General features: G+C 41.3%; 4 protein-coding genes across 4 annotated transcripts; 2 read left to right on the top strand and 2 right to left on the bottom strand.

Moving 5' to 3' along the window:
- Nucleotides 1–323: 323 nt before the first annotated feature.
- On the bottom strand, nucleotides 324–37868 carry trim67 (tripartite motif containing 67; the record flags this gene model as incomplete). The annotated part of the gene is made up of 11 exons (XM_079214897.1): nucleotides 324–371; nucleotides 1515–1677; nucleotides 3667–3845; nucleotides 3945–4069; nucleotides 6004–6142; nucleotides 6504–6667; nucleotides 10005–10158; nucleotides 11310–11420; nucleotides 17094–17216; nucleotides 19194–19289; nucleotides 37029–37868. 11 exons carry the CDS (start codon nucleotides 37866–37868, stop codon nucleotides 324–326), a joined length of 2142 nt encoding a protein of 713 aa, XP_079071023.1.
- A 4089-nt stretch (nucleotides 37869–41957) lies between these two features.
- On the bottom strand, nucleotides 41958–46574 carry exoc8 (exocyst complex component 8). The gene is made up of 4 exons (XM_079214643.1): nucleotides 45406–46574; nucleotides 44676–44929; nucleotides 43986–44234; nucleotides 41958–43134 (listed from the first exon to the last, which is right to left on the bottom strand). Exons 1-4 carry the CDS (start codon nucleotides 46556–46558, stop codon nucleotides 42727–42729), a joined length of 2064 nt encoding a protein of 687 aa, XP_079070769.1. The 5' UTR covers nucleotides 46559–46574; the 3' UTR covers nucleotides 41958–42726.
- A 782-nt stretch (nucleotides 46575–47356) lies between these two features.
- Nucleotides 47357–51063, top strand: sprtn (SprT-like N-terminal domain; the record flags this gene model as incomplete). The annotated part of the gene is made up of 5 exons (XM_079214946.1): nucleotides 47357–47688; nucleotides 47930–48029; nucleotides 48535–48663; nucleotides 48772–49066; nucleotides 49246–51063. 5 exons carry the CDS (start codon nucleotides 47357–47359, stop codon nucleotides 50196–50198), a joined length of 1809 nt encoding a protein of 602 aa, XP_079071072.1. The 3' UTR covers nucleotides 50199–51063.
- Nucleotides 51064–55499: 4436 nt separating this feature from the next.
- fam89a (family with sequence similarity 89 member A) lies at nucleotides 55500–58103 on the top strand (the record flags this gene model as incomplete). The annotated part of the gene is made up of 2 exons (XM_079215997.1): nucleotides 55500–55748; nucleotides 57464–58103. The coding sequence occupies 2 exons, from the start codon at nucleotides 55500–55502 to the stop codon at nucleotides 57749–57751; spliced, it is 537 nt and encodes a 178-aa protein (XP_079072123.1). The 3' UTR covers nucleotides 57752–58103.
- Between the last annotated feature and the right edge of the window lie 7222 nt (nucleotides 58104–65325).

Below are 65325 nucleotides of genomic sequence, written 5' to 3' on the forward strand. Positions count from 1 at the left end.
ATTTTCCTCTTTTTTTTGCAAGGTACAATAACATAAATGATGTATATGTTCTTGGGGCAAAAACAGGGATGTACAAAAAACAAGTATGGCAATCCAGTCATCTCTGTAGTGATGTCCACAAGCTTCCATCATTGTAAAAGCCAATAATAATCCAGATTGTATTCCTTCATCCCCAAATGATGGAGCAGGGTCTCACATGGAACATCTTGAGAAGAATGGGCGATGGGTGAATCCCATCTGACGGGACTGGAAAAGGTCCACGTGGGAGCGGACTGCATATGACATCGTTGGTTGGTGTCCAGGGCGCTCGGAGGGAAGATCTCCTACGGTTGGCTTGTCTTTGGCCAATCCAGGCCCGTCAGTAAAGTCGCCTGCAAGGAACAGCAGAGCAGATCCTCTGTGATTGGGACTAAGATTGAAGATTTGAACAACATATTTGACGACTGCTTGGAGTTTGAGGAATAGGAAGGATGTGGATTTAGGAAATACAGTCTTGGTAACGTCGTCCTTCTACAGATTCCTCTCTGCTTGCAAAAAAGATGCACACTTGATGTATACTTTGAGTTTTGTAATGATTACATTACGTGATTATTTATTTATAATTTATTATTTATTTTTAATTTTCAAGTCTGTGTCCCTGATTGTTATTCCTCTTGTGACTTCAAGCATGTTCATTTTGAGAATATAAGGATAAAGATGATAACAGCAATAACAATGTTTATGTATTAATGCAAAGGTCTACCAAATATTCACTGTTGTTTTGGTAGAAATCATCAATCAGCTGACATTTCTCAAGTTGTTAATATTTACAGGAGCTTAAAACTTGTGTAACACGAGTTTGACGGGGTTTTTTTGCCCTCAAGTAGTCCTCCTAAACTCCCACACAACTTGATGCTATATTCAAGTGCTTCAGGTTATTGATAGACTGCAAAAAGGATCATTTCTTTATTTTGGAAATAGAGAGACACATAGAGAGACATGTACAACATATACCAGTCCTGTGACTGATGTTTGGTTATTTATATTTTCAATTAGTGAAATCATTCTTAAATCTAGAAAATGACAGAATGAGGTTCACAGGGATAAAAAGCAGTATTGCAAATCTGAGAGCGTGACTTCAAAGTGCACAACTAAACATTACAAAACGTACAAGAGAATGCAACACTTGCTTCAGTGCACTTTGACACTACTATGTCTCATCAGCTCAAGTATCAACAACAAGTGCTTTCCTAGTTAAATATATCCCTCATTTTTCTCATTCATGCAATAACTGTCGGAAGACGTACACACACTGTACATATACTAAAAAGAACACATCCCTAACGGCCATCCACGACACACACACGTCTTGTTTTCATGACTTTTTGGGACATTAGAGTCACATACATTTCCTGGAGATTTACCCTAACTCGAACCTTGATCCAAGTCTTCACTGTAAAATGTAATGATTTATGCTACAGGGACGTGCACTTGTCCTCATTTTGCCTCCCCAAAATAAGTGAACACACACTGACCTGCACGTTTCGGTTGATGCTGACGGCGGGTACAAAGACCCCTTCCAGGTTCTCAAAGGAGGTCGGTCCATGCTGCACCTTGTTGATGAAGAAAGTCAGTGTGCGTTTGGTCAGATCCAGCAGGATGCCAACAGTCGAGCCCTTGGCGATTCCTCCCTCCGCCCTACACACACATAAAACATAAAATAGATAAAATAGCTTAATTTGCTAGGATGTGATGAGAACATGTCTGGGAAGCATTGCAACAGGGAGACTGACGTGTCCTTTTTTCCCCGACAGGTCATTAGAAATAAGTTTAAACTTGAGCTTGCAAGTGGACCAAACTCCAATCTATTTCATAATAATATTCCTGTTCTATTCTAAATATGCCAATACAGTGCCATGTGCTTGAAATAAAAAGTAAAGCATGACAAATGTAAACCTCATATTCAGCAATTTATCATTTTCATATTTTGTGTCCCCACGGTCTTGAGCTCCATTTGTTTTATCAAGTTCGTCAACGCTCGGGAATTCAGACAACTAACTGTGATCAAACTCTAACATCACTCCGTTTCTCCCGAAAGAGGGATAAGAGTGTGATTGGAATTGAGTTTTTGCACAGAAGCTAAGGCGTGAAACCACCTCTGCACATGGAAGCATGCCGGTCGCCATGTTTCAGACACATGATGGCTGCTTCAGGACGGGGCTGAGAGAGAGAGTCAGCGCTCTGAGACACGAAGGAATCAATATGTGGTTAAAATCATGAGACACGGAGATGAGATGATGAAGGACATGAAAGCAAATAGCCTGGATAGACCGAGATGGAGAGCGTAGGGCGATGAATAAAGTCAGAGGTTTTGCATTGTTGGACGCTGTGGGAGAGTCAGCCTTTTTCTTGTGAAGCATATGCATCTTTTGATGTAAATAAATGTTTAATGACGGTTTGATTGTTACGGTGTGACACAGAGAGCGATGGTTCAGAGAGATGTTTTGATGTCTCCTGCAGGCTGCGGCCTCCTTCTACTGCTCTCTGGTTTAGTCAGTATTGTATGAGCCCTGGGGTCCCTCTGTCATCCTGTATGTATCATTATCGTGTGTTTGTGTGTGTGTGTGTGTGTGTGTGTGTGTGTGTGTGTGTGTGTGTGTGTGTGTGTGTGCGCGTGCGATTTTCTGCAGAACTCATAATGATGTATAGAAGAAGAGAGTACAAAGTTGCTTCCTGCTGTTGTTTATAATAAAAGAGGAATAACAGTTTCTAATAAGGCATGAAGTGTAAAGCTGTAATTAACTGGCTAATTAATAGGTTATTGAATAATGATGAATGCTTTGTAACATCAGTTGATACAAGTTAAAGTGCGATATAGAATATGGAAAATTACATATATATATATATATATATATATATATATATATATATATAGAGAGAGAGAGAGAGAGAGAGAGAGAGAGAGAGAGACATATCTATATATATATATATATATATATATATATATATAATTTTCCATTGAAGAAAAGTTAATACAAAATTTGGTTCGCTGCATCTCAACCAATTAATCACTTTTGTATTAATGAAAACACGATTGAGGTCAAATTTGGTTTTGGCAAAGCATGATGGGTAAACTCATGACATTAAAACATAGACATCAATATCACTCACTAAACACGACACTATTTACATAAAACCACAAGACGAAACTCACAAACAGGATTTTCGAGACAATACAAAGGTGTAAAGCGGTACATCTGTCAGGGTTACTGTTGTGTGTTCAGAGGTATTATTGCAGTGCGGATAGAAACTGCAACGATTTGGCAGGCAGGGACCTATAGCGCCTCCTAGAAGGCATCCACTGGAAGAGGTGTGCAGGGTGAGAGAGGTCAGAGAATATTGTTGTTGCTCTTGTGGTTGTGCGTTTGTGATATAGTGATTCAACTGATGGTAGAAGGGAGCAAATAAAACAATAATATTTATTGACCGTGCGCTGCAGCACCAAACTGTTACAGGTGAGGCGAGTATGCTCTCAATTATGTCTGTGAGGTGGCTTTGTTTCATTTAAAATTATTGTATTTGTATTGATGATCTATAATTGACATATAATATCAGTTATTGGTGGCTCCAATTGAAATAATACCAATGGCCTTACAAACTCCCAGTATAGTAGACCAATACGCCTACCTGTTGGTGTGGGAGTTGTTGTGCATGAACCAGGAGCGGTTGTTGTCCACATACATGGCCCACGCCTTGTCGTCTTTCCCCAGCATCATGTCCTTCATGGTGTTGATCCTCGCCACGCCAAACGCAGGGTCAGGGTGGTTGTCATAGCGATCGATGCGTACCTCCCAATAGTGGATGCCCTGAGATTCAACGTAGAATAGATTGTATTAACTCACTTATAGAAGAAAGAGATCTAATCCCCGCATAGAAATCAATAAAACAGGTAACAGGTGTGTTACTTTGGAGAAAGCAGCGGTCCCCAGCACCACGCGGTCGTCGTAGCTGCTGCAGGTCACCGTCTGGTTTTCATTGGTCAGGACGATGTCCCGATGAGCCGTGGAGGGGTCGAAGGAGAACCAGGCCACTGGAGGAGGGAAACAACCGTTGGTCCCGATGAGTCGACGTTTGCATGCAGGAATATCATATTAGAAGCTTTCAATCGTTTTTAATCCTGATCAATATGGACAAACTGCTGGCGCCACAGTGAGAAACTAAAGCCTGCTCTTTTTTATAACAATAACTACCTATCATAGTTCTCTTTTTTCAAATAATCATGTCAGGATAACAGATAAAGTCTTAGCTCAGATAACGAATAGCTCGGATTCATAACGCTGAAAAGTGTCTTCTGACATTATGAAATGTCATTTTTCGTCAGGTCTCTCAGCCTTCCCTGTGATTAGATGACCAGCTGATGGGAAAGTGGTCTGTTTCCACATTAACAAGCGTATTATCAGTTGTTCCTTCTGGACAGAGTTACGTATGGAAATCATGTCTGGCATTCCATACATGGCATATATAACGCTCTGTCTGGCGGGGCATAAGTGCGTGGGTGAGTTTATAGCTGCAGGAGAAAAGAAAAAAAAGGCACACACCCACACACACAAGCGCACACACACACACACACACACACACACACACACACACACACACACACACACACACACACAAAGACAAACTAAAAGCACAAAAACAATCAGAACAGAAACATCAGGGAAGCATTTCTCTGCCTGAAGGCAGAAATGCTTCATCAGCTGGCTACAACCATATGCTGCATCATTGAATTGGAAGTAGTGACATATCAAATACACACACACACACACACACACACACACACACACACACAGAAAGAAATTTATACATTACTAAAATTGTGCATAAAGATCGGTTTGTTCTCATTCACTCATCGTGCCTCTTTTCTCTGAGTATTTGCAGGAAGCTACAGTCCTCGAGGAAAGAGAAGGAGGAAGCGATGCTGAGCAAAAGGAGGAAAAAAAGGGTGAGTTGTCAAGAAGAGAAGAATGCCAAAGAAAAGGAAAAAAAGAGGGCGGGAGGGATGAATGGTTATCAGTCAGAAAACAGACTAATGCCCATTGTTGCTGAAATTGGCAAAGTGAGATAGAGAGCCTTGTGTGACTCACCTTCGTCCCACTGTGGTTGTGGAAGATTTTGTTATCATTTGTCCATCCTCCTTCTTTCTCTCACTCCTTTCTTTTCTTTCTCTTTCTTTGCCCTCTTCAGCTTTGTTTTTCCTCATTTTCTTTCTTCACTCTTCGTTTCCTCCATTCCTTGTTCAACTTCCTTTTCTTGCCTATTCTGTCTTTTCTTACTTTCATATTCTTTCCCTTCTTTTCTTTTATTCCTATTTTTCCTTTATTTTTCTCACTCTGTATTCCTCTCTTCTCTAGTGTTTCCTTTTACATTCATTTCATACTTGTTCACTCCCCTCTTTCCTTTCCCATTCTCTCGTTTCCTTTCCTCTTATTTCCTCTCCTTTCTGTCTCTTACTCCTCCCCTTTTTTTCCTAACCTCTTTTTCCTAATGTTTACATATACTCCCTTCTCTTTGACCTTTCTCTCACTTTCTTTCTTTCCTTTTTAACTATCTTTTTTCCTTTCATTTTATTACAGATTCTTTCTATTCCTTTCTTTTCCCCTCTTTCTTTCATTTCATGTCCTATTCTTTCTTTTGCCCTCCCTTTCTTTTCTATCCCTTCGCTTTCTATTGCTTTTCTGTTTTCCTTCCATATGCCTTATTCTTATCTCCTTTCATTTTGTCTCACTCCCTTTCCTTGTTTAATCAATTTTACATGGTACAATTAATTTGTGTCTTGACATCTTTTACAAAGATCATTACAAATAAAACTATTCTGAGGGAAACAATAAAATCAAGACAATAAAAGGACATTATTCTAAAGGAGGCAGACATTATCCTTAAGCAGCCAATTTGGCAAAGCTGTAGAACACTCACACACACACACACACACACACACACACACACATACACACACACACAGCCTACCATCAGAGGTCTTGAGCACCACAGTCTTGCTGTACGGCCCCACACCGATAGCATTGTAGGCTTTCACCCTGGCGTTGTAGGAGCTGTTGAAATGAAGGCCGTCCACAGTACACACTGTCTCCTTTCCCACATACACCTCCTAAGGGCACACACACATTTCAGTAGCATCATTACACATGCAGATTAAATGCATGCACATGTTTGTTCGCTGCTTAAACACACAAGATGTATATATGGACTCAAGTATTAGTAAAGACTCACACACTTAAAATGCATGTTCACTGATGACACACATATAACACACACACACACACTCAAACTACCATCTGGTCTAGTCAGAGTTGAGCAGCATATGGATAATTAATAATAAAATCAAAAGGAAGGCAACCCACAGAAGTGACATATTTGACTGCATGATGTCATATTACTGACAAGTCGTATACTCTGTTTGATGCACATTACGAGTTATAACTCAGTGTGTGTTTTTGCGAGACACAGACCCTGTACTGTCCCCCGTTGCCGTCGTCCAGCTCCAGGATGTAGCCCTCAATGGCGCTGACAGGGGGCGCATTTACCCTCCAGGCCAAGGTGGCGCTGTTGTTCCTGGTGCAGCACTTCTCCAGCTGCAGGAGAGGAGCCGCTGGCACCGAGGTTCCAGACTCCACTGTGGGGAGAAAAGGATGGACAAGATGTAAAGATTGTGATCGGGTGGAGGGGTTGAGAGAAGGGAGAGATGAAAGGGTGGGTGGATGGATAAAGAGCAAAAAGAAAACATGAGATGTCGTCAGCTGGCTGGTTGACTTTGAACAAACTGGTGGTAGAGAAAGAGGGCCTTTACTGTAGATAGAGTGGGGGATAAAGACATGTCCGGGTTCATTTACAGGGCAACAGCTGGGAGACTTTAAGTAGGCCATGTGACTGAAACGTCCAGCAGCATTTATTTGAACACTATATTGCTTATTTCTTTGTTTATATCCCCAAATTACAAGTAGTAAGTGTCCTTATGAAGGTGGGATAACCTCTCAAATGATATGTAGACTGTCTTGAGATGCAAACTGTCTATTGACAAGACAGACTAATACATTCCGGTAATTGCTAGATTCAGGGCAGGAATCTTGGCTCTTTAAAGAAGTAAAAAAATGAAAGGACCAGCATGAAATCAAAGGATTTTCTAATAATAAGTCACATCTGTCTGAGCCATGTGTTGGTAAAACGTGTGCTAACAAACGGGATATGACCGCATTCCAAAAGGAGCTGAAACAAACACACAAACAACAACATCAGGGTAAAAATAACCACTGAACACACGAGTGGAGATCTCAGGGGGATGAATTCTGCTTCATTCATCATTTCTTCATTTGTTATCTGATCTTTTCCAAGACCAAAATAAGTGGTAGTGAAGACACAGAGGAAAGGCAGCAGTCATGACAGAGGGAACAACAGGGTTGATGTGATATACACCGCACTCATCGACTCAGTTTATCAATATCAATATCTAAATTTAATATTTGTCACAGTATTTGTAGCCAAAGTATTTCTTTGATTCCTGCACAACCACAAGATCACGATTATCTGTTGATAAATAAATGCATACATTTTATCATTTGTATATTTGCAGCAGGATATTCTCCTTTTATTATTGAAACTATGCTATACTTTAAATCCATATTTTTCAATTTCATTTTAAGATTTTCCAAATTGATTGTTTATTTAACACTTCAATAATTGTGATTCTGAGATTTGGGGGATCATGTTTAATGCACATTCCCTCTGATACAATTTACACTGAAAGATGGTAAAATATAATTTCCTTAATTTGTTTTTAAAAAGTCAAAGATTTAGTAACCAAAGAATACCACGGAAAACAGAATACTTCAGGCAAATCCATATTTTTTTATTTAATTTTAAGATTTTCCAAATTGAAAAAATATTATCTTAATTGTATATTTTATATAACAATTCAATAATTGTGATTCTGACATGGGGATCATGTTTAATACACATTTCCTCTGATAATATTTACACTAAAAGTAAAATATAAATTCCTTAAAAATGTTATAGGATTAGTAACCAAAGAATAGCATGGAAACAGAGAAGTACTTCAGGCCACAAATGTCTGTAACTTATATGGAAACGTTGTGCTCCAGTGAAGGCAGCACTATTCTGTAGAGGTGCCATTTATCGGAGAGGAGCTGGAAGACAATAACCATGCAGAGACCAGGTAGACGCTGTGGGACAAAAGGACCAGTGGTCTTCCAACCATAAGCAGTGCTGAGGGACGAGGAAGGAGTGACGAAATAAATTCAAGGGAGGAGAACAGAGGTTCACTGTGAAAAGTAGAGTCTCTGAAATACCTCCTGGGCTCTCTGTCTCCAGCTCAGCCTCACCACTGTCTGCTGCCTGCATTTGTTTCAATAACGGATTCTCCTGCACATCTGTAAATATGACGTTGGTTTGGATGTTTTAATGCAAGAGCACATGGACAGACGATGGCACATAAAGCAGCTGGAACGGACAGTGAGACCAGTGAAGAGATTTAGATTGAATGCATTAGAAACTTGACAAGAGGTAAACATTCCCTGAAGCAGTGAGGAGCCTGGGCTCAAAATGACCAACAGCAGCAACACAAAAGCCTTAATGTCATTCATTTGCAAATGATGTGTAAAAAATATATATTTTCACCATATATCATTGACTTGTAGGTCAGACTATTATAATTTATAAATACTTCATATATCAGAAAATTCTCTTACATATAAGTAACTTTGAAAGATGTAAATATTGGAAATTTCATCAATGTTGTATCATCTGCATATTAGGACACAATAGGATAACTTGAATCATTTCAGGCTACTTAAGAACCAGAACACCTCCTGCACTGTGTTGTTGCTCAGGATGTCAAAGTCTAAAATGCTCCATGAATAAACTCCATCAATTTGTTCCTGAGGATCAATGGGACGTGACGGTGGGGAAACGTACAGATGGTTTCATGTCGTCTGACTTAAAGATCAATCGACATCTGCAAAGGAAAACACCTGATCTTTATTCCCCCGAGTTGAGCCGTATTAAAATATGATATGCAGAGTGCTGATTACATATTTAATGTACATTAACAATACATCTGGGAAATCTCTAAGACTGCAGCAGAATTATAGTAAGAGACGTTGTGTTTACTCATGCACGCCAGCTGGTTGCTGGGTAGCAACAGACAATGAATAGCTCATCGGCTGTGTGCATTGTTGTACAGCGAGAAGAGACCTCTGGAGCGAAGAGCAACATTAACAACATGCTTTTTGCTTTTCAAATATAACATCAAGGGGCTTTTTTTTGTTGCTTCAGCTCAGGGGTGTTTCTATGTTTGTGCATGTCAAGTTAATTGAAGGACTCCATCATACTGTAATTTTATTATGTTGGTTATTCTGTACACACAACATCTGATGCATGTCTGTCTGTCCAGGGAGAGGGATCCCTCATTAGTTGCTCTTCTTCTGGGTTCTTCCTGTTTTGCATTGGTGTTCATTTCTGGTTTTATTTAAATGTAACTGCCAGTTTAGAAGCCATTTTGCAAACCTTTTGTTGTTGACACTTAAATGTATGTGGTTATTTTAACCAAGTGGGAGATAAGATAAGATTTGTCATTATGTAAAAATGGCATAATGACACTATCAGTTGCATTATAGGAAATGTAGGATCAAGTGGAGTGGATCTTGACCCCTACTATATAATATAAGTCCGGATCTCTCTGCCTCAGCAACATTTAAAGTGATGGCTCTTTTTCAATCAGTTCTTTGTTAGACCCTTCTCCATCGTTATGAGCTCACTACTAGATTGATGGAGTACTCCTTTAAATACAAGTGTTAAAAGAAGTAAAGAGAAGTTAAGAATACAATTAGTTGATTAAAAACGATTAATATAAATTAGGATAAAAGCACTATACAGTTTAACAAAGGTATAATACAAATTGACAATTGAGTAGGTAGTGAGTGCTTTCGTGGCCTCACCTTTGCCCTGGCATAAGTCCAGCTGCAGGATGGTTTGGAGCAGTGCATCGGTGTTGACGTTGAGGTCAAACTCAGGGCCTACTTTTGGCTCCAGGGCCCCTTTCACCCACTGGTCCTGAGATGATATGACCCTCTTGATCAGAGCATCTGAGATCTACACACACACACACACACACACACACACACACACACACACACACACACACACACACGGAGAAAAGGTTGAAGCACACATGTATACAATGATAGAAGATAATCACGTGGAAAGACGTGTACAACCAAACAAAAACAAATGAGAGCATCTGAACTCAATATCTCGATTGTTGCATGGCCGCTTTGCATAGAGGACAGCTTCTCTGCTCTGGGTACAGTTCCATTAGCCTGGCTTTAATACACTGTGTCTGACAAGTGAAATGAGGCAGCATTAGTGCAGTTCAAATATTTAAGGCTCAGAATAATACCCCTCATCTGCCGTTAAGAGCTTTATTGCCTCAGGGGAGAAAACGTGAATACATTACATTAAACTACTCTCAACTGCAAAGAAAATGTGATGGGATCCTCTTGAAAATGTGAGCCTAGTATTTGGAAATTCATCCTTGAGCATTACAACGCAAATTGCATTATCTAGCTTAATTTTCTTCACTTCAGATCACTTCAAACTGTATTGTATTTACAAATGTTTCTGAACTGATATCCTCCCTTGATTTTTTAAGAGACCAGTTGGGATTTAGGTGTTGCCAACCATTAAGGACCACATAATCAATACATTATGAAATATTCAGATGAAATGGAAGCAAGGGTGTGTGTGTGTGTGTGTTTGTGTGTGTGTGTGTGTGTGTGTGTGTGTGTGTGTGTGTGTGTGTGTGTTGTTATTCTTCCTCCTCAGACTGCGCAGTGTTTTTAGATGTGCAGGCTTCACAAACATCAGAGGCTCCCTGCACTGCTGATTTCTCTTATCTTATTGTCTTAGGCTCAAAGGAACTAAGTTCCTTCCTTCCTTCTTCCTTTTAACTTTTATATTTATCATTTTGGTTGTAAATACTTCATAAAAGTAGAAGTTGTTGTTAATATAGTAAGACCACATACTGTGTATGCCTTGTGTGTGAAAAAAACGATGTTGTTATAAAGTTGCTTTGCGAGACAGGTCGATGCCATGATCTTACATTTGTGCAATCTCTCTCTCTCACTCTCACACTCACACACACACACACACACACACACACACACACACACACACACACACACGCACACACACATGCACACACCCACACACCCACACACATACACCCACAGTGGATCGGATACCTGGAGGAATCCGCTGGGATCGTTCTCTTTGAGGACTTCCAGGCAGAACTCCATCATGCCGGTGGTCTGGCGTAGCTTCATGGTGCAGTGGGTGATCTGGTCACGCACCACCTGAGATAAAGACACAGATCAGAGACGGAAGATGTTAAAAGTTATGTTACAGAGCAGAGCCTCTGTAATGTTGTCAATGCGTTTAAACCTCAAAAAGAGAAGTAAGACTATGAACCCCTAATGTTAAAATGTGTTTTTATGTTGAACTAAAGTGCAGAGAGAGCAAAATACTTTAAAGTCTTTGTGAAATGTTTAAAACTCCCTGATTTCAGAGATTTATAAATTTCCCGTAAATAACGGCTCAGTAGCCATTAAGTCTGGACCCAAATGCCAATGTACATGTTTGATGAGTGAATGAGTGCACCTATTTATCAACAGGTGACAAAAAGGTGCACTAAACAACTTGCCAGTGGCAGGTTGTCTCCTATCGCAAACAGACAAATGCAAACATGTTTCACACATCTCGTCATGGCTGAGTCCAAGTGGAGAAGATTCTCCTGTGTCTTTGCCAACATTTAAGATATTCAATTAAAGTTTATCACAGTATCTCTGCCACTAACTGTTTGATTATCAGCTGATAGAGATGCAACATCATACCGACCGCCTCTTTTGGTTCCTTCGCTCCAATTAACCAGGACGTCTCTCCCTCGCCAAAAGAAATAACGAACGAATGGAGGACAGCCAACACAAATAAGTAGCCTGACTGAGCCAAAGGGGCACAAGATAAAGTGCTTAGTAGAGGTCAAAAAAAAAAAAACTAAACCCAGGCTAAAGATTAAACGCTATGTTTTAGGATTGCTTAATAGATGATCTGACGTGGTGTACAGTAGGTGGATATGGGCAGGTACATATACAAGGAGGCCACAAAAGCCTTCTCATGCCGTTCAGCAACGCAAACCCTTGAACTGTACATTATTGTAGATACAGTACTGCCTCGAATACCTTATTGCTTTCATAATACGGTTACCTGCAACTTTATAAATATTAATAGTAAGCTCCCTTTCAGCACAAAATAGTTGTAGCCACCAAACGTTGTGTATTGCATTTCCGCGACAGGGAAAATAGTCCCATTTGTGTATGGTGGTTGAAATGACAACTAACGGTCGCGCAATTTAAATCTACCTGTTATTTTTATGTGCGCACTGATATGGAACGCTCTAAATGCAAACAGGCTGTACAGTACTTTATGGCTGAATAAAGTACACCCCGTGACTCACTCTCAACCAATCAGAATGCTTGATTTGATCTACCCGCATTATAATGTGTGACAAATACAGGCGGTTAGCCAACACAAGAAAAGGGCAGCAGGGTGCTATATGGACTCTGAGTGTAATTAGGGAATGGGGAGCAGGTGTGCGGATGGGTGTGGATCAAGTGATTGGGACTGGCTGCAACAACAGGTGAGTCAGTGGCTGGCAGGCAACACAGACAGCAGGACGGTATAATCCAATGTTTGGAAGACATCTTTAAAAATGCCATAGTATTCCTGGCACACTATCCCGTTATCAGCCCTCTTTGAATGTCTGTCTCTCACACACACATACACACACATACACACACCCACAGACATCACATGCTATCTGCTGGCTGAAATCTGCAGGCAAATGAGATTTGGACGGGTGTCACAAGCAGTCATTTTGAGGCTAATTAAAACGCAGTGAACCGTCACCGCCTTATTAGCCTTTTGTTTACATTCAATAATCCCTGCACCACATTTCAACTGATCATTGATATTTAATTATCTTCACAGATTGTTGTATTTAATATATACTGAACATGAACTTAAATATGACAAATACAGCAACTTTTAAAAGGCTAAGCGAGGGAAAATTAGACGCCACAAAAATCTTGTGATGCCTTGTGGATCCACGATAATTAATTACACCGTTAACCAATGGCCGCCTAAATGAATCAGAGAGTTAATTAGAAAGAGCCTTGGAAATTATGCCCCTCATTTATTTGATGGTTAATGAGATCACAGTTAATTATTCACCTGTCAACTGCTGTATAAACTGAAATATGAAGAGCATGAACTGATAAAGAGACTCAAAACAATCTGGAATTTGAAGGTATGGAAACTGAGGCTGTGATTAAGCAAACAGCAGAAATATCAGATGGAAACTGGTTACAAACATTTTATAAGAAACCCTAAATGTATTCTTATGCCTGACCTTTTTTCGTAATGTTCAACCTCTTATATCACTGTGGGAACAGCTGCTTAAAACCCACCTGTCCAGACCTGCGTTTGCCAAGTTTGATTTATTTTTGTCTTTTTCTCATCTCCCATTTTTCTACTTATTATTCTCTCTATGTCTTGCTGTTCTCTTTTATTTGTGAAGCACTTTTTGATCTAGAAAGATGCTGTACACAGTGAATGAACTTGGCCCAATCACTATATCTTCATATCTTGTGTTTGTCTTTTATTTGTCTTTTGTTTTGCTTTAATAGTAAATTGTAATTCCAACAAAAATGTACAAGTTTCATTTATATACATACATATTTGTGTGGCTATAGATTACTTTAACATGTTCATGCAGTTGGAATCCACCCTTAGCAAAACACACACACACAGATTCTTAAATAATTTACCGGGAGAAACAACCCGCTCTTATCTCCTGTGTAAACAACATGGAGTTTGAAGCGTGCAGCCTGAGTAAATCTCAGATCTATTTCAATTTCCTTGTGTCCCGCTGAGATGCGTCGTCAGCTCCCTCCCACATGCTCCTGGCGGCTTTATCAATATGTTCCACATGCATCTGAAATGAATTTGTGGGTGTGAATGCTGAAACATGTAAATGTGAAGCCCGATTTGGGATAGCAGACACACTGCGAGCATGACTCACAGTCTCTTCATCACAGAGCAATGTGTCGGCTTGTTATTGTCCATCGTGCAAATGCACAGTCTTTACATTGACGAGAAAAACCATTATGGAGCACTCCATATATTATTTAGTGGTGTAGAAAATGACAAAATGCAAGAAAAGACAGGAAAACAAATGCTCATCATACAATATTGCTTTAAAACTTCATATACTGTTTATTTTCCCGCTGTCTGTAGGGAATTTATAAACAAAACCTCTCGTTTTGCATTTTCTAAAACAACTGTCAAGTTTAGAGACACTAATAAAAAGCATAAAACGGTCCAATGTGATCTGAAAAAAAAAGACAGAATTGGCTTCTGTCTTCAATAACTGAGATCGGATTAACCAAATCTCATTCATAGTGGAACTCTATATGAGTTTGAGTGAAGTGAACATTAATCCATCAACCGCTGGATTATGGCTAAAACTACTGTGTTTGTGTGTGTGTGTGTGTGTGTGTGTGTGTGTGTGTGTGTGTGTGTGTGTGTGTGTGTGTGTGTGTGTGTGTGTGTGTGTGCGTGTGTGCGTGTGTGTGCGTGTGTGTACTCTTGATCGTGGATCTTTGTGAGGATAAAGTCATATACCTTTAGGGCGAGGATATTGTGGAATGTGCATATGTTTTTGAAAAATTAGGAATTTGGGGAAATATTAGGACATTTGACCTGTTTGAGGGTTAAAGTTTAAATCAAATTGAGGTAGATAAGGAGTTGGTTAAAAGACCTCCTCCGATTTAGCATTTCTCTCCCATAAAATTGGCAGATTCACGTTGGACGAAGATAAATCACAATTTGAGCAGACGGAATCAAAGATATCGCTGTTTTTATCCCATTTTATTCTTCTTCCTTGTCAAAATGTAGTGCCTACATTACCCACAATGCAACTCAATCACAGGCAGTTCATCCACGTGTGATACGCTACTAGGAGCTAGCCTCTGGTCTCAAGCGGAGATGATGATGATGATGATGATGATGATGATGATAACTCCACACCCCAAGATTATTATTTTTCAAACTTTTAGACTCAGGTGACATCACTTGAGGCCATTTATAAGATAAAAAACAATTAAAAAAAAAACATTGTAATAAGAAACAAAAAAAGACTGCAACACTGTCAAAAGTAATTATTGTAACTACTGTTGACATGTTTTAGTTTTAGAATTAGTTCCAAACTCAGCCTGTCTGTTCTGTGAATGAGGAAACCCAGATATGTTGCTTTTAAGGGATTACACCTCTGGCTTTGGTGATTTTTAGAAACATCTGCCTTTCTTGGTGTAGACACAGTCTTTAGATTTTTTTAATGTTTTTTTATGTTTTGTTGTTTTGTGACTGGACCTACAAATACAGATTAAAAGGCTTATAAATGTGTTTGAAAAGTAGAAGGTCAAAGGGTGAGTTCACAGTCTGAAAATATGAAGATCCACTGAAATAGATCATGTTTTCAAAGCCTGCTCTGTCCACTGGCACGATGAAATGAAAAACTGTTATGCTTTCTTGGAAATGCAGTTACATAACTCACATTTTGTTTGAAGTCAGCCAAGAACAAACACAAGCTGTGTTCAGTCTCATAATTAATATGGAAAAGTTGTGTAGTGGTTTTCTGATTGTGACTAATGTGGGGAAATTCCTGATTTATTATTTTTTGCACAGTATGACCATAAAACCAATTAAATATAATATAATAGTCAGATATTATTTTGAATTTTGATGAGAGTTTCTTTTAAACAGAAGGCTGTAAAGCTACTTACTTGAAGATCTGAGAATCTCAGAATTAGTGACATATTTTGTTTTAAAAACCTTTTAAATGTCTTTATTATTACTTATTTTTTATTTCCACCGTTTTGTATGTGTTTTTTCTTTTTTTCAGGTAATTTAGTCCTTTAGCCTAATTTAATTTAATACTGGTTGTGATTTGTTTTAATTTAGTTTTTCCTTGTAACGCACTTTGAAATAAATTATATTTAATTATAATATTTCTTTACAAATAAAGCTTACTTTTATCGTTATATTAAATCTTTTAAATTCTCATCCAAATCAATGCTGGATGCCTGATACAAAAGAGCTTTTATACTTGTCTCATTTCTTACATGAATAGGAGCCCGTAATGTTATCAGTTCGAGAGAAACAATGTCCGCAATATTTATTCATTTCAAAGCATCTATCGGCCTTCTACACGCAGCTATTGTTCTCTTGTTCCAGCATCGACGCAGCATCCAGCTCTTTGCCCTCTGGCTAAATCTCAATCCTCAGCCTGCAGATAATGACAACAGCTGTCCTCGGGACCTTCGCCCAAGCGCCGGCCCCCCTCCCCCGCCACCAGCCAGACGGTCAGTCGGTCGGCGGGCACGTTGAGGCTGGGCAGGCGTCCATGTGATCCACTACGACTTGGGAAAACCCCAGCGGTGGATTTACGGAGGAAAGTCAAAAGCTACCCTGCTGATTGGAAATCTTTGGTGAGAGTGAAATCATATTTGTCTCTTCAGCTTCATACTTTACTCGATAAACTGGTTATTTTCTTTCAAATTTAGAACATAACTGGATATTTCACGAGAGATTTATGTATTAGTGTCATGTCTGTCTTCTTCTTATTTTGACAGGGTGTTCTCAGACACTGCTCGTTGCTATACCTATGAAAAGTAATTCATATACATCCCAAAAAAGATAGATTTCAATACAATAAAATCAATTAACCCCAAATATGCTGCTCGCTGTAGGCAGGAAAAGAAGGAAGGAAGGAAATCCTATTTCTTACTTGCAGGTGAAGAAATAAACTGATGAAGATGTGAGGTGTTTGCAGCATTGACAACGTGTCTGTGTGGGTGGATCTGCTGCTATACACACTGACAAAAACTAAGCGATCAATCAGTCCCTTGTACCTTGAGCTTGTAGTCCTTCTCCTTGGTGACTTTGGTGAGCAGTTTGGCTTTCTGTCTGGTGAGGGCCTCGATCAGAGAGTCGCACTGGGCCACGAGGCAAGCTTCGAACTCCACGCCGTTCTCCTGAAGCAACACACAGACACACAATCAGATGGGGCACAAAGCACTGAGACGTCATCTGGGGAGGTTTGCCAATATGATGTTAGTTTAAGGCGCCCCAAAACCACCCTCCTTATGGGCTCTCGGGTAGAAATGATCAATAAATCAACACTGAGACCAAAATAGATGTCTTTGGGGTGTTTTTCTTCATTTAGCAGCACAGAGCTGCTTTGTGTGTTTGTTACTGATCTGTTAATTTACAAAAGAAGATCTTGTTCCAGTTTTGTTTTCATGACAGAAACATTACTTATTAACACTTTACAGTGTTAATTATTTCAATAGACTGTAGACAAAAAATAAATCCTGCATCATATTTACCATCTGCCACTTTACTGCCTCAAGACACACATTCAGAATCATACAGCAGAAAAATACAACATACTTCCTGTTCATGCACAAATGTAAGGACTTTCCACATGATTGTTACATGATGATGTTTCAACCTACTGTATAAAACTGCTGAGAAAACTGTGTGTGTGTATGCACACCTGCAGGAAATGTTACCTTTATGAAACACAGTCCACCTGAAAATGTGTGCACGTGGATCAGCCTCATATTTACTGTACATGTAGTAGAATGTTTTTGAGTTGTTCCCCTCTAAACTTCTTAGACGTTTTATTAATTGTTTGGGCTTAAAAATGTTTTATGCTATTTTCCTTAAGTAAGAAATGGATAGAAGTACCTTTACTTGTAAAGGTGTATTTTCACACTGCTGTGTTGATACTTTTTAGTAAAGGATCTAAAATACTTCTTCCATCACATGGGAGATCTCTCTGACAGTCAAAGTTGTTCCCCTACCTTAACCAAATGTGTATTATTGTCACCAAAAGGTCCCCTTACCTTAACAAAGTAGTCATTTTAACCACAATGTTTCCCTTTTAAACTAACCAAGTAATTTATTTTGCCAGAAGCTGACCAAACCTTAACCATAAAAGTGTCAGATAAAACGTACTATATGTGTCTGCGTGCAGTCGCTGCAGGAGTTGGCAGTTAATACAAGAAAGATCCACAGGGGGAATTTCATCTCTGAGCCCGCATGATGAGGAGATCAGGTCTTGGATAGTAGTGATTTCCAATCACGCATCCTCCACGTTGGAACGCAATTCAGATCTATAAGAGGATGAGCGCTGGAGATATTTATTGCTCACGTCACTCGCACATTTTTCCACCTCTTTATCCATCAATCTCTCTCCATCATCTCAGACAGAGCAACGTTTTTTATTTTTTATTTATTTAAATGCAATCCTCTTCATTTTGCAACATGACTCTTAATGCCTGAACTGTGTGCATGACTGGCAGATGCAGCAGTCTACTGGGAAAACTCACACACATCCAAATACAGGCACAAAACACACACACATTCACACACTCAGCACATTTGGCTGATATGGTTTGTTTTAGTTCAGTGATTCAGTGGATTTGCCTCCGTGCTTCTGTGTGAGTGAGGCCAAATGTGTCTCTGTGACTGATTTATTTGGAGCTTATTCCCCATTACCAGCCACCCCAAAGCAAATTGTATTTAGTCTTCAAAAAAACACCAGAGATGATGTAAATTATGTAAAGACCTCGACATGTGGAGTATAACTGATCAGGCATGGATACTGGTTCTGGTAGAATCTTGCACAGCCAGACCTTCATGGAGATCCCGAGACCGTAGAAATCTTGAGGCTTTGAAACAACCACGTGCAGAAATGGCGCCTGAGAAATAAACGAGTGTGTCCCAGTTCCAGCTGCTAAACATCAGCATACTAACTCTGCAGGCTGATTTTAGTTAATGAGGCTAATGTTAGTGGGGAAATTTGCAGCCAGCGTTTTCTATTACCGAGTCCTGGTCCTATAGTCCACCCACGAGGTGTCACTGCTGACATATGAGATTAAGAAATGTATAAGCAGTATATTTCCCACCTTGTTAAGGGCATGGGTATCATACGGTGGTGTTACCTGTATCTGCTGTAGCATGTTCTTGAGTTGAACCAGAAACTCCTTGGCATCTTTAGCTTTGTCGGAGACCCCGTTCAGGGCCTGGGAGATCTGGCACTGCAGAGACACATAAAGAAATACACATCACAATTAAATTACATTAAAAAAAGAGGGTGGTTTTCAGGCAGCTTCAGTTATCTGACATGGTTTGGCAAGTACTATATTTACTTTAAAATAAATGAGCTTGTTAATGAAAAAAATAAAATACACATTTTTTTTTACTCACAAATGAAGACATGTTAAACAATAAACCATATGATTGTCACAGATACAACTCTAAAACTTCAAAAAACATCAAACTTATTCTTTAAATCTTTGGCCTAGACACGACACTACTACCCACAATTCTCTTGATATGAGGAAGATAGAAGTTGCATACACATCACGTCGAAACAAAATATGGTAATTGATCTGTCAGATATGACTGTGTGAACACGGCTGAACCAAGGCTCTTCTCCTCAAGCAAACTGTGTAACCAGTAAAACCAGTTACCACTGGGGCTTTGAGGTTTATTCTAAGACGTTGGTTATGTAATCATTTAACCCCCCTGGATGCTCAGATTATGGCTGATCCTGCCCTCGAGCAAAATCATCGGGACCACTCAGAGGCCACGGCTCTGCAGCGTGTTCATAACACCGATGCACTTTATAACATAGATTGTGATCTAGACTTGAGTCTAGAGAACACGTCACTGTCTGTTACACTCTTTATAGCAACAGCAACACTTTAATTGGTGAGACGAATACGTTTGACACTCTTTGATCCTCACTAAATTGTCTCTATTTGCTTTCTCCCAAATGGAGCGCTTACCCGTAATTGTCTGCCTAATTTCCATTGAGTAGCCAAAGGGGAAGTATATTTACTATGTTAAATATTCTCTGTATCACTATCAACAGCTGTTTATACTGCTAAGCTCATTTGCATATTGAAAGATGAGAAAATGTCAGCGAGCAGCCGGCAAATGTACAATATATCTTCGTCCTGCAGCTACGAGCAAAGATGAAACACTCGTGGTGCCGAACACACTGTGGCTATACAACTATAAACACGTGTTAATTCAAATGTTTGACCGCCGGGATCCTGCTCTGCACATTTGAAGTCTCTCGTTAATGTACAATGAAAATAATGAAATAGTAAATGCAACTGCGCTCTGACTACATTCTCATGTTTTGTGTGTGTGTGTGTGTGTGTGTGTGTGTGTGTGTGCACGCATCAGTCTTTGGTAAATAGGAAAGACAGGACAAAGGAAACACACACACTGTTACACACATGCCAAATGTGATGAATCTGCTCCACTGTCGCCCCACCCACATTTCCCACCTGCTCCTCTTTATCTGAATACACACAATCTCTCTCTCACACACACACACACACACACACACACACACACACACACACACACACACACACACAGAGAGAGCCAGAAGGCGATATGAAGTGGGCAGACCTCCTTTTTCGTTTCTTAAATCATAAATAACAGTTGGAACAAAGTGTGATCATTATATTCTTCAAAATACTCATTTGTGGGATTTCTTTAAAAACTTAAATCTGTGAGAAAGTGCTGAAAAAGAAAAAGAAAACATAGTCTGACATCAAATAGATTTGACAATGTCTACTTAACCATTTCTTAATTATTATTAAGTAATCATTATATGTGAGCCACTCATTTTATTGTTTAGTAGGCCCTTGATTTGATTTGATGTGCATTGTAGACACTTTTGGGAAACATTCCTGCACATCAATTGAGCTCTATTACTGTATGCTTTTTGCTAAAGACTAAATGACTAAATAAAACAAATATTTACATACATAACAATTAAAAAGATAGGATTATATCAATAATTAGGCAATAAGACTGGCAAATCCATAAAGAATGTATTGCAGCTGCTGACAGCATCATGAATTAGAAGCTATCTGCCTTGTCTCAAGGTCCAATTCACAAAAGATAGTGTGCTAATATATATATATATATATATATATATATATATATATCACAGCACACACACACTCTTAAAGTTGTGCAGCTGCTGCATCTTATTGATAAATGTGCTTCAATTACCACCAAATCTCTGAAGATGCTAATAATTCCACTGTAACTGCGTGAGGCTCATTTGAATAGAAAGGGGCACATTCTTTATGTCTGCATATTATCTCATTTATGCAAACAGCACTTTGAGAATTATAGTTTCTTTGTGGTCCTTTTTGTGCAGATTTCGAGGCCACAAAAGCACGTAATCCTTCTGAGAATCCGCCTCTCACGGTTTAAACAATGTAGCAAATGTAATTAGTGTGCCTTTAAATCATTCTTTATAAACCTTGTAATGATCTACTCCCCCTGTATTAGTGTAGATAATTATACTTTTCTCCTCTGTCACTATTCCCTTGGTTATGTTTGAAAGCAAATCTCCCACCATACACATGCAATGCAATGTATGCATAATCCCCTTCCCACATCTCTACAATAACCACTCCACCCCCACACCACACACACACACACACACACACTGATCTTATCTCTGTCCATCCCTCTTCTCTGCACGTGCTGGCCGGACTCAGGAGGAGGGCCGTGTGGAGGTCATGGTTCATGAATCAAACCAACCCTTCTGTGCAGCTCCTTACTGCTCCTCACCAAGAGGCCATCTGGCCCAGCAAGCTGTCTGGCCTGCGTTTGTGTATGTGTGTGTGTGCGTGTGTGTGCGTGTTTGCATGCCAAGATGCTAACAAGGGGATGACGGATGTGCCATACGACGGCTGTCCTGGCACATCCCCTCCTCTCTTGTTTGTACTGTCTGGTTCGACAGCCATCTAACTCCAGTGCTGCTCATCAGGTCAAGGTTCTGAAGCTGCATCCACCCACCTGCCTGTCTGTCCGCTCCCACCTTTACTACGGTATCCTTCTTTTATACATTCATTGATTTTCTTAACCAGCTACTTCTTTTCCAGAGTGGTGGGGAGCTGGAGCCTTCCCAGCATGCATTCTGTGGAAGGCAGACTGGGAGGGGATTCTGTCAGAGCGGCCACATTTTTCTTTTGTCGTTATTCAACCAGGTAAAGTCTCATTGACATTAAAGACTCTTTTCCAAGAGAGGCCAAGATGGTTACAACAACAAACACAATACAAACAGAAACACAATAAGGTGTCTGTTACACAGCACAAAAGATTATAAATAATACCCAGTTAAGCTGCATATACAGCGACAAGCCTGTCTCATAGAAATGACAAGTAGATATTACACATTTGCATTTCCAGAAATATCAAAAGGGAAATGCAACAATATCCGAATTGCAGTTTTCGGACAAGCTGCTAAAATGTTGATGCTGAACAAATCAGTAAAATGTTATCTGACAACATATTTCATGTGTTTTCTGGCACAACATCTGCTCTTTGCATCTAAAGCATACTATTTATAGCACAAGCTATACACAAACTACACCATGGTCACATGACTTCAGGTCACTAAATTAAAGGCGGATTATCAAGGGTCATCAAGTGACTTGTAGCAAGCGCCTTTTTTGAGTCACGTAAAAGCTTCCAAATTCACAAGAGGAGTATTTACAGACATATTTTATATCATATAACATAATGTTAAAATGTCTTAAACTTGTGCTAACCACAGGCATCTAACCAATAATGGCAATAATGCAATAGCCAAACAACATATTGACTTTGAGACGAGGGAACCGGAAGAGCAAACAGTTGTATCTCATTTCTGGATTTTAGGACTCATTCCTGCTATATATTATACTAAACTATATCGCCATGCATTGCTGCAGATTTCCCCCAAGAAAATATGACCTATCGTTAAATACTTTAGTTGCAGATATTCCGCCTGCCCTGATGTCTCTTCGCCAAGGCCACAAACTGCTCATGTGCTCTAATTAATTAGAGCATCTGTTTAAAAAGATTACAGCGCTAACCATGATGCTGGAAGACATCAACGGATTTAAGCTTTTTGAGGCCACGTCTCCTCATCATCACTGTTATTTTATTTGCAGTAAAATTAAAAAAATTCAATTTATCTCTAGTTTTTTTTTGCGATTTACTTTTATGGAAAAAAAAAACATTCTAAGCTGATTTCTATAAATTTTTTCAAAGCAAGAACATGTTTTGTAAGAATCCAAAGTAATACCACTTCATAAGACACCTTTGTCAAAGTCTGAATACTGCGTCTTCCCAATGGCCAGGTCTAACTCTGGCTCCAGTCACGATGCGTTGACTTACAGTAGACTCCAGTAAAACTGTGTATAACGCTGTAGAAATGTGACAAGTCTGCCCTGCAGGGAGAGGATGAGCCGCTCAAGAGATTTGGAACAAAAGAGAAACACAGAAACACGAGAGAATCATCCAGATGAAAAGGAAATTGAAAGTGCACAACAACAAGAGATGATAAGAACAATGGAATTCATGCCAACGAGGATCGTCGCACCTGCAGAACAGAACTGCACATTCAGAAATCTAATTTCTACCCTCTTTTGTTTCCTTTGTTCCTCTCCCCTTGACCTTTTTCATATTTAACTACTCCTCCAAACGGGAGTGTCATTTTTCTTTTCCCCGCTGTCAGCACCCTTCAGCACTCCTCTTTGAGACGAGTGCTATTATCTCATTATCTTATTATAGGACCGACGGAGGACCGTTTTATTCAGTCTGTGACATTCAGGGAGACCAGTGACATTCGCGGAGGTACAGCTGTGTTGGTTTCACTGATGAATTCAGCTCAACAACTAGCAGGAGGCAGGGGAGGACGCGTCAAAAACGGATTCATGAGATCACAATGAAACTTCGACTAACTGGAGAGCCGGAAGAGGGTCTGAACTTCCAGCTAGCGTGACCTCTGGATCTGTCCACATCTGTTCATCTGTGGACGTGGCATTTTGCACCAGCCATCCTTTCGTCACCAAACTGCGCGCACACACTTTACACGTCATCATTGTTTACAAACCGTTAAAGGGTCAAAGGAGTTCAGGCAGGTTAATTGTCACCAAGTCATGAAGTCACTGTTGACAAGGCAAAGTCATTTGTTGAAACGGCAATCAAGTTAACTCAATCTGTCCCTCGAAAAACATGCCCTTGATTTAAAATAAAACGGGATCCCAGCAGCATCACTTTGCTGTTGCTAAATAGTAACAAAGTGGCATAGTTTAGGATATTGACTTTTCCTCTTTAAACACATCACATTTCTGCTTGGATACGCCTCTGTGGTAGCCAGCAGATATCAGGGCCAAGACTTCCTTTTCCGTGCACTGCTCATTGTTTACGGTCCGCTCAGCAACTTGTGATGGAGAATGGAGTTAGAGTTGAGAGACGATGTGTCTGACGTGATTGTTTTACTAGTAGCCAATAAAATCATCGTCAGACGATAAGCGGTGAACCAATGTGTTCTGCCTCTTTTGCTCTCCTTCTGTTTACCGGCATTAAACCAAAGTCAGCTCAAACCTAAATTGTCAGTACGACTCGGACTTCAGCCGGAAACCAGAACACTTCCGATGTCAATCTTGACCTGTTGCCTGAATGCAGAATCTGTTTATGGAGATTACAAAACAGGAAATACATCCAATTGAAATGAATGAGATTCAGAACAAGCTTTTGCCGTGGCCGGTGGTGCTGCTGTGACCACACTATAAGAAGCCGTTCTCAAACGTTGTGTAATAAATCACACAGGAAAAGGTAATACATATTAAGCTAATACAGTTGGAAATAAAAGGATGTCATTGTTTTCATGAGCCTGACGAGTCCTGTGGCTAAATGTATTGTTGGCAGTCGAGTCCTGCTGTTGTCAGCATTGAAGAAGCCGCGTTTGTGAATGCTGTGCAAAAGGCAATCCTATTTCGGTGATTAATCTATTTATCATTTGAGAAACACTGCAACCAGATGTGACCAGACTGGTGAATAAACACTGTTATTACAAAAGATTTGATAACCGAGCCCCAAAACCTTAAAACCTCATCCATATATAGGTCACTGTTGGAGGGACCCCTGGTTAAAGTTCCTCTTGCCGACAAGGAGGAGACAACAAATGTTGAGTGGTTTTGATTTTTACCTGAGCTGAGGTCAGTTTTCGAATAAACTTTATTCAAATATCGGGTTTACATCTGAAAAAAGATGCATATACTTTCTTTAAAAAAATGTAAATGCTCCAATGTGAATCAAGGACTCTTTTCATTGCATGTGCTGAAAAAAAGTCAAAAAAAAACTTTTTAATCTCCAGTTAATGTTCAGTCACCTTTGGAAACTCTGTCCATGTTGTGGTGAGTTTAATATCAGAAAGAAGATGGAGGGGGGGATCACTGGGAGCCACAGGAGAACAATAGGCAGCTTTTATGTGTTTGGCTGTCATCCGGGGGAATGGTGGATGGTGGTGTTGACCTTGTCAGAATGATACCCAGGGGACATGGAGAGGACCAGGTGGAGGAGGGGCCGAATCCCCTCATTTACCTCTACTTACCCTTTTATTTCTTCTCATTTGCATTCACAAGCCTATACATCCTCCTCTGTTTTCATTTACCCTCCCTTGCTCTTTCTCAGTAGAACTTGGCTCTGTTTGTTTTTTTACAATTTTTATCCCAACCATCTCCCAAAGACGCACTTGGTGATAAATAAGGTTTTACTTTTGTGAATTAATAGAGCACAAATCACCTCTTCTGCGTCCCTTATGAAGCTCTGCACCATGACGCGCCGTTTAATTTGTGATGAAGAAAGCAGCCTAAAATGAAGCCACTTCTCCCAAAAGGAAACTGACTTCCTTGAGCACAAACATAAAGCATATTACATTAACGAGCACATTTGGTTAAAATGCTGCTGGGGTCCTTCACGATCCATTACGAGACCAAAATCATAATCATAGCACATGAAGATCCAAAGAGAATAAGTGGCAGATTGCAGTGTGAATTTGGATACAACCGAGAGCCAGATCCTGATAAATCACAGGAGACACAGCTGCCTTCACAATCTCCACTCTGTGCGTCATGGTGCACACTCAAAGTTCACAGTCAATCATGTAACACTACATCTACTTCCAGAATACTGTTTTCTTTTCATGTTTTTAGCTTTTCACAAATTTAAAATGATCCAATTATGTATAAAATACATTGATATGCCTTTGAAAAAGGATCTGCTCATGTCTGCATGTGTGGTAAAAACATTAAAAAAAGAACACAGGCTTGTAAAACACTGTTTCGACCATCATGGGAGCGTACATCGCACCCTTTTAAACTTGAGATTTCTGTGTTGAATCTAGAAAAAATATTTTGTCATTGAATCCCCTCTAATTAAAAATAAAATAAATGTAGTAATGATCATATTTATAATAGCTACTGTATGTATCTTCTTAATCGCATCAAAGGTGCTCTACAATGACTAATTATCTAATCAAATCAAATTTCACCCAACCCCAACATTAATTTGTCTTGCCATATCGGCAATACGATATACAAACCAGAACAACCAGTATTTCCCTCTCAGTCTAGCCAGCCAGCTGTGTTACAGTATTAGTGTTTTACATCTGGTGGAGGTCAAAACCAATCTCCTTTCCCCTTCCTCCTCTTCATCCTCTCATCCACCATCAGCCTTCCAATCCTCTGCTGCTCTGCTACACAGCCATTTCTGCTACGATATACTTGCTAGTGCCACATTTAGCTTCAGCCCAACCAAAAAGCTGAATCAAAGTGAAAAAGAATATTACCAAATATCAGGAAAGACAAATCTACAATGAATGAATACATATGTCAGGATTGCTCAGTATTGGTCATGTGTAGTCAACTAGTCTAAGTGGCTATATTTACTATATTCAAGCAGCGAAATGCACTTTCAATGTAATGTGACGTTCAAATGGTCACTGAGACTAATATGTGGGAGGAAAAGCAGATATGTATATTTCGTACGGGCATTTAAAAACAAGATTATAGTGTCATTCCACCTGACTTACTACATAATAATTCACAGACTAATAATGCTAAAAATGACTTGCACCAAAGCCACGAGACTAGCATGCTAGCAGCTCTGTTAGGTTGTGCTAAGACACAGCAGTTCTTTGAGCTGAATGCTAACATGCTTGCATGCTAACATGCTCGTATGCTAACAAGCTCGCAATAACAATGTTGAAACCGCTGATGTTTGGCAGGTATCATGTTCATGTGTTTTGCAAATGTTGCAAACCCTAACCCAGAAAACCGACATGTGGAGCAGAAGTGATTCTCCATACAGAGCAGAAAGCCATGGTTGCCCAATACAACTGTTATATGAAGCATTTAAACCATCTATATGTAAACCATCAATATTTATAGCACATGGTTCAGTGCTCTAATGTGTGTAAAAGCCTGCTTCACCTCCGTTTACATACTCATAAACTACATAGTCATAAAAAAAGAGTGTGGCTGTATACTATGAACCAAAACATTGCTAATACGTGTGCAATGTGAAGCTCAAGTTCAACTTCATGTTCCTTTATTTATCAATCAGAAGCCAGTCCCCGCAGAGAGAGAGAAAGCAGCATCAAATGCTTCCACTTCTTCTTTCTTCTCGCTATGATGAGACCTTTCACAGTTTGCCAGCCAACCAGAACAAAACACTGTCACATCCTTTGCAGAGAAATAGATTCCTCCCCAGTCGTCTTAGATAAACCGTGGCATGGATGAGTGGCTCTACAGCCAGAACTGTCTGAATGAGCTCCAGGAGGAAGCAGCGTTTTATCTCCCTGAGTTTTCCTCCTGGGGGTGAGCTTCTGAGGAGAGAGCGGCGAGGCAACAAAAGGGCGGCAGAGTAGCCCCTCTAATCAATAATTGATATGGGCATCTTCCATATTAATAAGTAAAGAGGGGAGGTAGATTGCTATGGGCGTAATTGCCATGAAACAAGTGCAAATTAGGTTTGTTGAAGATGATGAATAATACGGACTATCCTGGGAGACTGTTTTTCTGTTGGGATTTCATAATGCTTTCAGTTTCTTCACTGCAAATGTTACATAATGACGCCGGCATACACACATAATACTCATCTATAAGCATGTAATCTGATGTTTAATTTATTGGGCTTCCTAATGAACTAGCAGCTGCTTGTAACCATGGTAACGAAGCTCATTGTTCCACTATGGGATGTCCACCAATACTTGCCTCAGAGGTCTAGCATCAGCACTCAATTTGCTCCCACAAATAGATCACAATAACACTCTCGATCTCTCTCTCTCTCTCTCTCTCTCTCTCTCCCACACTCCCACACACACACACACACACACACCATACAAGGTTAACAACAGCAACACACACATTCTTTCTGCAGAGTCTCTCTGCTGTGTTACAGCCAGAAGAGAGGTAGTGCATTAACCTACATGCAATGCACAAGTCCAGCAGCACAGCCTTGAGTTACACTGTGCCAGTCTGTGTGTGTGTGTGTGTGTGTGTGTGTGTGTGTGTGTGTGTGTGTGTGTGTGTGTGTGTGTGTGTGTGTGTGTGTGTGTGTTCATGACATTGTGAGGAGCACATCAGAGGCACAGAGCTGCCATGTGAGGACATGAATCCGGTCAACGCAAGGTCAACCATTTATTTCCGGGTGCAGGCTTGGTTTTAGGGATGAGTTTAGAACTAAAACTAGGTTCCAGATCCTACAACGTCTTAAACGAGTACTCCATTTATTTAGAATTGCATTTATATTATATATTGCACTATAAACTTGTCTGACTTGCGCTAAATATTCTTTTCAATATTGGAAAAAACTGTCCAGAACGATTGTGTTTTTTTACGTCAAAAACGGCACGTATAGCCACAATGCAACTCGACTGCTGACGACTCGGTCTGAGATTTGAGGTTGTCATGCCAGTATGCTAATGTAGCCACGAGCCTCAAGCAGAGATGACGAAGATGGTAATCTCACTTCTTTCTCACTCCGAACTTTTTCACATCAAATACACCATCAGGTTCAAACAGTCCGGGTTATCCGGAAGAAAGATGTTTAACACATGCACATGTGAGGCTAATAAGAGACTTTGAACGGCTGATAAAAGAAAATAGTACAACATGCAGTCCTGTGCTACATATTGGTTTGTGTGTGTGTTTGTGTGTGTGTTGCCGGGCCCGAGGTAACAGGCGAGTAAGGCTGACCTGTCATGGTCGGCGTGCTGCCATCTGGAATGAGGTTAGTCAGGCACAGCTAGTCGGCACAGTTCAACACTCGCTCTTAATTGCCTCAGTAATGGCGATTCCAGGAGATGAAAGCACATATTTTGCTGATAAAATTGTAGTAATTTCTTGTAATGCAGCCCGAGGCGCTGAATTCCATTTCAAAGGACATATTAGATATTACATATATACTCCTGGTTACACTCAGAACAGTGATTTCATCTTATCAAGACATGATATGAGGTGACCAGTTTTTTTCTAATACCATTAAAACTGAAATATGTAAAATGAGCATAATATACTGTATCTGTAGGAAATAGGAGCTGATGGAGATGGTTATTACTGGAGGATGAGTCACTTTCTAAACTCGCTTTCTGACCTGTAGTCTGAGTGAGATCTCTCTGCTTTTAAATCACAACCTTCCTCCTACTGAGTCTGGTTTTAAAGGAGAGAAAAAAAGCATGAGTACATTTACGACTTTCATGCTCCCCAAAAATACTACTCTTCTGCAATTATCAATTCTGCCTATAGGTCCAATTCTTTATTGATTGATCAGTTTTCTGTTAAGGTCTACAGAAGTTCAGATGTTTTATTATCACTTAATCTGATAATATAATAACTTTATGTATATAGCACCTTTAAAAACAAAGTTCACAAAGTGCTCTACATAGAAGCAAAGAAGACATAATTTAATATTCGGTATACACAAAGGACCATAAGCAATGAATACTACAATAACCAAAACAGACAAATAAATAAAATATACAAACAAAACCAGGGGAACAAAAGAACTGCATAATAGATTACAAAAGGACATAAAAGGACGACATCACTTAAAAGCAATTCTATAAAAATGGGTTTTAAGAAGTGATTTAAAAGAAGTTATTGATTCTAATATTTGGATATGTTAAAATGTCAAATTCCTGGTCTACTTTATCACACTTTATAATAATAATAATAATTCAAACTCATATAGCGCTTTACTAGATACTCAAAGACGCTTTACACTGGGGACAAGAGACAGAGACAAGCAGAACAAAACAAAAAATGGAAAGACAAAGCAAACAAAACAAACAAACAGAACATTTTTGGTAACAATCCCTGTCTAGAAAGAAGTCAAGTATTAATGTATCTTAATTAAACAAAGGTTGAAAGGCAGAGTACCACTTAAATGTATATTTTTAAGACCTTAAGCATTTAAAACCCGATCTTTGCTAAATCCTCAGACGTGTTAATAATAGTGCTTTTATCAGTGAACTATTTCTGACAGTCATGTCTGAAAAGCCCCAGCGGTGACACGGTGTCACTCTCTCTGTCATCATTACGGTTGTTGATGATTTATTCATCGTTCAGCTGAACCAAAGGTGACAGTTCATTTTCAATTAATGAAAGTGTATTCAGTGAGCGTGAGGCAGACAGCTACGGCAGTGCTGCTTTTCTTTATGATAGAATATTCATTTTCATATTTGAATATCTGTTTTTTACTCTTCAAACAGCCCTTGCATGCCATCGCGATTCTGTGATGTTATACGTAAATACAAAGATGCATTATAGAGATATGCAATACTTCAGAGCGGTAGCCACATAAAAGCAGAAATAAAATGAACAGAAATAAACCGCATCACAGAGAACAAGCCGCAGGCAGCTCAGACAGTAACGTGCTTGTCAAAATGTTTTGTCAGAGTCCCTGCGGACGAGAACACAAGCCAGAGACAATGTTTACTGTCAATATTAAATGATTTGACATGAGAGGAAGTGACAAATCTGGCGAGGGAGATGCATTTTAGAGACACCAGTGAATGTAAACGAAACGTGCCACATTTAAGGGCCCCTGTGGAAACGGGACGTACTGTACAATATTAGACTTTGTCCTGATTATTCACCTTTTTTCCTCCGGATTGAGGGCAGAGCTGTGTCACAAATCTCAATTCAGTGAATCTGGAGCGCGTTCCCCGGGATAAACAATAGTTGGTACTAACCAGCCATCCAACTGTGTTGATTGTGACTCGTGTAACAAGAACAAATCCAAATCATCTGCCCACTGACCATCTGGCTTTCTCTCTTTCTCACTGCTTCACAATTGGTGGATGCCCCATTAAAAAAAAATCAGGATTTAGGATCTTGAAGATCTTCAGTGCTAATTTACCACTTGCATTGGTATTTTATTCCTCCATCTTTATTGGACATCTGTCATGAGAACATACTCTACTTAACATCTTAAGTATATTATCACCCTTAGGGCTCACTGACAAAAAAGTGCAGTTGTGATCTTAACTTCCACTGTGAGATTTAAGCCTGGAAAACATCCTGAGAATCAATTAAGACCAGCAGCAGACTATTGGGCACGGGCAATGGTCAATATGTTGGTATAATAAATGTCGAAAAAAAGCATGCATGCTTCAACAACTCCATGGCCTACTAAGTTCTAGTGCATGCAAACTTATTTCAGTTGTAGGAAGCTGTTTCCAAAATAGCCTCCATGTTTTTGCCCTTTTAAAAAAAACTGTCCATCAGGTTTGGTGAAAGACTGATCCAATGTCAGCCTTTCCAAGCCACGGTGACTAAAATTGTGGACGGAAATAAACATAAAAGAAGCCAGACTACCCTCATATGAGTCCCTACGTCATGTCTGTGAGCTCATGTTTTAGAAATGTGAGAAGCGACTACAGTCGCTTTCTTTTACCGTCTAAAGCAGCCGACAACAACAGTTTAGGTTCAGAAATGTACGAATCCCAGAAGAACAAGATGAATATAAATTAGACGGGAAGTGAGGAGAGACACTGCTCTAAGTGGCCTCCCGCCGGAGCGGCTCAAAATGCCGAGGGAGCAATTAAACGTGGGTGCTGTATACAGATCCCACATCATTCCTCACTCATTAGTAATGGTGCACTCTTTGAGGCACCACACACTCATTCTAAAAAGCCGTCAGGGCAAAAGAGAAGATAGACTAGCATCTGAGGAAAGGGGATCTATTTTGGGAGCGGCAGGAGAGGCAGATGTGTTGAATCTTAAAGTTGTTCAGAAGCAACAGAGCGAGGAGGTGAAAGGTGTTCATGAGAAAAGGACGCTGGAGCAACCCTGTCTCCTAGGAATTATTATGGACTTCTGTGTGATTAATGTTCTTTTATGTTTTTGTTTTTATTCCCAGTGCAAATTGTGCAACATTTTTCCAGCACACACAATTCATTCAGGATGGTGTTCAGGGTGGACGGAGGGCGTACAAAGCAGACAACTTTGACATGGGAGTCCGAGGTTCCTGTCCTATGAAGATGCTTAAGGTTTGGGAATGATCGTGGTTTATTTAAATGTTGATAAAGGAAACACGCAGTGGCTCGTGCTTCAAGTCCCTTTTGACAATCTAAATATTCAATATTCAACCAAGAGCACAATCTTTCCCTAAACTTAACAGAGTTCTTTCAGTGGTTAAACCTACCAATTAAGAAAACTCTACCAATTGAGACTAGAGTGCTGTTTCGGGGGCTGTTCTGACCCAACAATAATCAAGATTGCAGGAAACACAAATTGCTGTTTTAAGTTAATTTCTCTACCATGTTAATGGCACACAACATGTACTGCCGTCCACCAAAGATGCTTAGGCACAGATTTTAATAAGCCAGAAGTCCCATTTCAAATCTAAAACGATCTGAAGAAGACGATGCAAACACTCAAACACACGCAGCAGGAGAACCAGCAACTCTGCATTTGTGGGTTTTAATATTTAACTCGGAGCGGTGCCAGAGCCAGCTGCTCTTTGCTGGACTGAGCTGGCTCACACATATACACACACTAAAATACACGTGCGCACACACATGTGTGCGTATGTGTGTGTGTGCTTTAAATAGACAGTGTGTTTTCTGCTTGACTGATCAGAGGAAACTGGATCATTGCTTCCTCCTCTGCATCCCCTCAGCGAAAGTTCATCTGCATACTTATGCCTTCCGTGTGTGTGTGTGTGTGTGTGTGTGTGGGCCTATTTGAGTCCCTCTGGGTGTGTAGGAGTGGGATAGTCACCCCTGGGCTGCTCCATGATGTACTCGTGTTTGATTTGCAACAAAGGCAATGATGATCCAACTGTCTTTCCTTGATATCTCTCTACATTAGTGGATTTTCAAAAGGATTTATAAAGCATAAAACACACTCACACAAATGCTGCAAAACATTGCTTATATGCTTAATCATTAGGGATGTAAGAATTCACTTTAAAGAATACACGGCATGTAGATTGATGCACGTTAAGTTGGAAAAGTGCCACTATTGCCTATTGTAGCCTTTTGGAAAAGTGTAATACAGAAGTGTTTGAAATCTTCCTTATTTTCAGAATGACAACAGCTGAGAAAATGCTACCTCAGTCCCTGCAGCGAGAGGATTTCGAAGAAGAAGAAGAAAAAGAAGCATTTTGATTTCAAACAATGGAAGAAGGAGAAGGAGGACATGGAGGAAAAGGATGCTCACAAGATGCAGCAACACCGAATCAACAGAATCATCAAAAAGGAAAAGTGCTGCCAACCAAAGTGAAAAACAGCTCTGAGTGGCATTTCAATAAAAAAAAACAGCAACAGCCATTTCAGCTCATGCTGCTTGGAGCCCGAACAAGTGCCGATCGAGAGGTATACGGAGACGGCCGGTCATCGATCTCCCTCAACACGGAGGACACCATATTAACTAAGTGGCGGCCATCTCTTGCTCATTACTTAGTGACGCCCTCCCACTCCTGTACTCTGATGGGATTTTCACGGTCCATTTATGGGACAGGGTGATAGAGGTAAAGATGGAGGATGGGCCAGAGAGTGGGTTAATGATGGGGGGAGGAGAGAGAGGAAAATAAGAAACAGGGATGTGGAGGCAAAAGGAAGCAGACGTATAGAAGGTGACGGAATGAAAGCCAGAGAAGAAGGAGGAAGAGGCTGAAACGTGTGACAGATAAATGACTGGAGGCCTCCAATCCCACGGAAAGAGAGACAGACTGAGAGATTAGTCCCGATGACCCACTTAGCAGGAGATAGACAAAAATGTCTTTTCATTTAGACTTCTGAAGTCTGGCTGTGATCATGTTGATGGCCTTATAAAATGCTGCATTAAACACAGGAAGCAGTCTGGGCTTGTAGAGTCCTGCAGCGCGTTAAATACTAGTACTCGTGGTATTGATTTTCCTTTAAACACTTTTTGATTACTGCCCCTGGGGCCTTTTTAATAATAATTATTTAATTATTTAATTATAATCATAATGGATATGGTAATGATATTGTTCAAATGCTACACATATCTGCCTTTATCCAATCAAATCTGTTTTTTGAATTTTGCAAGTAAAAGAATGCAAACAGCAAAGTCAGATCTCACTGTAACCTGTCAGGAGTAAACCCAACCCTGTAGCACACTTTTAAATTAATGGAATATGTCATTAAAAAAAATAATTAAATCATCAATCACTTTAGTCATCCTTTAATGACACAGCCGGGGGATTTTTGGCAGGCAGAGGGGGAGAGTGGGGGAAAGGATGAGATTAGATGGTAAAACACAGGATTTATGCCTCATTTTGTTCCTGTAGAGTGAATGAAAGATGTTTTATTTATTTTTTTGCGACATGAATGTAACTATGCTTCAAATGAATATAAGACAAATCCAGAGTGCACCAACACTAATTCAACTCCAATTTGAATACTGTTCACCATCAGATTTCCATAAACCTTTGACAAAACATCTCCTGCATAATGTTGGAGGAATCAGACTTTTGAGGCAGTAAGCAAACTTTAAAACACGACAGTTAAACAACCAGCCTAATTTTTGGGATCATCTGAATATTTCAGGGTTTTGTCGAGCTATTCCATGGAAAATTGACGCTTTCAAATCATCATAGCATGTACAATACAGAAGAAAATGGGACGCACTTTCTATTTCTCCCAAAGCACACAGCTCAATCAGTTTACCCCCTGAATATGTTTTAATCTGCCCAACATCTTGAGGGGGAATAGCAATCTCAACTGCGCTGCTAACGATTTTTGGCTTCTTTAAAAGCTAAATATAGAACATATGATTCAGGGCCATACTTCTGTTAAATGGGCAGTGGGTGAAGAAGCACTAAGATCGTTTACGTAAGTAAAAGCAAGTACCAAAATGATCAAATACTCCATTACAAGTAAAAGTAATTCATTCTACTTGAGTAAAAGTAAAGAAGTGTTATATTAGTATCAAATCGATATAAATAAAATTACTCATTATGAAAAATGTCCACCTTCGGAGTGTTATTTAGCAAATCTGTATAGTATTTTGGAATATTATCACACCAATGAGAGCAATGTTAAAAATTATGTAAAGGTAAAACTTAATATATTACCATATTAAACTGATCATATTAAGCAGAGCAATTAAATAAATGTGGTGGAGTAAATGTGGTGTTTTCAATTCAGTATTTTCAAACCATATTTGTTCAAACTTGAATAAAAGCCTCCTTTTTGTCATCGTTTTTTATCCCTGTCTTGATCTTGCCTGAGGAAATACGTCAAACATTGCTTCCCACACTACAGTCATCCTGACATCTCTCTCACACTCACACACACACACACACACATGCAGTACATGTGAGCCTGTAGTGCATGAAATAGCAACACAACGCTGTGTGACCTAATCAAGGAATGACTCACACTGCACACACACACACCAGGGTTTTACGCCTCCGGTAATTATTTCATTCTGTGAATCAGTCAGGGTTCTCTGATTTACAATCTGCTCCACATACAGTGAACTCAACACTGCACTGGGATTTTTTTTCTGGGATTTACATTCCCACCTCATAGCATCTTCTCTCTCTCTCTCTCTCTCTCTCTCCCTTTGCATTGTCATTATTCAAGAGAATTTATAGTACTTAGCACAATTTTAAATAACCATGAATGCACATAAGATCAGGATGTATTTGGTTTGAGAGCATGCATGTCGATAGCTAACAACTAACACATTACTTACTATAATAACATAGCAACAGTTAAAGATGAAGGCTATGTAAGGTATATAAGGCAATAAACAGTGTGTTCCTGTGTGTTTCTGCATACAAATGTCCCGAACAGTGTGTGTGTGTGTGTGTGTGTGTGTGGGTGTGTGTGTGTGTGTGTGTGTGTGTGTGTCAGAATCAGGATCAGAATAAGAACTGTGTATTGCCAAGTACGTTACAAGGTTTTGACTTGGTAAAAGGGTGCATAACAATAAACAAAAAACACTAGAGCAATAATATGACATAATTTAAAGAAAAATATTAAAATGTACAATCACAATATGGTAAACAAACAAGCCAATAAGAGCATATTGAAACAAGTGCATTATCAAAGTGGCAAGTGTATTTTAATAGATGTGCAAGAGTGTGGGGAGGGGGTGAAAGAGAGAGAGAGAGAGAGAGAGAGAGAGAGAGAGAGAGTGTGTGTGTGTGTGTGTGTGTGTGTGTGTGTGTGTGTGTGTGTGTGTGTGTGTGTGTGTGTGTGTGTGTGTGTGTATATGTAAGTCATAAAGCTTTGGGACTGGGCTTCGGTCAACTGTGAATACTACCAATACAATTGTGGCTTTAAAAGCCATGTAGGCCTGTTGGCATATCGTGTTTATGAAAGAGAGAGGGTGTGTGTGTGTGTGTGTGTGTGTGTGTGTGTGTGTGTGTGTGTGTGTGTGTGTGTGTGTGTGTGTGTGTGTGTGTGTGTGTGTGTCCCTCACCTTGTGTTGTTTCCACATCATGGGCAGCGTCTTCACGTCGTGCTTGGCGTGCTTCCCCTCCTCCAAACACTTCATACACACCGGAGCCTTGCAGCTGTAGCAGTACATGCTGAAGTTCTCCGCCTCGTGGTCCACGCAGGTCGCCGGTTTCCGCGCGGTCGCGGGCGGCAGCTGACCGACGCCGCATCCGCCGCCTCCGCTCGCCGCGCCCGCTCCCGCCGCTCGGTTCGGCGGCGGCGGCACCAGGCGGTGCTTGGCGAGCGGACCGCGGGACGGGTGGCACCGCTGCTGGCAGGCGTTACAGTAGTAGACGTCGCACTGCTCGCACATGACCGTCGCGTCCACCGGGTTGCGGTCGCACAGCTGGCACTTCACCGCTGTGGAGGAGGGAGAAGAAGAGGAGGAAGAAGAAGAAGAGGAGGCGGAGGAGCGGCGGTTCTGCTGGTACCGCGTCACGATGGCCTCGAGCAGCCGGTTCCGAGGGAAACCCCGGAGCCCCCGCTCGTCCAGGGAGACGCTCCGGTGGCACAGCGGGCAGGTGAGGGAGCAGTGCCGGTGGTGGTTGGCCGGCGGGAACACCCGAACTCCGTTCGGAGACTTGAGCTGGCACGGCGTGTAGGACCCGTATCCGCTGTCCGTCTCGCTGTACAGGCTCATCTTGTCCATGTCAAGGTAGTCGTAGTCAGTGCCCGAGGCTCGGCTCTGCACCGGGGTCTCTCCCTCCGGGGTCTGCACGGTGATGTTCCGCGCGCAGGCCAGGCAGACGTTGTGGGAGCACGGCAGGAGGACGGGGTCCTTGAAGAGGGAACCGCAAACGGGGCATTTTAACTCTTCCTCCATCGCTCCCGTCGGTTTCGGTGGACCGGGAAGGGAGAAGCTGCTTCAGTGAAAACACTCCAGCACCGACTGACACGGACAGCTCCCGAAGCGGCACTGCGCATGCGCAAAAGGGGGCGGGGACTGTGGCTCGGTTTGATTGATGAAGTTAATTTAAAGGCTCTGAAACGCCACAGCTCTCCTGACTGTCATGCTATTAAGTATGTTGTCTTATCCGTTTTATTATAATCGCCACTCTCGTATATTATGGTATATTTTCTGTATACTATTGTAATGGTCTAAATTTATTCATGTTAATGCAGTCCCTGATTTATTTATTTTTAATCCTAGTTCAATCATGAATGAATGAAGAAATGAATATATACTTTATTAATCCCCAAAGGGAAATGTGTTGTCGGAGTAGCAGCAACTTACAGACACAAAATAAAATATAAAAACAACAGGGATGAAAGATATATACAAAAATAAAATTAAAATTAAAATAGCTGGGCTGAAAGGTTATTCATTTAGGAAATTAAATTAAACTTAAACAATAGAGAAGTGCAAATCATGTAATCATGTAAATAACTTGTAAACAACACGATGAATAGTGAACATTAAAGAAAGGTTAAAGAGAGGTTTAATCGAGAACAATGCATCACACGTATTTTGAATTTAAAAATAAAATCCTCAAAGTAATAGTGACTGTAGTCAATAGTCACTGCTATGTAGTAAAAGTATACCCAGAAGTAGTATATTATTAAAATTAGGTAACTTGTGCAGTACTAGTAAAACTTGTACACCACTAAAAGTCTGTTTACAACTCCTATAGCCGAGAAAATAAGATTTAGATTTATATCAGTCAAGTCTTTTATCCTCAGTCGTCCTGAAAGTTTGTACATGAAAGAGAAAGGCCATGATTGTCAATCATTATGTCAACCTATAATAATGATGATAATGTATATTGACATGATCCTCTGCATGTGTCCTGCCTGTCAGAGACAAATGTTTATCGTGACAAAACTACCACAAATAAAGATGAATCAAACCAACATAAAACTGTGAGCATTAACTAATGAATGTTGAGATCCTTGATCCTACCAGAGACGACAGATGCTCAGACCGGCTGGGGATTTCAGGTCTGTTTGATCCAGTAACCTTTTGTGTTGTGTGACATTAGCTTTCTGTGTTTGCTAAATGTTTAATTGACCAGACAGCCGCTGTGACTGAAGCCCCTCAGGGTGCAGCATTAGTCCCACCCACTGTGACAGCGTCCCGCTATGTGGGATTCAGATCTGTTCTGGGTGAAATAAACACTGACTTTTAAAAGGATATATATGCTCACACTCATGCAATTAGTTGCATCGCCTGATTTCACCTTGATCACGATCTAAGACTCCTTTCCAAATTACAGCTGTGTTTCTTTTGATTTAGTCATTTTGAGGACATGTACTCATAAACATATTACAAGGCACGCTTCAAATCACTGCAGCTTGTGTGATAGCTGGAGAAGCTGGAGTTAAATTGTCACTAGGACAGGACATTTTTGTTTTTTTAATTCATAATAATCGTACAATTTTATGCTACCGTACTCAAGAAATGTTCACTTCATCCCAATAACAAGCAATATAAACAGCATATATGGTTAATATTTGGTCATTTTGGAACTAGCTGAGGTCAGAGAATAGAACCTTGAGGTAAGAGCATAGAACTCTGAGGTTAGAGCATAGAACCTTGAGGTAAGAGCATAGAACCTTGAGGTAAGAGCATAGAACCCTGAGGTAAGAGCATAGAACCCTGAGGTAAGAGCATAGAACCTTGAGGTCAAAGAATAGAACCCTGAGGTCAGAGCATAGAACCCTGAGGTCAGAGCATAGAACCTTGAGGTCAAAGAATAGAACCCTGAGGTTAGAGCATAGAACCTTGAGATCAGATCATCCATATTTCTTCACTTGCTGCTGACGGGCTGGTCCTGGTGATCATCTTCATTTTGGAACTAGCTGATGCTCAATCTCATCCTCTTCTTCAAAGCCACTGTCAGACTCTGACTTTTCATAAATGTAATCCTCACATTCTGAAGCCTCTTCCTCTCCAACATCATCATCAAAAGCTTCTCTCTCTTACAAAATATGAGGGCATGCAGGTGTCGGTGCTTAAAATTTATCAACAGGACAGGAGGACAGAGTGAAGGTACACAGGTCCTACAATGGCCACACTCTTATTAGCCCTGGGTCCAGTGGACCCGAACATCCTGAATGTAATATAAATGTGTAGCGGGGGTGTAGAGTGTGTGGTCATTGAAAATGTGTTCTGATTTATGTTCTTCACAGAAAATGAGTCAAGGCCAATGAGCCTGAATATGAAAAAATAATGAATCGTATCATTTTTCTTGTGATAAAAAATTAAAGCGGGCCCCAGAGACCTGAATATACATTTAGGCTACACTTTCTGTCCTTTTTGCCCTTTCATGTCAAAAGTGCAGTTTGTGAATTAACCAACACATTCTTATTTTATTATAATAACATATGATAACACATTATAATATATTTGTTGATCATATTTTGTTATTGATCTAAATCTGCATAGTTTAGTGACAGTATTTGCCTATGAATGAATGAATAAGAAGGAACAGAAGTAGGTTTCCTCCCACAGTCCAAAGATATGCAGCTCAATTGGAAATTCTAAATTGCTCATTTACTGCATCTGGACTTCAATAAATGCTGATAATACTAATACAATAATAAATCTAATGAATCTCTTTTTGAGTGTTTGGGTAAATGTATTTAGTTACTTTACATCAGTGTTTAAAAATCTATGAAAGTAATAGATAACTACAACTTTTGCTACAATAAATGTTACTTTATTGTAGATCAATCGTGTGTGTGTCTGTGTGTGTGTGTGTGTGTGTGTGTGTGTGTGTGTGTGTGTGTGTGTGTGTGTGTGTGTGTGTGTGTGTGTGTGTGTGTGTGTAAGGATACAGTATACCCCTGACGGACGGCTGGAAACAATTCTCAACAGGTTTTTTTGCTAGTCTTTGCTGATGAAGAAACCAAACGACCATCTATTCATCACGTCCAACATTCCCTGTATATTCCTTCAGTGTTGACTGAATGAATTCCTCTCCAATAATCCCACCAGCCTGATGCTTCTTCTCTGAGGATAAGCTGATAACTTCACCCGACCCGAGGCTTTCCTCGAGCTCCCGATCACATCGGAGATTATAATGAGTTGAGCTGTGAAGCAGAGAGAACAATCATGTGTTGAATCATGAACGGAGTCTAAAAATATCGGAGTCTGCCTGCGTGGCAGCCTGCCGCTGCTGGGAAACATTTTAAACAGAGAGAGCAGCAATTCTATTTTCATGTTGCAACTACACAAGCCGAATTGGTTTAGTCGGGTTCTACTGCAGGAACAACTGCAAAGCAGATATGTCAAATGACTCAAATTAGAATTTTTCGAGCAAAACAGGATGTTGAATGCACAGATTGCTTTTGCAAAAACACTTCACAAAGGAGGAAATAACGGGGGGAAATGGATTTTAGGATGTTTCCAAGGAAATACAGTTTAACACCAGAGCTATAAACAGTATTCATAAATCATTAGTTATTTTTTAGTAAAAAAAAAGAGAGAAAAGATAATGAAAGATTTCCTGAACACTTAAATCAGTCATAACATACAAAGGACCTGGTTCTGAGCCGCCACAAGAGGGCACCAATAAACAAAGATCAAGAAATAAATTGTACATGTGGAGACATTTTGATTCAAAGTATGACATGTCGACTCATCACAGCAGGGACAGTATATGTATATGAAGTTATGTTAAAATATATTCTACTTGACTCCCGAATATTGTTCAAAATGTTTGCATTGAAGAGGGCTGTGGCTTGACAGAAAATGTTTGGGAGTTACAGATTTTGATCAATGTGAATATTGGTCCTCTTTTGGCCTCTTTGTTTAAACTAGTTTGACTGTTTTGTGTTGGTCCGTTACATTAAATCCAAATAAGAAAAATATATTAATTCCAGGTTGTAATGCAGCAAAATAGGAAAAACAGCAATGGGAATGAACAGGAACACAGACGTGGAGCCATACATGAAAACATGGAGTGTGCATGAAGATCTTTATTTCATTTCATGAAAACTTGACTATTATAACATTTACCAGTGCATCTTCTTTTCAGTCATCCCTTTCCATCAGTCCTCTGCTGGAATGCTATTTAGTGTCTAACGGCGGTCCAGTAGCGTCAAAATCAAAGCTGAGTAAGTCAGAATCAAACATCATCATATATTACTTAAAAACTTTCAAACAGCATTTTTTTTTTTTTGAATGGTGAGTACATACACAATCCATTGAGATGAGAGTTATTAGCCAAAACCTGTAATAAAGCGTGTAAAGAACTGGGTAGCACATGCACAAAACTGCACATAACCCATCTGATCAGAAAATGTGTCCTGTATTCATTGATTATACAATTGTGTGTTACCAACACACACACACACACACACACACACACACACACACAATGACATGAAAACACACTTCAATGTGCCAAATTATGTGGTTAACTCAACTGTAGATGAAGGATTTCCCACTGACAAATGGGACATTTCAAATCATTTCTCAAAGATCTGATCATTTTTCATCAATATTAGCCAACATCAAAAGGCAATTTTCGTGAGAGTCGGTACAAATGGCCGTTTACACATACCTCTCTTGAGGTATCGAATTCTGCTGCTCTCCATGATGCATTCTGTCATTTCGTGTCCTGCAAATCTCAAAACAATCAACATCTAGCAGTTACTCCTAAATTAATTGCCACAACAGTCAGCAGAATAGCATCCAAGTGTTTTTTTTTCCCGGGCCTCCGTCCTTTATTGCGACCTCACACCATGGACGTGGTGCTCTCTGGATTGATTCGAACCGGCCTGGTGCTCTTCCTCAGGTCCTGCAGCTGCTTGGCGGGCTTGCCCACGCCCTCCTCAAACCTCCGCTCCACCACCGGCAGCACGGTGTCGTGGAGGAAGCTGGCGTTCTGCATGATGAAGGCCTTCTTCTCCGGGTCCTGCTCGCAGCGCAGGCTGTAGTCCACGTGCTGCACGGCCACCAGGATGATCTCCCTCAGGCTCTCCAGCAGCACCATGTGCAGCTCGGGGAAGTAGAGCTTCAGGCCTTCTTCCAAGAAGCTCATCATCTGCTTCGTGAAGGCCACGATGGTGTAGCTCAGGTTCACCCAGCAGTCGTCGCCGGTGTACTGCTCGAAGCTGCCGACACCACAGCTGCGCATCTCGTCCTGCGGAGAAAAGGATTGATACCGTGTTGTTAACGGTGATCTCACAAACACTTCAGTCATGGAAGTTTAAACATTCGTTGTCGTTAACACCGGGCAAATTGGACCGAAACAAAGTACTTTCATTAGACATTCTTTTTTCAACTATTCAACCAGTGTTACATTTATAAAATGACATAATAGTGAAAAATACCTATCAAAATTTGCCAAAGTGCAAAATTGCAACTTCAAATGTCGTGTTTTGTCCGACTGACATTTAAACACCCAAATAAATTTAGTTTACGGTCATATAAAACATCATCATCAAATGATGATGATGTTTACTACATGCTTACTACATATAAAATGTACGTAGTACATATAAACTCCTTTATATATAGTACATATCGGCTTACTACATGTACAATGTAGTAAGGCAGCAAACATCATCGTCAAATGATAATAATAATACATTTTATTTGTATAGCGCTTTAAAAAAAAGGTACTCAAGGCACTTTACATGGTAAAAAGACAAACAATAGAGGCAGCAATAAAACAAGAAAGATGACAGTAGTGAAAAATAAAAAAAATAGTATCACAGGTTAAAAGCAGATTTAAATAAATTAAGTTTAAGTGCTGTTTTGAAAGTGGCGAGTGATGGAGAATGTCTGAGGTGCTGAGGAGAGAGTTCCAGAGGTGATAATGATGATGATGATGATGTTTACTGCATGTTTACTACATATAAAATGTACGCAGCACATATAATGTAGTACATATAACTACATATAAACTCCTTTATAAAATAGTACATATCTGCTTACTACATACAAATGTAGTAAGGCAGCAAACGAGAGGCAGAGCGACATAGAATCCACCTTGAGTTTAGTCAGAGCCTCGGGGGTCATGAGGTTCATCCTCCTCCACATCTCCTCAGAGTTTCGGTGCTTGGTGGCCTCAATGATGATGTCGTTGTAGCTCTGCAGGGCCGCCTTGATGTCTTTGACCAGCAGGGACTGCAGGGTGAAGGTCAGGTCCAGGCCGATGTCGGTCAGCTGCTGACAATGCTCCTTGGCCACTTTGACGCACTCGGCCGCTGTCGACAGGCTCTCCTTACTGTCAAACACCTGATGAGGAGGAAAAGTAATCCCTTTATGAGGATAAATCTCTGCAATTTCACAAGAATAAATCGACTTTCGCCGGCTTTCCAAAGACTTCACCTCTAGTGCTCGTGTTTTGGTTGCCAACCATAACTTTAAATCTAACAGGTAAATATGATTGTCAGGTAGTTTGCAAGTTAACCAAGTCAAAGCACAATAGTTCCCTCTATTTTTAAGCTTAGTTTTTTTTTATATTTTAATACACAGTATCGGCTCAAATTGTACTTCTGACTTTTTTTTTTTCTCCAGATTTTTAAGACGATAGCAATGTAACCCTTTTGTCATGTTATTTTTTGTATGTGTGACTTAACTTTTTCTATCACAGGTATCGGTACTAAAGCATCTTTTCTGACCTTCAAAGTTCCATATTAAATAGTCTGAACCTTGTCCGTCTTATCCTCGACCTACCTGCTTGCTGAAGGCGTCCACAAACATCCTCATGGCCGATTTGGACCAGACCACGAAGGCGGAGTAGCATCCCGTGTTCCCCGCAAAGTCCATCTCAAACTCCTTGGCCGTCTCCAGCAGGCTGGTGAAGAAGATGTTGCAGAGCTTGTGGATGTAGAGCAGCGTGGCTCCCTCTATGCGAAGCTGCCGTATGGCCGTCTGGACTGCGGACGCTCGGTTCTTCAGAAACAACTCGCAGGCCTTGGTGGACTGGCCTGCAACGCAGTCGGAAAAACAATTCACATTGACTGCAAATGTTCGGATCCCTATTTTCATCACATGGAGTTCATGGCTGGTTTTTGACTAGATTTAGTTTTCTCCAACGCAATAAATTTTTTTTTAAAAAAATGGAAATTTTGTGATTTCTTTTAAATACTTTGGTTTGGTTGGCGGTGACTCAAAACGTATTTCTTCAGGGTTTATCCAACTAGCTCAGTATTCATACACTCCTGTCCTGTCCCTGTCTGCTGTATATCTCTGCAATTCTATTAATATTCAGACCATTAATATTTTTCATTCTCTACCTCTCTCAGAATGTTCCCACGCTGCTATTTTAATGCTTTACAAGTATGTTTTGAGTTTGATAAACCTTCTCCAAATAATCAAATTGATGTCTGACACTTTCTGCACAGGGATCCTATATATTATACATATACTGCATATTGATGAAGACAAAAAAACGTAGTTGGACCTAGTCGGATCAGCTGGGACACGGCCCGCCGAGTGGCTTTGGGTCCACCTCGAAGTGACCGATCCGGAGACAACTCGAACACCAGAACCTCGGTGAGCTGCCGCACGCGCTCGTCCACCTTCAGCCTCAGCTCCTTGACCCTCTGGGTGACCGGCTGGTCTTTGAGGTACTCGTTGAGCTTGTCCAGCAGGTCCACGGCGCCCTCGAAGTCTCTCTGGGCGATGCAGACGTCCAGGTCCTCCGGCAGCTCCTGGATCCACTCGAGGCTGAGGTCCACGCTTTCCCCAACGCTCACCGGCTCCTCATCTTCCTGATCGAAAGGGTTGGTGGACACCTCGGCCCTCACGGGGGACGTCGGGACCTCCTCCTCCTTCATCTTGTGCCGGTCCTTGGTGACCTTGTTCTTCTTGGTTTCGTCCAGGATCTCCAGCCACTCCTTCTTGATCTTGCTGTTCTCCGCCTGGAAGATGCGACTCTCTGGGAACATGAGGATCTTGAACATGTCCTTCATGGGAGGGTTGTCCTTCACGTTGACCACCGCGAAGCTCTCAAGGTCGTACAGGGCGTTGTACTTGTACTTCACGGTGCCTCTGCGGTTCGGCAGCCAGGTGGCGATTAACAGGCAGTCGTTCATGAGGAAGGCGTGCACCTTCTGGATGGGGGACATGTTGTCCACGTCAAACTCCACCAGGTCCCCGTTGTAGACTAGGTGCCTCCCTGGGGTGTCCATGATGTTTTTGCCCCCCTCCACTTTCTCCAGCAGCGAGGTCAGCGTCCTCTGCTTCAGCTCCTCGGTCTCTTTGGGGAAGGCAGCCTGCATCTCCTTCGAGGTCTCGTCCTTGTCTGTGGACAACAGGGCCTGCGTGATGCTCTCCATGATGCTCTTCTGCTCCGTCAGGATGTGACTCAGCTGGTACATCTCGCTCTCCAGGTACGAAATCTCTTTGGCCGTCTCGATGAACTGCCTGTAGTTCTTGTAGACGTTTTTCTTCAGGTTCTGGGCCGTTTCGTCGGCCAAGTTTTGGATTTTCTGACGATGCTCCTGGAGGTCTCGGTCGCCATCGGACTGCTGTGACAGATGCTTGACGTAATTTTGCGGGTCGAAATTAGGCGACTCGAGCAGCTTCCGCAGTCGGTTCCCCGTTTCCGACATTCCTCCGTCGCGCGCGTTTACTTATTTAGGCGAAATGTTGACAAACTAGTCACGAAAAGGAGACAGAGGAAGCGTTCATCTGTTCACATCCGCTTTCGACCCAAACAGGAAGTTGTAACCGGTCACCACCCTGTGATGTCACGTGATTAAGAAAACGAAATGGGCAACAAACTGCACCAATACAAACGTTTTTAAATTAAATTGGGTCTTTTATAGGAGTCGAGATCGTTTTGAAATAAAGAAGACACAATTCCCAGCATCCAGTGCTAGAATTTAAATCAAGCGAAGTTTTTTTTGTCAAGTTTTCGAGAGTCACTCAAAACTAGAGCTGGAAACACATATCAAAACAAGAGCAACTATCACAGCTATCAAACGCATGAGTATACCCTACAGAGTAACACCAAATATACGAAGTACCAATAATTGTACTTTAAATATTTACAATAACACCTAAAAAAAAACATCTGTATGAAACATATACGTCCTCTAAAAAAAAAAAAATAGATCTGTTATTTTCTTTTGAAATCCTTAACGGATGTGCTTTGTTCGCATTGTAAACGACTTGACAGAACAAAGGCTGGCGCGAGCTTCGGGCTGTCAGTCAGCAGTAACGTCTTCATCCAACATGAAGAAATGCGTGTTTTTAATGGAGTCATGAAACCAACTCGAGTAACTTTACAGGTAGTACATCCTAAACTGTGCACTGACTCCAGGTGACACCGTCACGTGTTCATAAGAGCCCTGTCCGAGCTACGTTAGCTAGTTAGCTTCAGCAAGCTAACAACAACCTCCGTTGTGATGGACGAGGATTTGTTGCTCGCTATTCGGCTTCAGGAGCAGTTCGACAATGAATACGAAACGCCGTCGTATCCGTCCAACAGCTTTGAGGACCACGGCTTCGGAAACAGTAGTAAGAAACGTAAAGTGGAGCGAGCCGGAGGAGGCAGCGACGCTGTCCCTTACTGGAAGCCGACCGCCGAGCCCGACAGGCCGCTGTCCATCGTGGACGCGAGCTGGGAGACGCTGGACCCGAGCCCGGATGTGCGAGCCATGTTTCTGGAGTTCAACGATACATTCTTCTGGGGAAAACTCAATGGTGTCGAGGTCAAGTGGAGCCCGAGAATGACTCTGTAAGACACCTGTTGTGATGTGTTGTTGTTGTTGTTGTTGTTGTCAAAGACCAAAACCCACACTGGCTTGTAGGTGCAGCATTGCCCTCACTAAAAGGTCTTGAGCTTGATGTAGCCATCATAGAAAGGGCTGTGGTTAACCAGTGCTTCTGGGTGCAAATTATCTTTCTCGTGGGGTTTGTGACGGGCTGTCGGATCTCTAATGTCTCGTGCTCTTTCTCTGCTTCGTCTTCTTCTGCAGGTGTGCTGGTGTGTGCTCCTATGAGGGCCGAGGCGGTCTGTGCTCAATCAGACTCAGTGAGCCCCTGCTGAAGCTCAGGCCAAGAAAAGACCTGGTGGAGGTGAGGTGGACCATTTCACTAATCTGGGTTTTTCAGAAGCCAAATTCCTCTGTATTAAATTTTAAATTTTCAAAAAAAGAGAGAATCATTTGCATCAAACTAGAAATCTTCTCCTGTTAGAGAAAGTAAGATCAGAATAACACTGACGATATACCACATAGCTAAGTGTATCACTTGCACTAGACAAACTGCTTTCTATCAGGCTTGAAGGTTTACTGATAGTAGGATTAAAGGTTGAACAAACTAAATATTCAGAATACCTAAACCGGCTATGAGGCAGGGTTGGTATTCTTGAGAAACTAGCAAGAGAACGTTAGATGTAGGTCTCTTGAAATACAATTAGATACATAAAATAAACCCTTCTTTTTAATTTCAGAGACATTTTTAAAGTCCCGGATGTGGATGTGTGTGGGTGTTGTGAAAAGGAGATGGAAATGCAAAAATGAAAAGGGACAGCTTTTTAGTGGGTTAATGCATATTTGTCGTTTTATTTTCATTCCCACAGACCCTCCTTCATGAAATGATTCACGCGCTGCTGTTTGTGACGCAGAACAACAGAGACCGAGACGGTCACGGCCCTGAGTTCTGCAAGCACATGAACCGGATCAACAATGCCACTGGGACAAAGATCTCTGTAGGTGTATCCTCCATTACACCGCTTACAGCCGATGTTGTTTTGTCACAGCCTTTTACAGAGACTGCAATACAAATAAACTGAAACATCTCTCTGCCCTCTTGTCAGATCTACCACAGTTTCCGAGATGAGGTTGATGTGTATCGGCAACACTGGTGGAAATGCAACGGGCCCTGTCAACACCGCAAGCCCTATTTGGGGTTTGTGAAGAGGGCCATGAACCGGGCTCCGTCTGCTCAGGATCCCTGGTGGGCGGACCACAAGAGAACATGCGGAGGGACATACATCAAGGTCAAGGAGCCCGAAAGATACGGCAAAAAAGGCAAGAAGGGTGGTAAAACGGATGAGAAGAGCTCCGAGAAGAAGGCCTCTGAAAAAGAAAAGCCGTCAAGCACAACCACAGGTGATGAGCTCGTTCCTCTGGTGTACGTTCGGCTGTAATAGCTGTAAATCCTTTCAGGCGGATAACAATATTTGTTTGAGTAGCAGCTCTTTAGGTTGAGTAAATCTCGCTGCGTGTTTTAGAGAACCTCTTCAAAGCATAGTGTTAAAAAGTCAAATGTCTCCCTTTCTCCCGCTCAGGCTCTGGATCACAGGACATCAGGAACATAATCCCATTTAGTGGCAAAGGCTTCCTGCTTGGAGGACAGTCGCAGTCGTCCACGTCTTCCTCCCCATCTCAAACACCGGCAGCACCGTATTCTCCGAAGAAACTCTTCACCCCTCCGGCTAAAAGTCTCGGTTCTCCTGTTCGCCCCGGTCTCAATAACAAAGGACTCTCTAGGACCTCCACGGAGCTGAAGCGCCCTGTAAAGAAGTCCGTCGGTAACACGAGAGCTTTTGTCAACATCAACGGCTCGCCTGTGAGAATCCCCAAACCCCACAGCAGCAGCCGCAGCCAAGGAGCAGATCACATCAAACAGAAGTCCATCGAGGAGCTCTTCAACAGCCAAAGCATCAGGAGGCCAGCGGCTCAATCCTCCACCTCAAACACAGACACTAAGAGAGATTCTTTGACCTCGCCGAACGATACTGCATCCTCCATCTTCCCCAAACAGCGAGATAACTATTCAGCTTCCGCTCCCACAGCATCTAAGCCTAGTGCTAGTCAATCCAGCCATTCTGTAGTCTCAACAAACACCAAAGGCAGCCCGGCTAAACCGACGCAGTCCAAGTATTTTAGCCATTCCACTAGTGACGGCACATCAGGGGCTTCTGGTGCAGGTCCGGCATCGAGGAAGAGGAGCTCCTCCAGCATCAGTGACTTCTTCCAGAAGACACTGAGCATCGATGCAGCCGCATCGAGGGAGTCGACGAAGACCAAATCACCTGCAATGCAGCAAAGAACTGCCACAGCCGCGGCCTCCTCATCCTCATCTTCCTCTTCCCCCCATTCCTCTGCGAGGCTTCCTAGTTTCGCCGCCCCCTCCTCTTCCTCGGCGTCCTCCTCTGCAGTGACGGTCAGCTGTCCAGTATGCCAAGCACAGGTGCAGGAGTCAAAGATCAATCAGCATCTGGATTCCTGCCTCTCCTGAGGGAGGAGAAGCCGGTCGAGACAGTGAAGAGAGTTGTTACAATAAAACCAGCGTTAGAAATGTCTGGAGAGGTTTCAGGAAGCTTTCAGGGATTTTTTTATCTAATGTTGAACCAATCTCCTTTTGACTTTCTCAACTCAACTTTGAGATGTTGGATATTCAGTGAAATGGTTTCACTTTTGTTTTGAAACGTGTGGTTGGACACAGTTTTTAGTCCCAGACTGGCATCATTTTCTTTGTGGTTCTTCTCTCACGAGTGCCTGTCTGACAGTTTGTGCCTTAGTGGCGACGCGTTTTCTCAACAGATCATGTGAGTGAAGGGATTTTAGTTGAATTAATGGCGTTGAAAACGAAAAAAAAACAATATTCCAGTGACTTCTGTCTGGTGGTGAGTACACGTTTGTGTACCAGAAACTGCTTGTTTTAACCACGTTGAATAGTTCACGTTTTTATATCGATCTTCTTTACATAGAAGCTATTGAAAGACACAACAGCAAATGATGAGAGGTAACTTGATGGACACGGTGTGTGTGTGTGCGTGTGCGTGTGAGAAGGTCATTAAAGCCTCCTCTGGCGGCGGATGTGATGGTTTCCTGTAGTCTGACCTCAGATCTACAGCTGCCCTTCAGACAGCAGGAGACGCTGACAGACCTCTGCAGATTTTTGGGAATCAGATTTCAAGCTCGGCAGCAATTTCTTTCTGCACAACGTCGCATTTACACCGCGGGGTCAGGCAGCACACGGGCATCTGGTTGTGCCGAGTCATTCAGTCATACTGTTGACTTTTTTTTCTATTTTTAGGGAAAGGAATAATGTACAAAATGCAGATTTGACTGCTCCTACATTTCAGATGTGTTGCTGTATGTTCCACGTTTACATGTTTGGTTTTAAGGAAATTGTTAAATATGTTAAAATGTTGTTTCCAAATAAAATATTTATACTGTTCTGAGTTTTCTGAATGGAGCATAATCATTCTAACAAACATCTAATGACGGCATCTATTAAAATGATGAGTAGCCACACCTCTGCATCATCAGCTTTATATACACGTGTCAGCGCTGCCTCGAGCGGTCTCGTCATGCGGCATCTCGGCGACACGGCGGTGATCGCCCTGATCTGTTCACAGCGGGAGGAGCTGCACTGGAGACGGGGGAGGGAAGAGTGGGTGTAACAGCTGGTGGGAGGAGGGAGGTCAGAGGTCAGACAGCTGGAGGCCAGCTGCTGATCAGGACCGCACCCTGCCTCAGACCAGAGCGAGGCCAGGGGGAAGTGACAAAGCACGCCAGCACACACCCGTCCCATTTCAATCACCACAGCCGGCCCCTGCACTCATCTCTGATTACTATCTGGCTGCTCGTGCCTCACACACTCTTGAGGCGACGAATATAGAGCCGGGAAAGAAAGCGTGTATTTTCGTGATTCTTAAAGAAGAAAATGTCCAGTTTTTGTTATTCACGACTTCTGCACGTGGGAGTCGACGGCTTACAAGGAGCAAGTGAAAGAACACAACAATAGTCATTTATTCAAGGTAATGTTTACTTGATGAAGGCTGACGGAACCAAAAGGTTGTTCACAAAATGAGTGTTTTTTCTGCTTCCCTCAGTCGAGAGCTTTTGATCCCACACAGCTGCTAATAGGACTGGAAGAAGTGTCAGCAGCAAAGTGCATTTAAAGTACCGAAAGTCAAAGTTCTTGTTCTGCAGAGAAGTGGCGCCATGTGACTGTTGGGTTGTTGATACTGATGCACCAGAGTGTTTGTACTGTTGCAGCTATCAGTGGAGATAGATTTAGTTCAGAGTTTAGTTCAATGGTTCCCAACCGGGATGAAGCCCCTACAAAAGAAAAAATATAAGGGCTCAAGAGATTATCCAATATTTCACACAAAAAAAGCAACGATTCTGTATATTTCTGACACATAAATGTTGGGAACCACTGATTTAATATTTAACTGAAAAGTAGAAACAGTAGCTGTCAAATAAATGTTTAAGAAGTATACAGTATTCCCTCTGTGGAAATCAAGGTAAAAAGTAGCATAGAAATATTCAGGTGAAGTACCTCAAAATGACACTTTTACAGCACTGCAGTACTTGAGTAAATACTTTGTTACTTTTCCACCTACTTCGACACACAAGGAGCGCTTGAAGGCCGCGCACACAGAAGGAGGTTTGCCCATCTAGTGCCTCCAGAGCCGGAGAATGTAAAGTACACGTTGTCTCCATTGGACCTGAACACACCGCTGTGGTGTTTCTGTGACATCTCTATTGTTGACATTACTTCCACATAGGTTTAGTTTGTGATTGTCTGCTATAAAACATAGCAGTGTAATCCCATTGTCACGACAATGACCTCATTCTGGTCCCATTCCCTCCAGAGGCCCGTCAGCAGAGGAAGACCCATGTCGGTGACGGCAGCTGTTCTTACACTCCTCTTCCCAGACCTGCTGTACGCTGACACTATAGGAAGCTGACATCCTCCTAACACACACACACACACACACTGCCCTACCTCCTTCCCCATCAGACCCATTGTGTCCCCCTGACAATGTGGTGCATGCCAGACCAGTTTCAAGTTCAACGCAATGTAGCTCCAGCGGCTCGATGGGACTGAGGCACACTTTTGGGGTGATTAGTTTCTCTGCAAGCGTCATTTATCAAGTAATTATGGCGAATGTATGTTTTGATTTAAAAACTGAATTGTCTCTTGATATTAATGCTATAAGATAAATCCTTATACCACTTAATTATGGCATTGCCATACCTCGCCATGTTCAGTGGACGCCTGCTGTTCCAGCCATGATTTGGGGAACCTTCGTCTGGTGTCCTTTTTGTGCCTTTGAGTAATCTACTTACTGTATTTCTTTGGCCGGGGGGCCTATAGCAAGATATCGCTTTCCAGCAGAGACATAAGCGGATATCTGCAGACCATTATTAGCTGGCCGACGCTAAGTGATGCAAACCCGTGTCCTTTTCAGCAAGGCAGATTAACAAGAGCCTGCTACGGTTACATGCATCCCCAGGGGGTTCCCTCATATATGCCTAATCCTTTGATCTCAGGAGGCAGCGATGATGATGATGATGGTGGTGGTGGTGGTGGTGGTTGTGATGATGAAAGCTTAAAGAGGGGTCCGTCTGCTCATGAAACCCTCACACAAAACAGATTGCCCTTGATCAGTCTCTTTAAACTGTGCAGCTGTGGACTGTCAGCTGATGGCTAATTGTTTTGAGAGCCGGATTAATCTGTACAGCGGGGACGCTTTTTAAAGGGCGAATATAATGCTGCGTATATGATGCTGCGTTGACTGATAGCATGGTAATAACCATCAAGAAGTCACATTGTAAGTTCATCAGTCATCTCATAACACAACTATTTAGCCGTGTATGGAGTCACAGTTTATATTTAACACTGAGCATTCAATTATTTTAAGGTGGACTTTTTTCCCTGTGAAAGGGTTTTTACTATCTTTATTTGGGGGAGTTTTTCCTGATCCGATGTGAGGTCCCGGGACAGGGATGTTATGTGTACAGATTGTAAAGCCCTCCAAGGCAAATTTGTATTTGTGATGTTGGGCTATATAAAATAAACTGAATTGAATTGAATTTAAATACATATTTGGAGCCTCAAAATTAAAAGAATTGAGGACATGTATAACTACAAGTGTGCCTAACATCAGTGGAGCAAACAAGCTAAGTAACCAACTAACTATTAACTTCTCATTTTACTCCCAAGAAAGTAATAAATAAATATACAATACAGAAAATATGAAGTTATTCCTTTAAATAATCAAATGACAGTTTGAATCACCTTTTTAAAATATTTTTGGGATCTATGAAAGCTGTTGGGCCGGGTGCTTGTACAGGAAGCATTTGTGTTTATGTCTTAACTGACTGTCGGAAATGAGTCAGGTTTAATTCATTTCAGTGGAGGGATTCGAAATACCAGGCTTCAGGCGTCATCCATCTGCTCTGTGTGTGTGTGTGTGTGTGTGTGTGTGTGTGTGTGTGTGTGTGTGTGTGGTATAGCACACTCTCCTATTGCAGAGGAGCGTGTGTGATGCTTTTGTGTGTTGATTTCAAGGTTATTGTTGTGTTATTGTTGTGACGGAGCTGCAGGCTGAAGCCCACCATCTGTCCTTTATACTCAGAACTATTGTCCTGCACACACACTCCCATCATGACCTCAGACCCTCTGTCTGCACTGTGTGGGGGGAAACCTATCAATTAGTTTTATTGTAGGGACTCAAATAGACACAATGTTATATTAAACAGATAGGCAGACATCCCAAAAAAAGGCCTATCATAAATTCCTCAGCTTATTCAATGAATTTGAATAAATTATTCTGAACACCATCTATTGATGACATTGTAGTGTGTTTTAAAGGTTGAATTCAAAGTGTAAAAGTGTAATTTCTAATTATATTCTATGTGTGAGTTTCTTAAATTAATTATGAATTCATCTATAGAGAAAGTGTGTATCAATGTATCAGTATTTTAAAAGTGATAGCCAAAAGTATTTTATTTCAATTTGAAAAAGAATACATGTTTCTCATTATAAACAGAGATCTTGTTTCATCTCTTGTCTAGATGGATGTACATAATTAAAAAGACAGTTTTGCTGCCTGTAAGTGTCAGCATCGGCAGGGAGACGCCCAGCAGTCGCTGCGTTAAAAGGGCAGGAAGTGAATTTTACAACTCATCCACACAAACTAGCAAGTTTACAATAATAATTCAAATCCACCGGAAATTACAATTCTAAATAAAAGTTATTAAGTAAATAATAGGATAGGCATGCAGACTATACTAACTAATTAGTTATATTCAGTACATTACAATACAATTGTATTCTATATCATCCAATATCCTAAATTATATGAAAACAATCTCATTGTATAATATCATGTGTGGAAAAGGAACATTAGTAAAATAGTCTAATGGTACACTAGCACACTAATATGTCTATCCGTCCTAACTCAAGAAAAAAAAATGAAGGTTTACATTGTGAAATGGAGGAAAAAATGCGTCCAGAATCCACAGATTATATATTTTTTATTTAAGAAAAAAAAAAACTTCACCTGTGATGCTTTTATTTTGTATCCGCCTACCGGAAGTCTAACTACTTCAATCCGGGTAACTTGACGTGGCGTCTCCGGCCGCCCTGGGCAGATAAAACCACGACTGTTGCTCGGCTTGTTTGGTGCGCGAGACACGGCTGTTTACTCTCCGCGTCTACAGCGTACCAGTCAACTTCTCTGTACACATTCCCGTCTCTTTTTCTTTTTCGGTGGCAAATTAACGTACCGGGACAATGAATGGTAAGTCAACGAACGGCTCGTTGGGGGGAATGGCCTGCATCGAGGGTCTGCCCCCGCTGCCGAAGAGCCTGAGCGGCTTGCTGAACTCGAGCGGCGGCTCCTGGAGGGACATGGAGAGGATGTACGTGAAGAAGACCATGATCCAGGACGACCTGAGCCGAGGCAGGAGCCACGCCGACAACCTGCTGGCCAACAAGCCGGCCAACCTCGACGCCGCCCTGGCTCTCCTGCGGAAAGAGATGGTAACATTCCGGGCAGTGTCCACACATGTATTTCCCTAAAAGAGCGAGAGTGTGCCCCGTAGTTCACCCCTTGTTTTTGTCAAACGCCGTTTAATCTCTATGCGCTGCATATTCGGACGCGGCCAAGTTCCCCATAGACACTCTGTTGGCTTTGACGCTGCCTGGCTTTTTGGCACACTTACACACCTCTTAGTGTCTAACTTAAAGCGAGTTGACCATTACTAGAGTTTCTTCAATAATTCGGCGTACATTCACCATAAATCAAGGCACGTGAATAAAATATCAACTTCCAGGTGCGGATCTCGCTTGCTCGCAGCGATAGACTGTGCAGCATAGCCTGCAAAATTACGTGTGTGTGTGAATTGTATGTTAGCCGAGGTTATGAACGGAACTGATTGATTCATGAAGCGTATATTTTGTATATGCAAAGTAGTTGGTTTCGTGAAGTATGTAGATGAAACGCTGTTTTGTAGAAAATGGAGAGTCTGGCATTAAATAGCAGCTCCAAGAGGAACCATGATCAGGGACAGCTTTTCAGTGGATAAGACCAATAAAGACAAAATGAGACAGAAATAGGCTTCTGTCAATTTTTTTAATTTAAAGCTCAATTTAATCAAGCTTCAGTTATGGGTGTTTTTTTTTCTCCATGAGTGTCATACCATCTTGCAGTGAACATGTATCTACATAAGTGTGAACAGAGTGATACACTTATTACACTCCCTTGCTCCCTTGCCAGCAGCAGGGGGTTTCAATGCCCAGATTTCAGTCTCAATGCAGACCCCCTCCATGGCTGTGGTTCAATCCACAACAATAGTCCGTTTCCTCATAGCCAGTAATTCAGATAAAAGGGGTCAAACTGTTGCTGAAACTCTATCCCTTTGCCATTTGGATTTCCGTTACAGGCTTTGCTAAATCCTATTTCTGCCCCTGTGCTTTACTCTCACTCACTGCAGCTCGTTCCCCACCGCTGTGAGGCTGTAAATGTGTTACCTTTGGGTTGGTCAATGTCCTACATGTAGTAAGCTCCCATGTTTATGGGCCACAGCACTCTGGACTGAGTTGCATGTCCCACTGTAGTTTGTCTGGAAGACAAAGCGGTGACCCGTAGTTCTACTGCATTGTCAGCTGAGTGGCATGCAGTGTTTGTTTTTTTTCCCCTTGAATTATTAATGTCAGGTTGTGTAACAGATGAGGATTAGTTTACTAATGTATTTTATTGGCAGTATTTATTGATTTATAATTAAAAAAAAAAGACCATCTGGCCTCACTTTTGTCTGGCGAGTGGTCCAAAAACTCAAAGATATTCAAACTACAAATGCATATAAAATGCAGCAAATTCTCACGTCTAAAGGAGGCTGGAACCGGTCAATGTTCGTAATTATTAGAGTATTTGACTATCAAAAAGTAGTAAATATATTGCTTCATCAGTACTTCTTTTGACAATTGATTAACTGTTAAGATGCCCAAACATTTCCATGCTCCTTAAGTGTGAGGATTTGCTGCGTTTGGACTGGTTGTTGGATGAAATGATGGTAAAACCTGTCCGTTGCAGCTCTAGTTATCTGGGGCTGTTCGAGAGTCCAGATTACCAATCACAGTTGATCTCAAGGAAGATGGGGATTATTTTTTTGTTTTTGGGGGACTTCTAAAAGAACGACTCATCAGAAATGCGCCCTGTATTAATCGGGATCCCAATCCCACCTGTTTTTCTCCAGGTGGGGTTGCGTCAGCAGGACATGTCGCTGCTGTGCCAGCTGTGGTCGCTCCACGAGTCGATCCAGGATTACAAGGGCAGCTGCCAGGACCTGAGCGCCGCCTCCGGCCTCGGCATGATGGATAACGGCTACTTCGACGAGGACGACGAGGATTACCCGGAGCCTGGCGCCACTCCCACCGGGGAGCAGCCGGGCGGAGCGATCGGAGACGGGACGGCGAAGAATGGGAGCGGCAGCGGCGGCATCGGCAAAGACGACAGCTGGGACTCCTTTCACGTTACCATCTGAGGCCTCGCTTTCAGCATATATTTTCTTCTGCAGATGGATACATATTTCGGGGAGAGGGGTGTGAAAGACTTCTGGAAACGTTGTGGGTCTCCAAGAAGGAACCAGTTGGTTAGAGGTAGCAGTTTATGGGACGCTATTGCCACACTAGACTCCGGCTTTCAGTTCAGCTCCTCCTCACGTGAAACACACCCCTGCTTGTGCTGCAGAAGTGTTTTTTGTTTATTTAAAAAAAAAAAAAAATTGCAGTGTGATCAGGAGCTTCATCAGACTACGGGTGCTGGGTGTTTGACAAGCCGCTTGTTGACGCCCTCTCAAACTCAGGAGTTGAGCTGGATCGTAATCCAGGACTTCATACACATTAAACATTAGGCAATATATATAGATTTTTTTTTTTTTTTTTTTTTTTTTTTTTTTTTTTTTAAAAGCTCTGCTGCTGCGTCTATATCAAGTGGTTTTGGTAGCCAGTTACCCTTTTTTTTTTTTAACGTATACAAAATATATGAACAAAGTTGTATTATTTATTATATAATATAAATATCAAAAAAAAATTGCTTTCTTGTTACTCTCAATGGAGTTTTTGTACCGCAACTCTACCCATGTATGAGGGTGTGCACCATTTACTTGTAAATTGGGACTCAATGGATTCTGGACTCTGCAGACGGTGTTGCATCTGGACATGCTGAGCGAGATGGTGTGTGTGTTTTTGCTTTTTAAAAGTGGTAAAATCATTAATTAATTCACATAAATCCGGAACGTCTGGACAGAAGTGGTCACTTCTACAGAAGTTAGGGCGACACTTTCCTGTTTCTAGGTGCAGCAGATGATCTTTGCTCTGAAAAATGTGAACTGTTGAAAATGCTGGAGACGGCTATGAAAATAATCAACAACGACATCAACGAAAAATAAGCATAAATGGATAAAAATGACTTTTTCAGCCATTATACACACAACCAGCTCTGATACTTTTCTTCTTAATGTAGCCAGTTGGACTGTCCGTCAATCGATGGAGAAGAGAAGGAGCATGAATCTGTGGTGGCCAGCCAGTTTGGAAAAGTTCTGCTTTTGTTTGAGCAACTTGTCAGCTGACTACAGGGTACTTTTTTTTAAAATGTATTTTACTAAAGCTTCGTATCTCACTGAAACTGACCTCACCCTGATGACACGCTCTGCAGATACGTGGATTGACCGCTAAACAGGGCCATTACCAGGCTGTAATGGGTATAATTAGTGTTTCAACATACCTGCAAACCGCTTTACAGGCCGTTTACTTGTTCGGAAACAAAAGTAAATGTGGCACTCACGAGACAATAATGGTCACTAACAAGATTGTAAAATGGCACGTGGTTTAAACTCGGGAGATGTCGATGGATCTCTGCTGTTTTTAAAAAATGTTTTATCTCTGTTATTGATTGGAACACTTCACGAAGGCAGTCTTTTTTCCATTACTCTGCACCCTCTATTCTGTGACGTGATGTTCAAATATTTGTGCTCCACACATGGAATGGTCTTCCTTAATCTCTTAAACTTCACAGCACGGCGTTGAGCTGACCACGTGGCTGTTAAAAGGACCGAAATGTCACCGCCCACCTTCTTCTGACGCCACCTGTTTGTAGGCTGCTCCACTATTTTTGTGCGTTGGTGGAACACAAACCAAAGAAAGTGCAGCACTCAAAAAATAAATAATGTATTTGGTTTAAAGAGCCGAAATAAGGTAGTTTCTCGATAATGAACTGCTCTTGAATGGTTACGTTTGACTTAAAATGTCCAGTACATGAGAACTTATCTCTTGAAGAATGTCTTTACAGTTGTAAACATGGCGTCTCTGTCATATAGCAGTTAATGTTTCATTGTGCCGATGGTAATGGTTAACTTTTTCAGGAGTTTCTTTTGTTGCTGACTGACGAGTAAAAGTCTCAGTTGCTTCATATTTGTGTCAGTCAAAAGTAAAGTATCAGTAACTGTGATTTTTAAAAGAAAAGAGTAGTAGTGACCTATTATCACACAGACGTTACATCACAACACCGCTCTCTCAACAACATCTCGTGCTGTTAATATCCATAATGCAAGTTTTCTGAATAGAACCAGCGGCCTGAACACGTTCTTCAGTAGAATATCACGGCACTGACTTCATCGTCTGACGAGTCGGGTCTCACTTTTCTTTGCTACCGGTCTTCTCGCTCCATCAAAGGTTATGAAACAGAAGGTTTGGTCCGTACAGTAAACCTGCGTCTGGATGTTTCTAATGTAACCTGTTAAATTACCTGTTGAGGGTCAGTAAAAACACACCTGTTCTATCACTGCAACCTAATCTACACTAACTAACAAAATAACAATGCTGCACAAATCTGACCCCAGGTGTTTTATTGGATGTCGACACATTTAGTGCCTTTTGTAAACCTTCCAGGTTTCAGACTGTTCAACCTGTAGACGAGAATAATAAACCACAAACCGCTTAATCGCTCGACTCACTCGACGTGCTCTTGGTGCTTAAAGCTTCTACCTGTACAACCTGCAGCCGGCTAAATCCCTCACTGGTAGTGTATCACATCAATATGCAAATCCACAACAGCTCAGAACGAGCGGATTAAAGGCTCTTAAGTGATTTGGAGGTTCCCTCTGGTGTTTTCCAAGCTCTGCTGTTTTTGTTTGGTTTTCCTTTTTGAAAATGTTTCTCCCCGTCAAAGGCTTGGTTTTCATATTATTGACGAGGGTGCAGCTGTTGGGAAGCTTTAACACCCCAAAACTTGTAGCAGTTTTAAAATCAGCCAAGTCACTTGCAAAATAACCTACATGTTGCGCTCCTCAATTGTTCACGCTTGTATTCAACGAGTGATTTTGCACCTGTTGGTGGTGGTTGTTGTGTTGAATGTCTCCCAAAAGTACAACTACCAGCTCCTTATTCAGTTGCTCAGCATTACACAGACACACAGTGCTCCCTGTGCAGTTTCAGAAACGTGCTTTAAAATGAACACCAGCAAGTTGTGCCCAATATTATAGCGTTAGCGGTTGGAAAGTGTTCCTTCTTTTCACGTGACTGTTGGATGTGTAATGCGGTGATGTCATCTCAGGGTGACCTTGTGGCGAAATGTTTGGTTGTGTTTTTGTTCATTGCCCCTGAAGAAAGATTATCAACAGATCGGTCTTTTACTTTGGCGGGACGGAAAAAGGAAAAGAACATTTGAACAGGATTGTGAATGTGTGATGTGTCGCCCTCATACTTACAGTAACGACAGCGGGTACGCGTTCTGGGCCGGGTCATCAAGCAGCGAGGCCTTCTTCCTAAAGCCCTTTTGCACTAACTTTGAACAATCACACAAAGTCAATTGTTAGACGAGACTGACTTGTTTTTCCTTCTACTTAAAGTGGCCTCAATAGACCAGAATGCAATGCAACCACAAAGACTTAAGGCGTTTTGACTACATTGCTATTGCTGTAATCACAGTCACGCCTCATTGTTCACCTCACAGCTTTAGTGGTTGTTACTAAGCACTCTGGGACATGTAGGAAGGGTGGACTGAGATGAGCTGCAAAATGGCCGTGTTTCAGTCATCTAAAAAAAAACTTGGTGCTTTTGCCTGGCCCACCCTGATGCCCCAAAATCAATTTTTCCCACTAAAAATCAAACTTCTTCTCCTTCCTGTGTTGAGGCCCAGGTGAATTGTAGCGCGTGAATCCGCCAAGTAGAACACCAGAGAGCGTTGGAGGTAATAAACATAACGGATGCTTTTTACAGCCGATTATTAGCGTTGACAAACTGATTGTTCAGATTGTTATCCACCTTTTTTCTAATTACTGGCTGCAGCTGTTAAATTCTTTAGAATCTGAGAGCGAAATGTCTGTTTTCGTATTTATACTGTATATCATTCATCATAATCGTTGATTAAATCGCTATTAGTGGTCAAATAAAAGGTGTTCCTGTATTTTGTGTTGCATAAGCAGAAGTTACTGTTGTTATACCGTCCATCAGTACTTCTTTGATCTACGAATGACCATACTACTGTTTCTTTGGACAATTAGTCTCAATGCTATATCATAGTTATTATACTGTTATGAATTAATAAAGTGATTCCATACTTTTCAGGTTTCGAGTGAGTTTTCTTTTCTTTGACACGAAACTGAACCATGAGCACTTTTGATTTTGGTATATTTAGATTCTAATACTTGTGTACTTATATCTAAGGATCGTTTTGAATGTCAGACTTTTATTTGTAGTATTTCTACAGGTGTGGTTTTGTCACTTTTAATTAAGTCTTCCACCACCTGGAATTGCATTAGTTTTGTAAGTATACTTGGTCATAAATCAAAGTATTGGACATATTTTGACCTGATCAGGGCCCTATAGCTGAAGATGAAAAGTTAATCAAATTAAATGATTAAGCCTCACCCAGAGGGGAACATGTCTGAACTAATCCATCAAACAGCTGTTGAGATATTTCAGCATCCATATAGTCATGCCATATATAACATGACTAAAAATGATGAGACCCAAAATATAAACTCTCATCCTTATCCATGAAAGTTCCAGCTCTCTCAGACTAAACTCCCGTCTCCTTCCTCGCCTCTCTGCTGCCCTACTTCCTCGTCTTCCTCCTGAATCCTCTCTGACCTGCATTTTAATGCACCGATTTGCATTTGGGTTCTCGAGTCGCTGCCACGCCGGAGCAGTTCCGGTTTAATTGATCATTACTGCGGCAGGATGTGACGGCTTTGATGTTGCGGCTCCTGATGCTGGGAGCTTCAGATGAATTACTGATGATGATAACGCTGTTTATATTTTCACACTCGGAGTGTTTAAGTTCTCTGGGAGACTGAGAAATGGGTCACGCAGCAATCGTTTCAACTCCATATGCAGAATGATTTCTGCTGGGGGATCGCCGCTTTGTGAAAGTCTGGCAGTTCAACAGCCAGAATGGTGTTTCTAAAAAATATGCAACACCAATGTAATGGTGAGCACTAGCAGATGACTCATAAAGGCTACTCTTGTAAACCATTGGTGTAATTGAGTATGACTCGGCCTAACGTGTTAAATATTATACCATTTACTCCACTTCAAATCTGACAGCTGAATACTTTGCAGATCAACATTAAAAACATGATTTAAAAAAAATGTATCTAACATATGGGGGGTTATTATACAGCAAATCAACCCACTCTTAAAAATAGGTCAAATCAGCTCCAATGCAAACATGCTGCTTACATATTAATGCAACATTATGCATGTCTAATGAATAGATTTACTTCTGTACTAAAAATATATATTCCTCTTAAAAACCATATACTTTTACTCAAGTAAACCATTAATATAGGACTTTTCATTGTAGTGGCAATATTGTGGTGCTTTGTCATTCTCTTTCTTCTTATATACTCTTTCTTTTGGCATTTGTTATTTCTGGCTTTGCAATACCAACACATTTTGTCTGATAGCATTTTTATGATTTTTTTTAACAAACTGTATATTCATTTGTGTTTATCGTTACATATTTGAATGCAAACTAAAATGCTGTGCATTCAATGTCTGTCCCTGTACTCAACTTCTCACTTCATCAACCCTCAAAACTGGGAACTACAAGGAGAATTGAAAAGCAAACGAGTCAAACTGCTCCAGCAGATCCGACTCCAAATGAAAGGACTAAATAAAAGCCTTATATATCAGAAAACAAGTCATTCAAAAGCTTCATGACAGGGCTTTTGACATAGTCTCTGTACAAAGAGGCCCTCTATACTGACAGTTGTGCAGTGTGCATCATGTGACGCCATGTTCTCTCTCTCTCTGTGTGCTCTGGTCTCGTGCTGCCTGTCTGAGCGTCTGTTGGGAGATTAGAGCAGATTAACATAATCTTGGCTGAGAGAGCGAATCCAAGGTGCGCATCACTCTCTCCACATGGGATGGGACACATTTCCACATCAGAGGCGGGCCGTGTGGACCATCTGAAGGCTGGTCAATCATAACACGCCGCTGGGCCTTTGAATTAGTGGGAAGATTTTGAAACTGAAGGTTCGACATTTGCCGATTTTTGTTGATAATTCTTGTAAAATATTGCCGAAGAGCATATTTTTTCGTCTGACTACGAGACAAATGGCCGCTGGTACATTTCCTGCTAATGTAATAGCTCATCGTTTTAATATTTATATGTCCCCGTGCAATTCTGTGAGCTGCATTCTGCTGGCATCGAGACTCAACTGCAGTGCAACTGCATCTCAGACACGTCTCCAAATCTGTCCCAACCGTCCACTTGGGCTCGAGGATGCACTGAGTTTGGTGATCAAAGGTTAAAGGTCAAGGTCACTGTGAACTAGCCATAGCTCTAGAATTCATATTCTAATCATGAGGATGTCAAAGAAATGTTTAAAAGGATGAATGATTAAGGGATGACATTTTGGAAAGACACATTTTAAGCTGCATTTTGATTGGTGGAGGCATACAACCGCGATGGATTGGATGGAATTTGGTGACATTAATGTTCCCCCCAAGATGAATTGTTCACTTTTTATCTAGTGCCAACTAAAAATAATTTAATTTGTACAATCGATAATGGATTATTAGATGAAAAACTACTTAAACTATGACCTCCAGTCTCTACTTATTAGGAACAATAACTTCTTCCATGTCATTTTCCAGCAAGGGCAAAAGCGTTAGTCCCAGCAGAGCATATTGACTCGAGGTCGGATTCGCCCTCCAGCTTCCGCTCCTGGTAGAAGGCTGCGGGGTGACTGCTGTTACCGTAATCTGATTAGTTAGATTAAAACACTGCATGCCGCGGTAATTGACCGACACTCCCCAGATTCCACATTTAGGAACTGCCTCGGGGCTTTGTTCACTAAGCCTCCAACACTGGGTCAACAAGTTACACAGGCACAACAAGTGTCAATTCCTACGCATATCAATAAAAGACCTTTCAAATATTGAGATAAAAAAATGGGAGACAAGCCAACACCACTTACACACTCCAGCGGAATAAGCTGATTCTGTGTTAGAAGCTTAAAGCCATCCAGAGGGTGAGGACGCCTAACAAAACATTCCTCACTCGTTCTCTGTCTCCTCAACTATTCACAGGCCTGTAATAACATGTGCAGAGGCAGCGCACACACACACACACACACACACACACACACATCTAAATCACATACAAATATACGGTTTAAATACAAATACTTTATTTACTCTTGTTATATTTGTGTGTTCAGAGAGCACATACTGCTGCATGACTATGCTGCACACAGTGTGTGTGTCTGTGCAGCTCGTGGCAAACTGGCTCTAAAAGTTCCTTTCACATCATAAATCACAGAAGCAGAAGTCCCTGCCAAACTTCTGGGCTCGCCTGTGACAGAAGGCCACATCTATTTCAACATTCGTACAGAGGCAGACGGCAACATTAAAAGTTTGAGTTTGGGTTGATTCATCTAGGATATTTTCTCTCATGAACCGTGATTCTAAAACATATAGAGCTTTGGTGCAACGGCAAAATAACCTGCTGACTCGTCCGTCGGCAGGTGGTTTTGTTCAGAAGGGATTCCGCCTCGCAGCGGTCCATGACAGCGGCTCGACCCCTGCTCAGACTGCTGGGGGTCGGGCG

The sequence above is a fragment of the Taurulus bubalis genome (assembly GCF_910589615.1).
Source record: "Taurulus bubalis genome assembly, chromosome: 3".
NCBI lineage: Eukaryota > Metazoa > Chordata > Actinopteri > Perciformes > Cottidae > Taurulus > Taurulus bubalis.

Excerpts from the sequence above, each read along its gene's own strand:
- exoc8 (XM_079214643.1), bottom strand. The coding sequence starts at position 46,558 with ATGTCGGAAACGGGGAACCGACTGCGGAAGCTGCTCGAGTCGCCTAAT. Across the intron at positions 44,930-45,405 it reads GTCCCAGCTGATCCGACTAG|GCCAGTCCACCAAGGCCTGC; the intron begins GTCCAACTACGT and ends ACTGCGTTGCAG. Across the intron at positions 44,235-44,675 it reads TGGACGCCTTCAGCAAGCAG|GTGTTTGACAGTAAGGAGAG; the intron begins GTAGGTCGAGGA and ends CCTCCTCATCAG.